This window comes from Xyrauchen texanus, chromosome 35 (assembly GCF_025860055.1).
Source record: "Xyrauchen texanus isolate HMW12.3.18 chromosome 35, RBS_HiC_50CHRs, whole genome shotgun sequence".
NCBI classification, from domain to species: domain Eukaryota; kingdom Metazoa; phylum Chordata; class Actinopteri; order Cypriniformes; family Catostomidae; genus Xyrauchen; species Xyrauchen texanus.
The window spans coordinates 39467997-39540085 of NC_068310.1; the positions used below are offsets into that span (position 1 = coordinate 39467997).

General features: G+C 39.4%; 1 protein-coding gene and 3 pseudogenes across 1 annotated transcript; 2 read left to right on the forward strand and 2 right to left on the reverse strand.

The window, feature by feature from the left end:
- The first annotated feature begins 250 nt into the window (after positions 1 to 250).
- On the forward strand, positions 251 to 12016 carry LOC127628631 (E3 ubiquitin-protein ligase TRIM39-like; annotated as a pseudogene).
- Positions 12017 to 29737: 17721 nt separating this feature from the next.
- LOC127628632 (E3 ubiquitin-protein ligase TRIM39-like) lies at positions 29738 to 46870 on the forward strand (annotated as a pseudogene).
- Positions 46871 to 59323: 12453 nt separating this feature from the next.
- LOC127628618 (E3 ubiquitin-protein ligase TRIM39-like) lies at positions 59324 to 61351 on the reverse strand. Its single transcript, XM_052105395.1, has 6 exons — positions 60950 to 61351; positions 60666 to 60761; positions 60327 to 60557; positions 60184 to 60206; positions 59990 to 60108; positions 59324 to 59902 (listed from the first exon to the last, which is right to left on the reverse strand). The coding sequence occupies exons 1-6, from the start codon at positions 61349 to 61351 to the stop codon at positions 59364 to 59366; spliced, it is 1410 nt and encodes a 469-aa protein (XP_051961355.1). The 3' UTR covers positions 59324 to 59363.
- Positions 61352 to 68572: 7221 nt separating this feature from the next.
- The window catches only part of LOC127628602 (E3 ubiquitin-protein ligase TRIM39-like), a 6443-nt pseudogene continuing 2926 nt past the window's right edge, over positions 68573 to 72089 (reverse strand).

Sequence of the window (72089 nt, forward strand, 5' to 3'; positions counted from 1 at the left end):
CTAATCTATATTATTTACACCAAACCACAAATTCTGTCCCATAAATGCAGCTGTGAAGTAAAGCCTCTTTCAACTTGTGTAGAATCATCAGGTGTTGTTGTGAATAAGGAAACCCCTCCCACTTTCATAGTTAACCAGGAAGAAATCTGAGACTGACACACCTGTTGATCTACAGTTTTAGATCACATCTGATCTGAAGCTCATTCGACTGAAGAACACTGAATAATTTGTTCATGATTAGGACAATAATATTTTGGATGCACATTATTGAAATGCTCTGCTGTGAATGTGAAACTCTTTGATTTAAAAACAGAATACTGAGTGTTAAAACGTGATTAGTAAACTGAAAGTGAAACTTTGAAGAAGGATTTTGACGTGTGATTCAGAAAATGGCATCTACATCTTTTTCTGAGGAGGATTTCTCTTGTCCTGTGTGCTGTGATGTTTTTAAAAATCCTGTTGTCCTGTCCTGTAGTCACAGTGTGTGTGAAGAGTGTATTCAGTAGTTTTGGGAAAGTAAAGGATCTAAAGAATGTCCAGTTTGCAGAAGTAGATCAACATTAGATCATCCTCCATTAAATCGGGTTTTGAAGAACTTGTGTGAGACTTTCTTACAGGAGAGAAGTCAAAGATCTTCATCAGGATGTGAAGCAGTCTGCAGTCTTCATGAAGAAAAACTCAAACTCTTCTGTCTCGATGATCAACAGCCGGTGTGTTTTGTGTGTCGAGATTCCAGAACACACACAAATGACAAATTCTGTCCTGTAGATGAAGCTGTCATCGATAATAATGACAATTATATGACAGATCAATTATATTCAAAACATTTATCAAAACAGCATAACTTGCAGCATACATTATAATTGCATATATGAACAAATAATTACAGACAGTAACGTCTCTGTTACTGTTGTAACCTCCGTTTCCTGATGGAGGGAATGAGATGTTGTGTCGATGAAGTGACACTAAGGGTCAATCTTGAGAGCACAAAACACCTTCAGATCTTTGAGAAAAGGCCAATGAGGATTGGCAAGTTGAATTTGCATGCACTCCTCCCTGACATATGAGTTTAAAAGGGAGTCCAGCAGCCAAGTTCATTCAGGTTTTGCACTAAGGAGCCGAGACAAGGTCCCGGCCGTTACAGTGGTAAAGTTCTGTCTGTGGCAAGAGGGACACATTGTCTCGTTCCCTCCATCAGGGAACGGAGATTTAAGGATCTACTCAGAGCATCTAAAGCTCTGTGTGCGATCCAACAAATGTGCAATGCGCGGACCAGACACAGCATTGATAAAGCTGGGTTTGCCTTCTCCGGGGAGCCGCACTTATAGGCTCACCACTTGATCCCTAAAACGGGTCGTGGGAATCTTGGGCACGTAGCCCGGTCGGAGTCTCAGGATCACGAAAGAGTCTTCCGGACCGAACTCTAGGCACTCTTTGCTGAACGCTTGCAGGTCCCCGGCCCTCTTGATGGAAATGAGTGTGGTCAGGAGGGCAGTCTTCAGAGAGACTGCCTTTAACTCAACTGACTCGAGGGGCTCAAAGGGGGCTCAGAGGTCCCATGAGGGAAAGAGGCACGTTCTAGGGGGGTTCAGCCTCCTGGCGCCTCTCAGGAACCATGATCACCTTGAACCATGTTGTGGTATGCCGCAACTTCTGCCCCAACTTCTCTTGCAGGAAGGCAAGCACTGACCCGACTGCACAGCTCTGGTGGTTTTCATATTGGGAAGAACACCATTTAGCAAAGATACGCCACCTCAGGGAGTAGAGCAGCCTTGTAGAAGGGGCTCTGGCCTGGGTGGTCATGTTAACCACAGCGGGAAGTAGACCAGTTAGGCCCACCATGTCCTGTCCAGGGACCAGACATGGAGATTCTGCTCCTCGTACTTCCTGGCCTTGCACAGAAACTGTGCTGAGGGGAGCTCCCGTCAAGACATACCAGAGTGGACAGTGGGAGGATTCCTGGGAGGCAAACAGGTCTACCTGTGCCCTGCCGAATCTACTTCAGATCAGCTGGACCGCCTGAGGGTGGAGCCTCCACTCTCTTCTGAGCGTTACCTGCCGTGACAGAGCATCTGCTGTGACATTGAGGTCGCCCGGAATGTGAGTGGCATGCAGCGAGTTGTGACATGAGACGGGAGTGTATACCAACTTGATGGTTTATGTAGGCCACCGTCGAGGTGTTGTCCGTCCGGACCAACACGTGCTTGCCCTGAATCAACAGCCGTAGCCTCCGCAGGGTGAGCAGTACCACCAGCAACTCGAGGCAGTTGATGTGCCAACGCAGGTGAGGTCCTGTCCAGGAGAACACGGCGCCCCAGCCGGTCTTAGAGGTGTCCGTTGTAACCACAATGTGCCTGGACACTTGATGTATGGGGATTCCTGCCCGCAAGAACACAAGATCGGTCCAAGGGCTGAAAAGACAGCGAGCCGCAGGCTTTAGAGCCACGAGAGGTGTGCTGTGGCGCCATGCATGCCTTGGGACTCAGGTCGGTAGCCAGTGCTGTAGCGGTCTCATATGCATCAACCCGAGCGGCGTGCCCATCGCTGAGGATGCCATATGCCCCAGGAGCCTCTGCAAGTCCATCAGTGGGACCGACATTTTCTGCCTGTATACGTTTAGGCAGTTCAGCACCGACTGCACGCGCTCCTTTTGTGAGGCATCATTGACACCAAATCTAACTCTATGCCTAGAAAAGAGATGCTCTGAACCTGGGAGAGCTTGCTCTTTTCCCAGTTGACCTGAAGCCCTAAATGGCTGAGGTGCGTGAGCACCAGGTCCCTGTGTGCACACAGTAACTCTCAAGAGTGTGCTAGAATCAGCTAGTCTTCGAGGTAGTTCTGTATGCGTATGCCCACTTCCCTTAGTGGGGCAAGGGTAGCCTCCGCGACCTTCGTGAAGACGTGGGGGGACATGGATAAGCCGAAGGGGAGGACCTTGTACTGATACGCCTGACCGTTGAACGCGAACTTTAGGAAGGGTCTGTGTCGAGGTAAAATCGAGATGTGAAAGTATGTGTCCTTCAGGGCTACCGCCGTGAACCAATGGTGGATGCCGGATGCATGACAAAATTTGCTTCTGTGACAGCATCTTAAACGGCCGGCTGAGAAGCATTGCTCTCATGCGGGGGGGCTATATACCATGAGTGAGTAGTGGACTCGAGCTGGGACGGATCCGGCTGGGTCGGTGCAGGGGTACGCCCTTAGAGAATAGACGGGGTACGCACTCTTGAGCCGTGCCGGGGCAAGATGTGCTGTATGGCCTCTGTCTGTTGCTTCACCGCCAAGAACTGCTGGGCGAAATCCTCGACGGTGTCGCCAAAGAGGATGACCTGGGAGATGGGGGTATTAAGGAAGCGTGCCTTGTCTGCCTCCCTCATCTCAGCCAGTTTCAGTCATAGGTGGCGCTCCTGGACCACGAGCATGGACATCGTCTGCCCGATGGCTTCAGAACTACCCTCAAGCAGATCTCTTAGCACCTTGGCCTGATGGACTTGTAGAAGGGCAATGGCATGCCTGACCGGCAGCGCTGTAGGCTTTCATCGCCAGAGACAGCGATGAAAGGGATTGCTGGCCGATCCCGCCAGATGGCGGCGGGCACAGGTGTGCCGCGATCGACTTATCCACCTGGGGAATCGTTGCATAACCCTCGGCCGCCCCACTGTCTAGGGTAGTGAGGGCGGACAAGCCGAAGGACTTGGTCCGGGCAGCAAAAGGTGCCCTCCACGACCGCGTCAGCTTATCATGCACCTCCGGGAATAATGGAAGTTGGGGGGGTGGAGGATGAGGCCGTGAGCGGCGCGCCAACCCGATAAATTAATCATCCAGCCGTGAGTGATCAGGGGCACACCTGGCTGCGCTTTGGGGTTAGGGTTAAGCAGAGTAGGCCCATTGTGAGCCCACAGTATGCCCACACTTTGAACCCGGACCCAGCAAACATGCTCCATTGGGGCCCGAATGGGGCCATTGTGGGCAGCCCACTGTGGGCCCAGATACCGGCGCGAAATGCGGGGCACGTGTGGGCACCACACTATGGGACCCGGGTGGGGGGCCCCAGTGGTACACCCCAAAGTGTGGGCTGACTGTGGGCAGGCCCACAGTAAGTAGAGTGGGCCCACAGCAAACCCCTTAGGGGCCCATGTGGGGCCACTGTGGGCAGCCTATTGTGGGCCCAAATACCGGCATGAAATGTGGGGCACGCGTGGGCCCCACACTATGGGGTCCAGGTGGGGCCCTAGTGGGACAACCCAAATTAGAGTGGGCCCTCATGTGGGCTGGATGTGGGCACACTGTGTGTGTAGGTGCAAAGTTTGAGCACACGGAGTGTGGGTACTTTACTATATACAGAACAATTGCACTTGTTAAAGGTAGCAGCAAGAAATCGAGGGTCATGTTTTTTTTAAATAATTTATTTACAGACATTAATAATAATTATAATTAATAATAATACATTGAGATTTATTTTTAACCAGCAATAAAAAAAAGCAATAGAGCAGTTTAAAACAGCAATAAACACACAAAAACAGAACCACAGAATACTTAAAACACATATGAAAGTAAATTGAAAACCATCCCCTCAGTAGGTATTTCCCTCACTGCAGTTCTGGCCCTTCCTTGCCTTCCCCCATCTCTGTCCCTTGCATTACAGAGCCACGTTTTTATGGACGCTTCCACCTCGCATGCAGTGGCTTGGCTGCTTTTTGTCACAGTGAGAAAGGATCAATTGAAATACAAATGTTAAAAACAAAATAAGGGTTGTTCAAGTACTGTTACGCCATTTCAACCTCCTTTGCAATTTGACGAGGATTACTGGCTACAGGAAACATGGAGATAGATCAAACATTGTTCATTTACTGTACATTTACACCTGACTACTGATAAAACTATCTGTAAAACTGCATTTTTAAATCTTAAAAATATATCTAAATTACGTCATATGCTCTCTATGAAAAATGCAAAACAATCTGTATTGTAAAAAGCACTATATAAATAAAGGTGACTTGACTTAACATTCTGGGTGTCCTTTAAACAGCACATTCAGGGCTTTTCAGAGATACCAAATGTTTGGAGGTTTCACCATGACAACAACTCCTTGGTATTTAGTCCTGTGACAAAGAAGTCAATTACTTAACATAAGTTTTACTAAACATGTATGAAGTTAAGATTTTATAAGAAGTCTTGTGCTCACCAAGGCTGCATTTATTTCATCAAACGGTACAGTAAAAATTGTGAAATATTATTACAATTGATCAATGTTGAAAACTGTTTTTGCTGCTTAACATTTTTGTAGAAATGTATACTTTTTTCAGTTTAATAAACAGCATTTACTAATTTTATTAAAGAATTTATTGAATAGAAATCTTTTGTAACTTTATAAATGTCTTCTGTCACTTTTGATCAATTTAATGCATCCTTGATGAATAAAAATATGAATATCTGTCTTTTTTAATCTTACCACATCATTGTTCCACAAAAATGTTAAGCAGCACAACTGAAATGTTTCTTGAGCAGCAAATAAGCATATTAAAATGATTTCTGAAGGATCATGTGTCTGAAGACTGGAGTAATGATGCTGAATATATATATATATTTTTTTATATTATAACATTTCTTTTAAAAAAAATGTTTAATTATTTTTAAATATATTAAAATAGAACATTTATATTAATTTGTTACATTTTCAACTATTACTGTTTTTTTTATTTTTGATTAAATAAAGCGTTGGTGAGCATAAGAAACTTTTGACAGGTACTCTAGATACTAGGCTATATAATGTATACATTTTATATATCATTTATATTAACAAATTACAAAATGGAGAATAGAATAGAATGATCTCGAGTGATATAAATGTAAAGTATGTAATAATATATAGCAATCTTATAATTGTATATTTTAATAACAACAGATACAATAACATTTATTTGAATATTTATACATTATATTTAATATTATGTTACGAATCTATGAGAGAGAACTCAAGCGCAGAATGAGTGTTAACAGGTTTTATTGAAAGACAGTTGACAAGATGAGAGATGGTGGGTGAGGAGGTGATAACAGTCCAAAACACAATGTCAGGCTGAGAGGGTGGCAGTTGAGACTGTAAAAAAATTTACGTAAAATCAACAGTAACTTACTGGCAACAAATATCCAGCAAGCTTCAGTATTTTATTCCACGGTAAAATTACTGTACAGCAGTTTGACTACAGCAGTTCACAGCATACTGTATAATAACTTACAGTATATTTATACTGTAAAATTAATTACAGTTCTTGTTTTTGCACTGTATTTTAGAATACTGTTACTATGCAGTGTAATTGATTATGGTAGTTTTTATATTTACATATATACACAGAGATGGGCACAAATACATCAAAAAGTATTTAATTACAAATTACAAATACTTACTCATCAAATGTATATAAATACAACACAAAATACTGCTGTGATAAAAGTATTTAATTAAAATACAAGTAATTTGTAATTTAAAAGTACAAACAAAATGTACTTCAAGTGCGAGAGTAACTGTGGAGTTTAATACAAGTAAGAGTATAGAACATCGGAATATCGCCGTTAAGTGTATCATTTCGTCTGCCACTAGGTGGCGAATTCCGAGAGTCCGAATATCGTATGCAATGGAAAGGCCAAGGTTTGCATTTTGACAATTTAGTGTGTAGACTATCCTGGCAGTTCCCCGCCAAACAGCAGTTCATCAACCACTCAGATTTCAGCTACACACTCACATACACATGTAGGCCTACACGTTGTTTTAATATTACCATCATTAATGATTTAAATATCATCCGCACCTGACCCACCCGCAATTAATCAGAATGTTCTTTTTTTTACCTGACCCACCCGCAAATATAACTGCGATCCACGCTTCACTAGACAGCACGTCACTCTTTAGCTAGCAAGTCAATTCACAATTTCTAGCTATTTGCACCAATCTTCTTTCCTATAATGACATTCAGTGGACAATATCTGATGGTATATTTTACTAGATACTTTACCTAAAGCAGTTTGTCTGAGCACAAAAGCAGCTTCTTTACTTAATTGCATCCTGTTCAACTTGAAATTATTAACTAACATTAACAGCAAACTTTAAATAGTATTTGGCTAACTGGATCTGAATGATTGCGTTACAAAGCTATCAAATTTACCACCGATTATCATCTTCACATTTGGGGTGAAACATTTAGAAATACACATCTTTAAGATATTGAATAAAAAAATAAAAACTACATCTCACCTGGCTGGTTCTTGCTGGTAGTGCCCCGTCCTCAAAGGCTCAGGTTGAAATGGAAAATTCGAGTGACGGCTGCACAGTTTAGATTATTGTTTGCCAGGTGTATATCCCGTGCGATTCCGCTCTTTATGTAATTAAGTGTGTTAATAGAAAGCAAAATAATAATAATAAAAAAAACATCATGGGAATTGATTTTATCTATTTTACAGCCATGATGATTGGATGGGACTACATCTCCCACCCAAAAAATTGTAGGCTATACCATATGAGATTAGTTGGGTTTGTGACAAAATCTGGCAACCATAAAGACATGCAATTAAAAAACACCCACATAAAATATTTAACTTTTTAAAAAAAATTTTACTAAAAATTTTACTATTTTTAACTATATGCTAAATGTGGGTTGCCCACAGTAAATCCTCATGTGGGTCCAAATGGGCAAAACTGCTATGGGCCCCGAATGGGCTAACCCACTGGGGGCCGTGTGGGTTTTCTGTGGGCAAACCCACTGTGGGTTGCCCACAGTAAATCCTCATGTGGGCCCAAATGGGCAAAACGACTATAGGCCCTGCATGGACTAACCCACTGGGGGCCTGTCTGGGTTTTCTGTAGGCAAGCCCACAGTGGGCTTGCCCACAGAATGCCCACTTGGGGCCCCAAAGGGTTTGCCCTTGCCCACACTGTCCCACATAAAACCCACACTTACCCACAGTGGGCCCGCACTGGCATGTTTGCTGGGGAGTGGGAGAGCCCAGACCCAGCCCAAAGTGTGGGCATACCGTGGGCATGTTATGGGCCCACAATGGGCTCCACTGGGGGCCCATTCTTCTTAGTGTTGGCAGCCCACATTCATCCCACACTTTTGGGCTCATAGTATGAGGTCCACACATTTCATGCCAGTACCAGGGCACACAATGGGCTGCCCACTTTGGGCCCACATTTTCTGCCTGCAGTGGCCCCACACAGGCCCCAAATGGGCATGTTTGCTTCATCTAGGCTGAGATCAACAAGAGGCAGGCAGAGCTACTAGGTGAGACAGTGGCGTCATCAGGCTGGAACGACAGGTAGAGCTGTTTATCATCTGTGTAGCAATGGTGGGAGAAGCCATAACCCCTTAATGATAGGTCCATGTGATGTAGTGTAGATCGAAAAGAGGAGTGGTAAATTACCACTGGTGTGACTTGGACACCTCTCCTCTCCAGGTTGAAGTAAAGCCTCTTTCTACTTGTGTAGAATCATCAGGTGTTGTTGCGAATAAGGAAACCCCTCCCACTTTCATAGTTAACCAGGAAGAAATCTGAGACTGAAACACCAGTTGATCTACAGTTTTAGATCACGTCTGACCTGAAGCTCATTCGACTGAAGAACACGGAATAATTTGTTCACGATTAGGACAATAATATTTTGGATGCACATTATTGAAATGCTCTGCTGTGAATGTGAAACTCTTTGATTTAAAAACAGAATACTGAGTGTTAAAACATGATTAGTAAACTGAAAGTGAAACTTTGAAGAAGGATTTTGACGTGTGACTCAGAAAATGGCATCTACATCTTTTTCTGAGGAGGATTTCTCTTGTCCTGTGTGCTGTGATGTTGTTAAAAATCCTGTTGTCCTGTCCTGTAGTCACAGTGTGTGTGAAGAGTATACTCAGAAGTTTTGGGAAAGTAAAGGATCTAAAGAATGTCCAGTTTGCAGAAGTTTGCAGGGGCGGGCGGAGGGCCTGACACTTGCGGCGACCCGGGAAAGCATGGCAGTGAGTTCCGCATCCGCCTCAGACCGGGCTGCCACACACGGAGGTGGCAGTCCAGTCGAGTCTTCAGCATCCGTCACCGCTAGGACGCCCTCCGATGCAGTGATCGACATCTCATCCGGGTCTTGGGCTCCGGGAGAGACATTGGGCTGGCACTGAGTTGAGCTGCCTGTCTCATCCCAGAGATGGACGGAGGCCACGAGCGCGCAGCGGGGTGGGCAGCCCACGGGGAATTACCCGGTGGGACCGTGCCCAGTGAAGCCCACGAAACGTCTCCAGCATCAGCCACATAGGCGCCATACCCATGGGTAGGAGGGTCGAGAAGGGGGACGGCTGAAGAGGCGCTCCCTATGAAGGAGAGCCGCTCTCGTAAAGTGGCCATGGTCATGTTCTCTCATTGAGAAGAAGAACCATCCACGAATGCTTCGTCAATGTGACATTGGCCCAAACACGTGAGGCAGTGTTCATGACCATCAGAGGCAGAGAGGTAACGACCACATCCAGGAACTGCATAGAGACGGAATGGCATCTTTAAAAAGACACGTCTTTAAAAATAAGTTCAACGTTACACTCGTTTAGAGAAAACAAACTCTTTCAGGAGCGCTGTCGAAAGGCCCAGGGGTGTAGCCTGTAGTGGAGTGCAGAGATGAGAGAGAGACCACTGGAAAGTGCCGTAGATCCAACAGCAACGCACTGAGAGGGAAGGTGAATGAGTGAGCAGACGACTTCAGCTTGCTGTAGTGCGACCGCTCGGTTCTGAAGAAGAAATCTGAATGAACTTGCCTGCTGGCCTCCCTTTTATACCCGTATGTCAGGGGGGAGTGGCATGCAAATTCAACTCGCCAATTCTCATTGGCCTTTTCTCAAAGATCTGAAGGTGTTTCAGGCTCTCAAGATTGACCCCTAGTGTCACTTCATCGACACAACGTTGAGTGAGTGACAGAAGGGGAAGTTAAGATTATTCTGGTCAAACTCATAATGAAGCAGAACAGGGCTGGAAAGTAAGAACTCTTTATATTAACATGTCCATTTCTTTCAGGAGAAACTCAAAACTGCACTAAAACACTTACAGGAGAAACTGAGAATATTTGAGGAGTTTAAACAGAATTTGGGTCAAACTGCAGAACATATTAAGGTTTGAATTAAACTCTGTAATTAAAGTAATTATTTTTTGGAAGTGTATATTGATATACAGTTTGACCATCAGATCTTTCTCTGAAATGTCTTTTGTTTCAGTTTCAGGCTCGACACACAGAGAGGAAGATTAATGAGGAGTTTGAGAAACTTCACCAGTTTCTACATGATGAAGAGGCCGCCAGAATAACAGCACTGAGAGAGGAAGAGGAGCAGAAGAGTCAGATGATGAAGGAGAAGATTGAGAAGATGAGCAGACAGATTTCATCTCTTTCACACACAATCAGAGTCATAGAGGAGCAGATGACAGCTGAAGATCTTTCATTCCTACAGGTGGAAACAATGAACATTTATACAACTTCAATATTCATTATACTGGAGACAAATGTCAGTTTCAAACATTCAAAGCAAATTCAGTTTGGATGAATAATCTGTGTTCTTTCTTTTTACAGAACTTGAAGAGCACAATGGAAAGGTTTGTATTGTGTTTCCTGTTTCTCTCTCGGTTCTGAACCCAAATCAACACGACTGACTCCTGAATGTTTTTCAGAACCCAGTGTACACCAGCAGATCCAGAGAACATTTCAGGAGTTCTGATCAATGTCCCAAAACATCTGAGCAACCTGAAGTTCACTGTGATACAGAAGATGCAGGAAAATGTTCAATACAGTGAGTTGAGAATACAACAATGAATTCATAATGATCATTTGTGTTATTTGATGTGTGTTTGAGTGTGTATCTGTCCTCTCTCTTCAGCTCCAGTGACTTTGGACCCCAACACTGCTGACTGTAATCTCACTGTGTCTGATGATCTGATCAGTGTGAGATTCAGTGAAGAGGAACAGCTGCTTCCTGATAATACTGAGAGATTTGATGTGTATTTAAGTGTGTTTTGGGTTCAGAGGGTTTTAATTCAGGGATTCACTGTTGGGATGTTCAGGTTGGAGACTCTACAGGCTGGTTTTTGGGTGTGATGACAGAATCTGCTCAGAGGAAGAATGACATATTCTCCAGGAGTGGACTCTGGTGTGTGGGGTTTAATGATGATGTATATGATGCATTCATTTCACCTGATAAAGGATCTCATGTCTCAGTGAAAGAGAAACTCCAGAGAATCAGAGTTCAGCTGGACTGTGACAGAGGAAAACTGTCATTCTCTGATCCTCTCACTAACACACACATACACACTTTCACACACACGTTTACTGAGAGAATATTTCCATGGTTCGGTGTTTACTGTGACATTTCTCCTCTGATGATCTTACAGTGAACTCCTCTGAAAAAAGACTTGAGGATGAAATTACAGATTAAACTTGTATCTACAAAAGTTGAGTTTCTGTAGAAGACAGACTAATCAAATGTGTGTTTGTAGCATCAGCTGTTAATTCATTTATTCTGACATGTTTTAATGCTTTTTAATGATGCTGGCTAAGATGTGAATTCATATGTGAGATCAGTGATTTACTGAACATCTTAATAATGTGATCTCGGGTTGTTATTGATCATTATATGATAGAACAGTTGAGCTGGACTGTGACAGATAACACACACACACACACGCGTTTATTAAGAGTGTATTTCTATTGTTCAGTGTTGTTCGTGACATTTCTTCTCTATTGATCTTACCAGAGAACTCCTAAAAAAGAAAAAAGAAAGTCTTAAATGAGTCTCTAAAGCACAAAGTCAGAATAAGTTTGTTTTGTCTATTAATTTCTTCACTTGTCTTTTCTGCTGTTAGAATACAAATAATGAAATCACACTTTCATTCATGGTTGAAAAATAAATAATAAATAAATAATTGTGGTTGAAGAAATGAGAATATCATTCAGCTGCAATTCATATTTTCAGTGTTACAAACAAACAATATTTGTGTGTGTGAGTGAGAGTGTGTGTTCATCAGTGGCTGAATTAAATCTGGATTACAGTTGTCCGTGTTTTGTTTGTCTGTTATTAATAGTGTCAGAGAAACAATTTAAAGTGTTTTCAAGTCACCTGACATTGTTTTAAATAAATAAACAAAACAACAGTTAACAGATAAAAATAAAGTAAAATACATCTATAAAAGCAAACATGTAATTCTTATTACTTGAAATAGAGGGGTTTTAGTTGTAGACACTAATTCGGATTGATTCGAAACGCTGCAGACAGTCGGTCAGAACTGTGTGTGATGACACTTATTTGCAGAGAATCACCAGGCAGTTTCCAAGTTCTTTCAATGACTTTACTGAGATTCACTTCGTTGGGCATACATATGTATGGTTCTGTAACAAATTAACATAGTAAATAAACTTAGTACACATTCTTATTCACAACATAAATACCCAATTGAATATATAACAATACCTTGTAAGTCTACATAGACTATCAGAACAAAAGGTAATAATAAAGTAGGTAAATTACACTGTTGGGTGGTTATTCTTAATTTGCCCACAGGGTGGCGCCACCAAACCATAAATAGCGTCTATCTAAACATCAGTAGACGTGAACGTTGCGCAACTAACTGACCATTACAAAAATCTTCAACACAATTCCTTGAATTGCATGTAATCATCATTAAACAATAATAATAATATGCAATAGAGATTCAAACATACAGTGAAACAGTCCTCAGACACTCATAACATTCTAGCTTGAATATTAATGAAGGTACAATGTCGCTAGTTTTATGCTATGATGCATCAAAGCAAACAACTAATTAAGAACAGAAAGTCCACTTGCACTTACTTTATATGCACGCACACCATATCCCATATCCCTAAAACTCAAAGTACTACCAAAGAACAGTAATTAAACTAACTAGAGTGAAGTTAGCGAACTGTTCACTCTAACTTGCAATATTGCATCTGCTCAATGCTCTCGTTGGGTTTTCACTTCAGACACGTGAGGCTGCAGTAACAAGCAATCTGATTGGTCAGAATTCTCTATCACGTCTGAGAATACCTGGGCCTTTTGAACAGCCGCCCCCGAATTCAGTGATTGAATTCGCCCATTTCACAAAAGGTTGACTTATAACATCAGTCCTCATCAGGTAAAGCTGGAAGGTGGATAAGTCGAGCTACAGGTCGTGTATACATCCTTCCTTTAACCTCCACATTGGCTGACCTTACTCTGCCATCTGTGCCCGGGAATGCTTGGGTGATCTTTCCTACTGGCCAAAGGGCCCGTGGTAATTGAGGATCGACGATCATGACCACATCACCAACCTGTAAAGCCTCTTTCTCTGATCTCCACTTTTGCCGGGCTTGGAGACTAGGTAGATAATACTTTAAGAAATGCCTCCAGAAGTGATCCGCCAGCAGTTGGCTGTGTCGCCAGCGCCGTTGACTCAGTGCCTCGGACTCCTGATAGACCACCTGGGGCAAGGATGCGTCCCGCCGTCCTATGAGGAAGCAATTGGGGGTAATTGGGTCAGGGTCAGCTATGTCTGAAGATGTGTAACCAAGTGGTTTTGAGTTGAGGATCCCTTCAATCTCAATTAAGACTGTTCTTAGCACTTCTCCAGTAACACTCTGTGCACCAATAGTAACTCGGAGGGCTGTTTTGATTGAGCGGATCTCTCTTTCCCAGCATCCTCCGAAGTGAGGCGCTCCTGGAGGATTGAAGACAAACTTGATTTGCTGATTAGCAAGGTGATTCTGTAGCTCATGATGCAGAGCAGCGAAGGATTCATTCAACTCTCGTTCTCCCCCTTTGAAATTGGTTCCCTGGTCACATAACAACTCATAGGGTTTCCCACGGCGAGCGACAAAGCGTCTCAAGGCCATCAAGAACGAGTCTGAGTCGATGCTAGCTAGAACATCGAGATGGACAGCTCTGGTGGTCAGACACTTAAACACTATGCCCCACCTTTTTTCATTACGGCGTCCAATCTTGATTAGAAAAGGTCCAAAACAGTCCATGCCAGTTGAGTAGAAAGCTGGTTTGAAAATTTGCTGTCTGGCGAGAGGCAGGTCTGCCATACGGGGTGCTTCTGGGCGTCCTCTCCATTTCCTGCACTCCACACAGTGCCGTTGATGTCGCCGGACTGCTTCACGACCTCTTAATATCCAGTAGGTCCTCCTTATTTCAGCGAACACTCGTTCTGGTCCAGGGTGGTGCAATCTCCCATCGTAATCCTTAATGATTAGTCTGGTGATAGGATTTTGAGGTTCAAGGACGATTGGATGGACAGCATCCATTTCCAGCTCATTACAATGGCGCAAGCGCCCACCTACTCTGATCAACCCTGAAGCAGTATCAAATTCAGGGGACAGAGAAGCCAATCTGCTTGTGGCTAAAACTGGCTTGCCTGATTTCAGCTGGTTTACCTCAGAAGGGAAGGACTCAATCTGTGCTTGACAAAGTATTGTTTGCTCGATATCTCGTAGTGTGTCAGCGCATGCAGTGTGTGCTGCCCCATGAAGATGCTGGCAACAAGCCTCTATGAACTCTGTTAATGTTTCATACTGTTGGGGGTTTGGCAAGGGTGTAGTTGTTGTTGTTGCCAACCCACAGAATGCAGACTGCCTTAACTCACTGTTTTGCTCTTCAAGGTGCAAGGATGGTTGTTCAGGCCAGCTCTCTGGTGGCAGTTTGAGGAATGGAGGTCCCTGATTCCACTGACTCCCTTCTATTAAATCACAAAGAGGTTTGCCTCGAGTTATATCATCTGCTGGGTTATCTCCAGATCGTACATATTTCCAGGTAGCAGATGCTGTTAGTTCTTGAATTTCCGCCACTCTCGTCCCCACAAAAACCTTGTAACGGCATGAGCTGGATAACAACCAAGTAAGCACTGTTGTGGAGTCTGACCAGAGTGTAACAGAATGGATAAAGATAGTGAGCTCTGTAGAGAGGAGCTTAGAGAGCTGTGCACCACTCAGAGCCGCACATAGCTCAAGGCGGGGTATGGACTGTTGCTTTCGGGGGGCAACGCGAGATCTAGCGGCCAGGAATGCAACTTCCACTTCACCTTTAGTGTTTTCTGTCCGCAGATAAGCCACTGAACCATATGCCTGTTCTGACGCATCGCAGAACACATGAATTTCATGTTTGCAGATCAGGAGATCCAGATGTGGGCTGGAATAACACCTGGGCAGAGATATATTCTCTAAATAACTCAACTCTTTTTCCCATGAGTACCATGAGGCAAGTAGATCCTCTGGCAACTGTGGATCATCCCAGTCACGCTTTTTGTCCCACAGGCGTTGCACCAATATCTTTGCCCTGGTGGTGTAAGGGATAATATAACCAAGAGGATCATACTGTCTTGCCAGAACGCTGTAGATGTTACGCATTGTCACTGTAGAACAGCTTGTAGCTCGGTGCTTGTATCGCAAAGTGTCAGATTGACAATGCCAATGCAATCCAAGTGTTGATTCATGGACATTTTGGTGGCCCTGACTTAGCCAAAGATCACAATTATTGGATATTGCTTCAGGGGGAAGGTGATTGATTACTGATGGACAATTGCTTGCCCACTGGCGCAACTCAAAGCCTCCAGCAGCCAGGAGTGTACAGAGCTGGTTAACCAAGTCTTTAGCAGCTTCTTTGGAGGTAAGACTATGTAGACAATTGTCAACATAAAAAGACGTTTCAATGACCTCTCTGACCTTGTCCCCAGGCTTACTGTGATCTATAACATGCCTTTGCAGCGCATAAGTGGCACAACAGGGACTACATGTCGTGCCAAAGGGTAGCACCTGCCACTGGTACACTTCTGCAGGTTGCTCTGACTTTAGATCCCTCCACAGGAACCGGAGTAAAGACATGTCATCAGGGAGCAGCCTCACCTGATGAAACATCCCACGAATGTCGCTGCTTATGGCTATGGAGTGCTCACGGAAGCGGAGTAACACAGCCAACAGAGATGGGCCCAATGTAGGACCAGGTAAGAGAAGTTCATTTAGGTTGTGACCCCCATACTGGAATGAACAGTTGTAGACGACCCGGTTTTTACCGTTATGCTGTACCATATGGTGGGGGATGTACCACGAATCTTTTGAACTATCAACTTCAACTGATTCTAATTTCACCACATATCCAGCATCCTTCAGCTTTGCAATCTCAGCTTTGTAGGCCGAAGCCTGCACAGGGTTTTTTAATAGCTTCCGCTCAGTACTTCTTAGTTGTGGGAGAACTGCTTCTTTAGGCATGCACAGATGTGGCATGTTCTGCATCCGAAGGAGTGGTGTGGCATAACGCATTACTCCATCAATGGAAACTCTCAATGTTTTCTCCTCTAGAATTCTGACAGCTTCCTGATCCATCTTGGATCGCATCACCACCTTCTCACTGCGGTAAGGTAACACATCCATCTGCCATAATTTTTCAACCTGTGCAAATAATTCTGCATTTGGGGAGATAGTAGTAAAGAAGCATTGGTGAGTGTTAAGCCCATGTTTGAGCTCATGTGTGGGGCCTTGAAGCATCCAGCCGAGACGAGTCTTGACTGCAGCTGGTCCACCTGGTGGACCTAGGCGGACAGGCTCAATTGGCGTAATTAAATGAGGGCAGTCAGAGCCAATCAGCAATACAGGCCGCACTTTGTCTAGCTGCTGCAGCGGGAGTCCTGCTAGATGTCGGTACTTCTTCTGCAAGGAAGCCACCGGGTAGGAATGTTCAGCAAGACCAAGCCTCTCAGCTGTAAAGGCACCTTGAATAAGAAATTTCTTATGTGGGTTGGAGACTGGAGACACTTCAAAGGAAACAGCTGCCCCATGAAGCACCTGCTGATCCTGTTTTACTGTTCGCAGTATCAGGTCTTCTGGATGTCCTTTGAGGTTTAGCTGCTGTGCTGCGGCATGGAGGAGAATGGTTCTCTCAGACCCATCATCCAACACTGCATACACTTCAATGGATTTATTCCCATTTGTGATGACAACTTTACTCAATTTTAGGAGAACCTTACGGCTGTAGACAGGACGATCTACATATAGGATATCTTTTGTGGTGCTCACCAGGCAGGAGTTTTCTCTGGTTTCAGACTCATTACCGGTATCCGCAACTCGCTCATTCACATCATGCAATATTAGTAGATGTTTCCTGTTGCATGTCTTGCAGAGGGCTTTCAAGGTGCATTTAGATGCATGATGGCTACGGCCACAGCGCCAGCAGCGATTATTCTTGCGGATCCATGCCTCTTTTTGTTTCCTAGAAAGTTCTTTGAAATTCTCACATCCATTAAGGAAATGATTGGCGTTCTCACAATAAGGGCAGTATGCATGTAACTTTCCTCTGTAGCTATTTGGGCTATGCTTTGTCTCTGAAGCAGTCATTTTGGGTTCACTGTCCATGACAGATTTCTCAGTACCCAACAGGATTGAGGTGGATTTCCCAGAGAACCTCTGATTGCGGTGGTCTTCCCTTCTCTTAGTTGTCTGGTTAGGAGCATAACTACTTATTCTGGAACTATCATCTTGAACTTGGAGCTCATACTCCAACCAATCAGCGAAATCAAAGAGAGTGGGAATGGTTACTCTGTATGGATGTATATACCTCTTAAAACTAGTCTTCAGATCATGAGGAAGTTTACTTTGTAACCTTGACACATGTGAACCACATTCCAATTCAACGGTTCCTTCAGATCCTAGCTGCTCCAACATGCTCACCAAAGAGCGCACGCGTAGTGCGAACAGCTTAAATGCCTTCACGTCTCCCGCTCGGATGCTGGGACCATCGATGACTTCAGCAATGTTCTGTAGAACCAGCATGTGGGGCTGACCATACATCTTTACAAGAGCTTGCATGGTGTCTGTGTAGGGGTGTGTCGAGTTACAGTAGGAGTCTGCCACTAACAATGCCTCTTCTAACTTTAAATGATCAGTGAGAATCTGATATTTGAAACGCTCTGTGGCTTCCTCCGGGAGGATATTTTCTAAAGCCATTCGAAGCCTTGAGAACTGTCTTGGATCTGACGATGTCAAGGTGGGTATAGTAGGCTTAGGTCCTCTGTATATCCTCTCCTGATGGTGTGACATTTCAGCTCTTGGTGTAAACTCAGATTGTCGTGGTAGGCGGTACTCTCTCTCACCCGGAAAGGGTTGGTGCCCTGATCTGGCGGTATACTTATCATAATGAGTGGCTTCAGCTGACTGTTCTGTGTGAGTATAGTACCTCTGTGGAAGGACATGACAGCCTGTGTCAATATGCATCTGTTCATCTTGTTTAGGTGTAAGGGTGAAGCTGCTCATCTGGTCAGTCAACTGCGCAATCTGTACAGATCTGGGTTGCCGTATATCTTTAGAATGCATGGCAGGAATACTTGTGCATGGTGGAGGCTGACGACAGGTGATTCGTGGCACATTGGTACGAGGGGCTGGTATAGGAGTCACTGATCTGTTGGAAGTCTCCATACTTCTAGTTATGTTTTGGATTTCATGCTTTAGTGTGGCATTCTCTGCTTTAAGCCCTTGTAAGGCTTTCAAAATCTCTGGCATATAGTGAATGTGACTGCGAAGCACATCATTCTCATGCTGCACATCCTCCAGTGTTTCTTGCCATTCATCCTGTAGAACCAGATCACTTATGTATGAAGGCTGACTTTTTGGCGAGGACGCTCTGGATATATTTTCTGAATTCAATGGAGCATCTTCAATTTCAGTTTCACTGAGACAAGGATTTGGTAGTGATCTCCGCACATGGTCTGATCCATGAACCTGATAATCTGCTAGATATGCAGGTACTCTTAGCTGTCGTCTGGGTCGGACAACAGGAGGATCTGACTCAGAATGGGACATCATCTCTGCAGTGATTCGCCGATCCGGCTCGAAGGACCAATTGAAATAGAGGGGTTTTAGTTGTAGACACTAATTCAGATTGATTCGAAACGCTGCAGACAGTCGGTCAGAACTGTGTGTGATGACACTTATTTGCAGAGAATCACCAGGCAGTTTCCAAGTTCTTTCAATGACTTTACTGAGATTCACTTCGTTGGGCATACATATGTATGGTTCTGTAACAAATTAACATAGTAAATAAACTTAGTACACATTCTTATTCACAACATAAATACCCAATTGAATATATAACAATACCTTGTAAGTCTACATAGACTATCAGAACAAAAGGTAATAATAAAGTAGGTAAATTACACTGTTGGGTGGTTATTCTTAATTTGCCCACAGGGTGGCGCCACCAAACCCTAAATAGCGTCTATCTAAACATCAGTAGACGTGAACGTTGCGCAACTAACTGACCATTACAAAAATCTTCAACACAATTCCTTGAATTGCATGTAATCATCATTAAACAATAATAATAATATGCAATAGAGATTCAAACATACAGTGAAACAGTCCTCAGACACTCATAACATTCTAGCTTGAATATTAATGAAGGTACAATGTCGCTAGTTTTATGCTATGATGCATCAAAGCAAACAACTAATTAAGAACAGAAAGTCCACTTGCACTTACTTTATATGCACGCACACCATATCCCATATCCCTAAAACTCAAAGTACTACCAAAGAACAGTAATTAAACTAACTAGAGTGAAGTTAGCGAACTGTTCACTCTAACTTGCAATATTGCATCTGCTCAATGCTCTCGTTGGGTTTTCACTTCAGACACGTGAGGCTGCAGTAACAAGCAATCTGATTGGTCAGAATTCTCTATCACGTCTGAGAATACCTGGGCCTTTTGAACATTACTACAGGATTAAATTTACAGATAATTTTAAAACAAGAGTGAAAAAGTGTTATGTGATAGAAGTATATTGCAAATTCCATATGCAAATAAATCTACAGAAATTAATATTTTAATGGAGAATCCTACAAAAATATGCCCAGGTCACATTCTACCCCAAAGTCAAAAGAAAACTTAAAATAAGCAATTCTATTTTGCACAAAGAAACTGAAACTTATATTTGGACCTTAAAGACTTTTTTTTTGCATTTTGACATTAATTTCATGACCATTAACACATTCTCCCTTCAAACTCTCATTATCAAAATGCATCCGGATATTTTATTTTTTGTTCGTGATTCTCATAAATACATTGAAATACAATGATTATGTTTTTGATGTGTGTCAAATATTAATATACATAATGAATCTCATTTTCATTACAATAATGAGAAATTGGGGGAAATGTGCTTAATTGTTTTGAAGATTATATCACAATGCAAAAAAAATATCTAAAAAAAAAAAATTTCCACCATTTTTGTAACATATAATTTTCGTTCTTTTGATTTTGGGGTGAAATGCCCCGGACATGTTCTTGACAAGTTTAGCACAGCATGTACCTGTTCAGGTGAGATCTGTTGTGAATCTTTGTATTTTATGAATGGACCGTTACACTCTGGGTCATCCATTTTTGAAATGTTTATAGACATGATTTGATAAATCTAAAGCAGTGGTTCTCAACCTTTTTTGAACAAACGCCCCCCCCCCTAAAAAAAACTAAAACACTTCAGAAATACTATTACAGCCAAACAATTGCAACACTGATACCTGAAGCCTGAGTTTTTGGTAAAAAAAACAAAAAACTGAAACAGAAGTTTCTTATTGTATAAACTACATGTAAAAGCCTCAAGTTGAGTAATATTGTGTTTGGAAAAAAATGCAAAAACACATGGATTGTTTGAAAGGTATTTCAAATGTATTTAGAAATTCAAACAAATTCAGGCTCACACAAATTTTTTTTTAAGATGAACCAATCACGTGAACAATAACGTAGCTAACTAACCTAAATGGCCAATGAAAAAGCAGCGGTCGTTCGCGCACTCAATTAGGCGATATATACTAGGCTTCAAATTTGAATAGCCTACAAACGGTCATTTCTACCACTCTGACAGCTGCGGCATTTGTTTTTAGGCGTTGCTATGGAGATCATTTGCCGGTAACTAGGCGAGTGGGTTATTAGCAACATTTAAATATGAATTCATTAATTTGCACAGACATAATTTTATTTTACATTCAAATGAACATTGTATGAGTTGTCAGAGGCTTAAACGTTGTGATGAATAACAGTGAGTAACGTAGGGTGACCACCTGGCTATTGCTCTGTTGCAGGTCAGCAGACCTGATTTTGCGGGACACGAGGGAGAGAACTTAAGTTAATATTAATATACTAGGTGAATAGCTGCAAAAGACAAATAATATAAAATCAATATTTATATTATTATGACTTTATTATTCCCATCGGCCAATTACACATTGCAGAGTAGAGATGCGCGGATCAGCTCTAACGTCACCCGAATCAGCTGTTAAAAACAAACTCACCATCACCAATGATTTTCTCCGATTAGATATCCGCACCCGATCATCACATTACAATTAAAATTCTCAGGGCCAGATGTACTAACGCTTTTGCGCCCACTTCAGGCGTAGGCCTATTTGTTTCGCAAAGTGCGCATAAAACCATGGCGAGGTATGTACGAACGTGACGCACCGAGATGAAAGCGCAGATTGCCTGTCGCAATTGAAAATGGCAAAATGCGCTTTTCGTGTCATGCATATGCATTCATGGGATGGACAAGGGGAAAGTGGGAGTGTCACATAAATAGATGGGAGGGGAAGCGTAAACTGCGCCTAATTATGTATTCCGCGTTATGTACAGAAAAAGCCGGTGAAAGCGCGCCTCTATTTTGCGCTGAAAATTCTCCGCCTATTAAAAGCATGTGTAACTTAGGAAGCGGCTCTCCTGGCATATCCTCCTGGTGAAGTGGCAGAAGTAATCCGAGCAAGACGAAGACATAGGCTAAGGAGAAGAGCTGAAAAGATTTTTGCGCAGGCCGCCTGTTGAGTACCTCTGAGTAACGCCCCCCATTTGTGCCTGAGCGCCCCCCTCTCTGCTGCCTCGTTCACACCGCCCCCCAACACTGTCCAAACGCCCCCTAGGGGGCGGTACCGCCCCCGTTGAGAAACGCTGATCTAAAGCGTGCAGCGGCATTACAATCTGAATTAACACCTGGAGGAACTTCAACTCTTCCATTCTTTCCTTTTTCCCTAAAAATAACATTTGTGATATTCCCAATACATAATAGTGGATATTAAGATTATTTTATAAAAACATGGAAGATAATGATGACATCAGAGTGTGAGCTCATGACTAACAAGCCACAATTTACCTCAAAGTCCACTTTACCTGTCAGCGTTTATAAAAGAACTGTTCAAAGAATAAAATCAATCTGACCCTTTCATACAAACAGATCCACACACTAAATGTGAACAAACTGAATACAAAAACTAAAATGTTTTTTAAAGTGGGGTATTTCCTAACGCCTGAGCTCTCTTCCTCTCTAGCTTTCACTCTTCTTTTAGTTTTTCTTTAGGAACGACGGGATGCGAAACTTTTTCTTCTTCTTTGAGGGCGATTTGTTGGGAGATTCATCACTGCTGTGACCTCCCACCGCATCATCACCAGCAACAGGCTCCTCCCACACTACACGAGGGGTGGAGTCTGTCTCACAGGGGCGGGCTCTTCTGCAGGGAGGGTGGTGACATCAGAGGCCTCATGGCGGGTCAGATCGGGGAGGGTCTATTGAATGTGGCGTTGTCATTCTCGTCTTTGAAGGTCTGCTCGTGTTGTGCCTCTGTGGTGAATGGGGTCAAAATGGAGGCGGAAGATAATAGTGAGTTTGTAGAATGACTTAAGACAAGTTTTGCATCCAGGGGAAATTTAGTCCTCAACGGTTCAGCTCAACTCACACAAAACACAAAAAACAAAAACAATATTTTTTGCTACAAACTCTGAAAAACAGACCATAAAAACTAGAATATCTGCAATAGCGCACCGATTTCATGATATAGATGCAAATTAACACCTTTAATTACATCCTATTGCAATTACTTAGTGCACCTATATGGTTTTTAAACGTGCCTAATTTTGATTTAAAGGTCTCATACAATAGATTTACATGCATCCATGATTAAAAAACACTTTAATTTGCTCATAATTTAACCTTTTTTTCCCCCCAGTGTCAAAACCGACTCGTTCAATGATCCGTTCTAAACTCCTCCTTTCAGAGAGCATACTCTGCTCTGATTGGTCAGATGTCCCAGTCTGTTGTGATTGGTCTACCGCTTAGTGTAGCAGCCAATGAAGACCAGAGGCGGGTTTTTGTTAACAAATTATGTAGATTATGCGACCACGCATCACTTTACGGAGAGTTTACGACTTACTAGTTAAGACTTGGTGGAGCAACCAAATTAAGCACTGTCTTAGTTACAAACTAACTAGTAGTTACTAAGCCCTTAGTATGAACTTTATACCCCATCTTACGTAAGACCTTACGCACAGCTATTTACTCAACTTCATGTCCTTCCAAACCTGTGTGACTTTTTCTGTGAAACACAAAAGATGACATTTTAAAGAATGTTTTGTCCATATAATGAAAGTCGTTGGTGACCAAAACAAGCTATTTTGCTCACCACTTACTTTCCTTATATGGAATACAAAAGACCTTTTGGGGGTTCCTCAAAAGAAAGTCACATGGATTTGGAAGGACATGAGGTTGAGTATAGGATGACAGAATTTACATTTTTGGGTCAAAATATTAATATTAAAAGTTATAATTATCTGAAACACAGGGATATTATAAGACTTAAAAAGTTACACTACATGTTGCAAAAGTATCTTCATTGCAAATAGAAACGGATAGTATAATCAGGGGCGAAAATCTCATCAAACTGTTGGGGGGGACAATAAACATAACAATTCTCAAGAGCAATTTTTGAAGGGGACACCAATAATACAGGCAAAATTGTACTTGCAAGGATACGTGTACACCGAGGAAAGCCTTTCCGACGGTCCGCCTTCGATATAACGGCGGCGGAACGGCGGATAGCCAGCGGGCCGGCCGCGGAACGAAGGCGGTAGGAAGGCGGCTGCCGCTTTTAAAAAGCGGCTGCCGCCGGCGGTGCGCCGTCAAACGTGTTTGCGATATCGCCATTCTGCCGCTTCTACTGCCGCCGGCGCATCGCCAGCGGACCGCCGACTTATTGCTATCTGGGATCCATCTAATAATACAATAAGTTTACACAAAACCGTAATAATAAAATTATGGACAAGTTAATTTCTGACACAGCTCTTCACTGTAACTGTCCAATAAAGGCCAAATAAATAAATTAAATATAAACGTACATGTATTTAAATTAAAAAGAATATTCGAAGAATTAACCAATCAAGCGCACGTCACTACCTGGTTGCTACCAGGAATTGACCAATCACGGCCCATACCGTTACTTGTATTCTTCGAGGAGTTGGCCAATGAGGCGCGCGTCTCTACCTGGTTGCCAAGAGGAATTGACCAATCAGCAGAAGAGCGATGCTGCAGCGGGTGTTATAATAAACATTTCGTTCGGCGCGGAATGTTTATTATAAGTGTTTCTTTTGATTCGAGATTATTATTACAAATCCTTTGTTTTGGACGCCGTTGAAACGAAGTTAAGTTTCTCTCTCTCTCTCTATATATTTAGACAGTATATACATGCACGTATGTGTGTATTGTACTGTACTGTAAGACCTGTACACATATCCAACACATATCCAACTTTAAGCATTTAAAAGTACTTTAAACTTTCAGAACGGGTACCACACAAAATAAAATATAAATATCTTCTTTGCCCAAACACCTAAGCCTGGTTATTTTTTGTAATATTGGGTAGAAATGCTCTTATTTCAATTAAAAGTATAATAAATGTTTTTGTTCGACAACCCTTTTATACAAAGCATAAAGTGTAACACTATAAAGCCTAAAGTATGAAATAATAGTCAGAAAATACTAATTTAAAATTAGGTTCTATTAAGGGGCCTTGTATAAACCTTGAATCTAATAAATATTCAAGCGTATTGTTATATTGTATATTGTGGCACTGTACTGTATCTCTGCTATATGTTGAAAAAGTGTTAATGACATTTTCTAAAGACAAAATTGTTTATTTGACAAGACTGCAAATGTATTAAAACAAACAAATTTCATAATACTTAGAATTATGATTATCATATATTGATGATTTTCATCACATTAAAGGGATTGTACATTAAATGAAAATTATCATTATTTATTTACCCTCATGCCTCATTACTTTCTTTATTCTGCTGAACACAAACAGAGATCACATGGTCATACACATCTGGGATGGCATAAGGGTGAATAAATGATAAGATTATTTTAATTTCTTGGGGAACTATCTCAAATGCATCATTCAGTATTCTTCACATGTATAAACTGATCCACTTATCAAGAAGACTAAGAACAGTAGCACTCAGATGACTGAAAGATATAGTAATATGTAACATTTGTTTGACCTAGGTGTGATGACAGAATCTGCTCAGAGGAAGAAGCAAATATACTCCAGGAGTGGATTCTGGTGTGTGGGGTTTTATGATGGTAAATATGATGCATTCATTTCACCTGATCAAACATCTCGAGTCTCAGTGAAAGAGAAACTCCAGAGAATCAGAGTTCAGCTGGACTGTGACAGAGGAAAACTGTCATTCTCTGATCCTCTCACTAACACACAGGGGCTGAAAATTTCATCAAAATGTTGGGGGGACAATAAACATAACAATTCTCAAGAGCAATTTTTGAAGGGGACACCAAGGGGTTTTTGTTGTTGCCCCTTTTGCATTTGTATTATTTTATTTGTTAAACAATTATTTTAAGAATATATCATTATATTATTTACAATACACATATTTGAATGATATTTTAGGGGGACAACCCTCAGATACAGGGGTCCTGACCCCCACGATTTCCGCCTATGCTAACACACACATACACACTTTCACACACACGTTTACTGAGAGAATATTTCCATTGTTCAGTGTTATATCGTGACATTTCTCCTCTGATGATCTTACCAGTGAACTCCTCTGAAAAAAAGTCTTAAGAATGAAATTACAGATTAAACTTGCATCTACAAAAGTTGAGTTTCTGTAGAAGACCAGACTAATCAAATGTGTTCTTTGTAGCATCAGCTGTTAATTCATTTATTCTGACATGTTTTAATGCTTTTTAATGATGCTGGCTAAGATGTGAATTCATATGTGAGATCAGTGATTTACTGTACATCTTAATAATGTGATCTTGGGTTGTTATTGATCATTATATGACAGATATTATGAACAATTCAGTTCTCAAGATAAATTCACTTATCAACTGGTGTTTTAAAGGCCATTTTATAAAACATATAGCATCAAGTCATGGAAGCATTTCAAGAGTTTTTAAGAAGTTTAATTTGTTTACAAAATAAAAAGTACCATGAAAATATGTATGCATTATATGTAAGTCCAAACACTCACATTTATAACTTAATCTGATACACTAAAGTAAAATATAGCGTTGAGCTGGACTGACAGATCACGCACACACACACACACACACACACACACGTTTATTAAGAGAGTATTTCTGAAAAATAAATAATTGTGGTTGTAGGGTTGTATTACATACAATCATCTTTGAAAAAATTTAGAATATCATTCAGCTGCAAGTTTAAACTGGAAAGGATTTAAATAAATACATGAGAGTAATGTCATCATTGTAACATCAGGAGCACATGAACAGAGAAACATAAGCAGGAGCCCACAACATCTGTCACAAATACTGGTGAAGATTCCTCAATCGGCCACCGGAGGTCTCCTTGCCTGAATATTAACACACTGCATCTGCCAATCCTCATTTAGCCTTTCCAGGAAAATTTGACGGCACCCCAACCAAATGTCAGGGCTTCCCCATGCACAATCTATGTTCCTGAATCAAAAACCCTCGTTTTACCCTACTCATGAATGTAAGATCTCACTGGTGTGTTCTCTGCTCATGGGAAAGGAGCTAGATTGGGCAACAGCTGTCTGGGCTAGTCAAGGGTTAAGCGGAACCAATTTCAGTGATTTTATTCAGCGACTAAAAGAGGTTTTTGAACACTCTGAGGTAGGAAGGAGTGCTGGGAACAACTGCTTGTACTCCATCAGGGAAGAGATACCGCAGCTGAATTCAGCTCTTGTCTTTTCGCACTCTCGCGACCCAAACCGTTTGGGTGGAGGATACATTGAAACTTCTGTTTCGCCGAGGGTTGAACACAGACGTTCAGTCAGAGCTGGCCTGCTGTGATGAAGACAGAACCCTGGATCAATTCATTAACCTTGCTATTGTGGTGTATTTTTATCAAGTTAAGTATACTTTAATCAAGTATAATCAATGACATTTTATTGTACAATTATTTCTGATGGTCAAGCAAGTATTTTTACTCTGTGTGTGTGTATGTGTGTTTTTAGAGGCTTGTGCAGGAATAGCCTCACATATGTGCTCTCATGACTGCTGGAAGAATATACGGTGAAGCTCTTCCACAGGTGTCTCCTGTCCACTTCTGTCAAAGAATAGGATGATGGATAATGGTGACACTTTTGGAATAGCCCCAGCTTGTTAGAGGACATGTATTTAAGTGAACAAAAACCCAGAGATGCTTCAGTTGTTCTGCAGGCAACTCGGCTTTATGGTCTGATAATAAAGTCTATTCTTCTGAAATCAAAAACTCCTTGAGACTTTGAGTGATTTTTCACAAATTGGGCAGAAACCACTACACTATTCGCATTGACAATCTCTTTCGCTCCAGGAGACCTAACCAGTTCCCCAATCCTTTCAGTCAAACGAATCAACCCAGTGATGACACTGACCCCATGCAGGTTGGTCGTACTCATCTGTCCACAGAAGAGCATGAACATCGCATCAATAATCATCTCTGTTTATATTGTGGCCAAGCGGGACATCTGAGAGATAACTGCCCTACATGACCCTCTCAATCACAGAGTCACAGGGTGAGTTTGTTGATTTACTCTATCCACACTACTGCTTGTTTTGAAGTGCCCATAACATTAACATGCCAATCAGATACCATCAACACCAAAGCCTTATTAGAATCGGGAGCAGCAGGCACTTTATCGATGAAACATTAGCCCGACAGCACAAGATACCACTAATCCCTTGCAACAATCCTTTGGCAGTGGCAGTGCTAGATGGGCGCCCCCTGGGAACCGGCCAGGTACTTTACACCACAATGGATCTTACTCTGCAACTTGGGGCTTTACACGCTGAAACTACTCGTCTTTTAGTCATCCACTCTCCTCACAACCCAGTCATTCTTGATTTATCCTGGCTGCAGGACCATAATCCACAAATTTCCTAATGCTACAGACAATCGTATTTCTCACACTTTCCATGTCTCAATGCTGAAACCTGCCGGTGGTCTGAGGGTGTATGAATTTGGATGGTCTGTTTCCTCATATTTATACCCCTGTGAAATAGGAAGTCATGGCTGAACAATTTCATGCTCCTTGTCACCCAGGTGTTTGAAAAATGTAAAATATGAATAGAAATATACTTCATATATATTTTACTCATAAGTCATTTCTAGGAATGTGGAAATAATTGTCAAATGTGTTTTGGAGAAAAATATTTAATTATGAGATTTCCCCTTTCAATTTTTTTACTTCAATTAAAGTTTAGATTTTAGTGAACATTTTAAATGAAAGATCAACGAAGGATGAACAATAACACAATTTACAGCCTTCTTTGCTCATACAGTATTTACAAAGGGTGCCAATTTTAATGGAGGGCAATGCACATAGTTTACATATTCACTATATAAATACATTTAAACTGACCAATCAGCAGATTAACCATAAATCCCAACTGTATAATCAATTTTGGCACATTTTGCTTGATATCTCCTTTTTTTGTTTCATGGTACATAGAAAGTCATATGGGTTTGGAACATCATGAGGGTCAGTACATTATTACAGTATTTTCATTTTGGAGGAACTATCCCTTTAATGGGAGGACTTTGAGTAAATACACATCATTAGTGATTTTATTATGAATACTGTGAGAACTGTATTAAAGGGCTGGAGCTTTTAATAAGCTGGATCTTTATTTAAAACAACAGCAAACAATACATTTATATTACTATTACTGTTAGTGCTCATCATTCAAAGAAATAATTCATGTTTGTTTCAATCAATGTGTGAGCAGATAAGAGAGACACATGATGAACTATACAGACATTCAGAGGTGATTTTGCCCAGTCTTGTTACTCATTCTTGTAATGGAAAGACTTTAGACTTTAGTTTAGGTATGAGAGGAATATAACTCGTTCACGTGGTTCATCCAGGTCAACTGATGTCATTAAACTTTCTATTAGTCTGTCTTCATTTGCCTGTTACAAACACTGACTTAATGTGCCAGTGTTTGATTTGATTCATTATACTGTAATTGATCTCAAGCTCAGTATTGAAACTGTCCATCTGTGTGTATAGAATGTACATAATGTATGCAATTCACACCACAGATTATATATCTTATTTTTATTTCATTGAAGCAGTGAAGTAAATCCTCTCTCCAGGTCAACAAAACAATTCATACAGTATTTGGGTGTTCTTGTGTATAAGCAAACTCCGCCCACTTTCACAGGTTAAAACTGAGACTGACACACCTGTTTATCAGCATTTCTAGTTCACCTGTCTCTCAGTCGAGTGAAAAACACAGAATATTCTGGAGATTATTGATCATTCTGATGCATGTTTTTGGATTTGAAGCTTTTTGATTTGAATCAGAATAATAAGAGTTCAGACCAACAACTGGAGAAAGTGAAACTTTGAAGATTTTTATTTGTAATTTCGAAAATGGCGTCTAAATCTTTTTCTGAGGAGGATTTCTCTTGTCCTGTGTGCTGTGATGTTTTTAAAAATCCTGTTCTTCTGTCCTGTAGTCACAGTGTGTGTGAAGAGTGTATTCAGAAGTTTTGGGAAAGTAAAGGATCTAAATGTCCAGTTTGCAGAAGAAGATCAACATTAGGATCATCCTCCATTAAATCTGGTCTTTGAAGAACCTGTGTGAGACTTTCTTACAGGAGAGAAGTCAAAGATCTTCATCAGGATGTGAAGCAGTCTGCAGTCTTCATGAAGAGAAACTCAAACTCTTCTGTCTCGATGATCAACAGCCGGTGTGTTTGGTGTGTTGAGATTCCAGAACACACACAAATCACAATTTCTGTCCTGTAGATGAAGCTGTCATCAATAATAAGGTCAGATCAATTATATTCAAAACATTTATTGAAACAGCACAACTTGCAGCATACTTTATAATTACATATATGAACAAATAATTACAGACAGTAAATGAAGATTATTCTGGTCAAACTCATAATGATCTAAAAGCAGAACAGGGCTGGAAAGTAAGAACTCTTTATATTAACATGTCCATTTCTTTCAGGAGAAACTCAAAACTGCACTAAAACCCTTACAGGAGAAACTGAGAATATTTGAGGAGTTTAAACAGAATTTGGGTCAAACTGCAGAACATATTAAGGTTTGAATTAAACTGTGTAATTAAAGAGTGTGAAACATCCCATTTTTGGAAGTGTATATTGATATACAGTTTGACCATCAGATCTTTCTCTGAAATGTCTTTTGTTTCAGTTTCAGGCTCGACACACAGAGAGGAAGATTAATGAGGAGTTTGAGAAACTTCACCAGTTTCTACATGATGAAGAGGCCGCCAGAATAACAGCACTGAGAGAGGAAGAGGAGCAGAAGAGTCAGATGATGAAGGAGAAGATTGAGAAGATGAGCAGACAGATTTCATCTCTTTCACACACAATCAGAGTCATAGAGGAGCAGATGACAGCTGAAGATCTTTCATTCCTACAGGTGGAAACAATGAACATTTATACAACTTCAATATTCATTATACTGGAGACAAATGTCAGTTTCAAACATTAAAAGCAAATTCAGTTTGGATGAATAATCTGTGTTTCTTTCTTTTTACAGAACTTGAAGAGCACAATGGAAAGGTTTGTATTGTGTTTCCTGTTTCTCTCTCGGTTCTGAACCCAAATCAACACGACTGACTCCTGAATGTTTTTCAGAACCCAGTGTACACCAGCAGATCCAGAGAACATTTCAGGAGTTCTGATCAATGTCCCAAAACATCTGAGCAACCTGAAGTTCACTGTGATACAGAAGATGCAGGAAAATGTTCAATACAGTGAGTTGAGAATACAACAATGAATTCATAATGATCATTTGTGTTATTTGATGTGTGTTTGAGTGTGTATCTGTCCTCTCTCTTCAGCTCCAGTGACTTTGGACCCAAACACTGCTGACTGTAATCTCATCGTGTCTGATGATCTGATCAGTGTGAGATTCAGTGAAGAGGAACAGCTGCTTCCTGATAATACTGAGAGATTTGATGTGTATAAGTGTGTTTTGGGTTCAGAGGGTTTTAATTCAGGGATTCACTGTTGGGATGTTCAGGTTGGAGACTGTACACGCTGGTATTTGGGTGTGATGACAGAATCTGCTCAGAGGAAGAATGAACATATTCTCCAGGAGTGGACTCTGGTGTGTGTGGTTTAATGATGGTAAATATGATGCATTCATTTCACCTGATCAAACATCTCGTGTCTCAGTGAAAGAGAAACTCCAGAGAATCAGAGTTCAGCTGGACTGTGACAGAGGAAAACTGTCATTCTCTGATCCTCTCACTAACACACACATACACACTTTCACACACACGTTTACTGAGAGAATATTTCCATTGTTCGGTGTTAAATGTAAAATTTCTCCTCTGTTGATCTTACCAGTGAACTCCTCTGAAAAAAAGACTTAAGAATGAAATTACAGATTAAACTTGTATCTACAAAAGTTGAGTTTCTGTAGAAGACAGACTAATCAAATGTGTCTTTGTAGCATCAGCTGTTAATTCATTTATTCTGACATGTTTTAATGCTTTTTAATGATGCTGGCTAAGATGTGAATTCATATGTGAGATCAGTGATTTACTGTACATCTTAATAATGTGATCTCGGGTTGTTATTGATCATTATATGATAGAACAGTTGAGCTGGACTGTGACAGATAACACACACACACACACACACACACACACACACACACACACGCACGTTTATTAAGAGAAAACTTCTATTGTTCGATGTTAAATGTAACATTTCTTCTCTATTGATCTTACCAGAGAAGTCCTAAAAAAAAAAAAAAGTCTTAAATGAGTCTCTGAAGCACAAAGTCAGAATAAGTTTGTTTTGTCTATTAATTCCTTCACTTGTCTTTTCTGCTGTTAGAATACAAATAATGAAATCACACTTTTATTCATGGTTGAAAAATAAATAATTGTGGTTGAAGAAATGAGAATATCTCATGTGAGTAATGTCATCAATGTAACTTCAGGAGAACATGAACAGAGAAACACAAGCAGAAGCCACAACATCAGAACATATTTCAGACTTTATAGTGATCTAAAGCGAGCGGTTCTGTGGACTTCACATTAGTCCACATTCAGAACTGACGTCTGAACAACCTTGAAGACAAAGATATTATCATCAATATTAATTATTGTTAGTATTTCACTATTTTCTGCCTTTTTAAGTCTTTTCAACTCAACAAACCTCAATCAGAATGTGTTTATTTACGTGCGTAATTTACGTTTATTTACGTGCAGTCATTCAAATTGGTTCAATTAATATTTTCAGTGTTATGAACAAACAATATCTGTGTGTGTGTGTCTGTGTGTGTGTGTGTGAGTGAGTGTGTGTTCATCAGTGGCTGAATGAAATCTGCATTACAGTTGTCGGTGTTTTGTTTGTCTGTTATTAATAGTGTCAGAGATACAATTTAAAGTGTTTTCAAGTCACCTGACATTGTTTTAAATGAATAAACAAAACAACAGTTTACAGCTAAAAATAAACTAAAATACATCTATAAAAGCAAACATATAATTCTTATTACTACAGGATTAAATTTACAGATCATTTTAAAACAAGAGTGAAAAAGTGTTATGTGATAAGTAAATAGCAAATTCCATATGCAAATAAATCTGCAGAAATTAATCTTTTTAGGGAGAATACTACAAAAATATGCCCAGGTCACATTTTACCCCAAAGTCAAAAGAAAACTTAAAATAAGCAATTCTATTTTGCACAAAGAAACTGAAACTTATTTGGACATTAAGAACTTTTTTTATTTATATATTTTTTGCATTTTGACATTAATTTCATGACCATTAAGCAAATTCTCCCTTCAAACTCTCATTATCAAAATGCATCAGGATATTTATTTTATTTTTTGTTCTGTACGTCCCATTATTTTCAATAGTGATTCGCATTACCAAAATACCATTATTTTTTTTTTTTAATTAATGGTCTTTTTATTACAATAATGAGAAATTGGGGGGAAATGTGCTTAAAGGGTAACTAAACACCTGCTCAGAGTCTGACTCCACCCACTAGAAATATTTGAAAATGCTGGAAAAGTGGGCAGACCCCGGCGGGGATAGAGGGAACGAACCGAGTGCGGGGCTTGGGGGGGAGCTGTCATTAATTGACAGCTGCTGTCAGACTCTATGTTATTATTATTCCTCACACGGTCGCAAGACGACATGTACATGATTCTGGCGTGGTGAGCTGGAACCTGCTTACGTCAGCTGTCACCGCTTACATCACGAAGTACCGCAACAGCCAATAGGAAAATTCAACTGCAGTAGCCACCGTTCAACCTGAAGAGGGCAGCACTCAGACGTTTTTACACCATATATTGTAGAATTAAAACACTTTATACACAAATGTCAAAAAAATTACTTGAATCAATGACCAGTACTAATAAAGCCCCATGCTTACAGATCATTAACTAAAAAAGTTGGTTTAGGGTTTAGTTACCCTTTAACTTCTTTGAAGATTATATCACAATGAAAAAACATCATAATTTTCTACCATTTTCGTTACATCAAATTTTAAATCCAGTGATGCATGAGTATTCTGCATGAACCAAACACATCAACTACTGTCAAAACTAACTAACCGTGATGTCAGCTGTTCGGTGCAACCTCTAGATTCATTGTGATGTATTGAATCATGACATGTTGCATTGTTAGGTCGTTTGTGAAACCCAAGTATAACACTCTATTGGCGATGAAAGCATTATCAAATTAGCAAAAACTTTTCATAAACACACAAAGGGAGGAATGCGTGTAAGTTTATGAATGATTAGGGCTGAGTATTGATTCAGATATCATCGATTCACAAGCTCTCGATTCGACTGCAATCAGATTTCGATTCATATGAACATATTTCAGTTATAATGTCCATTTCTCTTCCATATAAAATATATTCTCTCCAAGCTAATGCTGGAAATTACAGTTGAAGTCAGAAGTTTACATACAACTTAGACAAAACTTACATTTTTGGCTTCATTTTTGCCAAGACAGACTTCAAGGGTGAACAAATACTCTTGGGAGTGAGGAATAAATGACCAAAAGATGTTTGGTGCACTAGGCAGTTCTTGTGATCTGTATAATGAGAGAGAGACGCAAATATAATATTGATGTTTTAATATTGTTTACAGAAACCTACATTTTACTTTGATTACCTTTAGAGAATTCATTTTCGACTTCATCTTCACCAGGAAAAAGGATGTTCTTCGGTCTAATGAAGCACTTTATTACATTTTGGTTGGATATCGCACATTTTCTCATACAAAAAATTAAATAAAGATAACTTACATTCTTCTTTGTTTGACTTCTATTGGAGAATCCTCTGTCCCAGAGGTCTGTGTGTTCAACATCATCTGGTCACTTCAACCGTGCTTCATTGTAATTATCTACGAAAAAAAAGACCGTCCCCGTACAGTCAATTGATTTGCACAGGCAACATTTCAGATTAATCAATTTGACAGAACTCTGACAAAATGTGAAATTATTCAGTATATTTCTTACCTGTGATATATCAAGGTAAGATATTATTCTACATGTGTGGGACATGACATGTTTACTGGATGAATACACAGATATATCACTTGATTAGCTCAACATAAACAGATAAGATTGCATTGTGAATATTCTAGCACGGTGTGCATCCTTCTCCAGATTCTTCCTCATTTTTTATTGCCTTGACTGACTTCTATTTTGTTAGGTGGACACATACAGTACATTCATATGTACATTATATTAAACTTTGTTTAATGATTGTCTTCTCATGTTGGTCCTGTTATTAGAAGTCCAATTACTCTCCATACCAAAGTCAATTTTCATTGAGCCCAAAACTGAAAGATATACATTAAAAAAAAATCACTAAATTGTTTTGTTTTAAGACACTGATCCTTATGAATCATAATTATAATCACAATAATGTCCGGAGTACTATATAGATGCAGTACTAAAACATAAATACATTTTTGCACTTGTTATTTTGAAATCATTCTGCATTATCAGAACCTGCTAAAAATAAGATACACAATAAAACACTGTAAATTATAACAATTACATCACTGGAGATGTGAGATAAAGTTACTTGTGGTCAGTGTTGGGTGCAACAGATTTATGAATAATAAAATCGATTACTGTTTCATTATGATTACATTAGGCACCGCAATAAATTAGTAGCTTTTTAATTAATTTGTTTGGTTGGCCTTGTGTGATTTCGTGACAACAGAAATATCAACTTACAAGAAGACACCAGGATAATGTCGCAGTGCAGTGTCGTCATAGAAACATCGCTCATCTCGCAGCACTCATGGAAGAAAAAGAGGCACTCCGACGCGCAAGCCTGTGTAGTTTCGATCCACATTCGGCGGGAACAGCAGTTTAAATTTAAACAACCAACGGTCTCGATGTAGAAAAGAAAGTCCCGCCTTAAAGGTAAGAGATCCAATCACATTTTACATTCAGACATCGCCCGTCAGCAGTGGTTAAATTGGCTTTTGTAGGGAGGGGGAGCCCTTATTTACGGTGAATGGTCATCATTTAAAATCCCGCCGTAAAATGACTTAATGTGTTTTTACACCAAAGGGGCTCTTTTTCCAGTATTAATGTGTAAGTTAGGGTTGAGTAGTTATTCAAACAAAGACAAATACTTTACAATTCACTTATTTTATTATTATTTTTTATTTGTGCAATTTAGAAACGTTGAAGTCCCTTCGCACCTGTATGTTAATGTAACTCTTGCAGTAATTATTTATCATATTCATGCTGCCTGTGTTATTCTGTTGAGTGTTGAAAAACCATCGAGGAGAAACGCATCATGACAAGTTTTAGAAAGAAAAAAAAAAAGAGTAAACTCGTCTGCTTTGCGACAAACATTAGTCGTTCTATACATTATTTTTTTTTATTATTATTAAAACTGAATAATAAATTAACAGGGAAGTAGAGATGGCAAAATAAATGTATAATCTCCGCCTTTATTGAGTTTTGTAATGCCTGATAGAAAAGTATCTATCTTTGAGAGCAATATAATACTTTAGGCAATTGCAGAATAGTCCCATTAGTCACAGATACACTTCAGAAAATTGAGTACACAACTATTTCTGGGCTTAAAAGTTACAACAAACCAAATCAATGCAGAACATTGTATCTCAAAAGCATTACAATGTGGCCCCCTATGCACTACTTAAAGCCCGATGTGGCCCCTTTACCAAAATAGTTACAAATATTAATAATTACACACATCACCTTTACAAATTTGTTTCAGGATTTTACACGAGTAAAAGTAAAATGTTTCAGTTTCATATGAAATAATCTAAAGGTAGAATTATTAGAATTATTATTAGACATCAACAGTGGCCGTTTAAAGTTTCAAGATGTGTTTCAGCTAGTATTTATTTTTCATAAATACATTAATTTATTATTATTATTTAAGACTATAGCACACTGACCTAACCATGGTAATGAGGAGCCTTTCCTTCTGTGTAATATGTGTATAAATATGTAATATTATGTAATAAATGAGATAATAATGGGCCCATATTAAGTACAGTTTCTGTAGATTTTGACATCAACAACAAAAATAATGTCACATGATGCATGTCCTTGTACCGGAAAACCATGAACAAATCTATGCAACATAAAAGGAAATGCAACCCAGGATACATTAAATACAGGTTATGTTTAATCTATGGCAGGACGACACAGAGGCGTTTCCAGCATTGAAGGACATCCGGGCTTAGCCCAGACCATTTTATTTTCACACTAGCAACCACTTCCCTGTAGTCCAAAGCTGGTGAGAGGGTATTCTTTGAGTTTTGCTCTGGCTGGGCCTGTTTCTACAGTTCCTAAATCTTCCACTCTAGTACTATCCTCGACTAACTCATCCTCTCTCCTCCCTGAATCATCTGTGATGCAAAAGAACAGATACAGCACATAACTTATTGCAAATCAGCTTCAAACAACTAATTCATCAAGTGCTACATATGTCAAATTGTAGACCAATACCATTAAAGAAAATGTATTGGGAAGAGCAGATCAGTGGGATTGCCCTAAGATCTATCATGATTCTTGAATTTTCATGTACATTAACATAAAGTCATCACAAAAGAGTTATATTATAGTGAGTAAAGTGAAGCAAAAAAATTTTTTTATATAAATAATTTATATTTTTTGACATAAATAGTCAAAATGATGTATAAGATCCTAAGTTAAAGCAATACATGAATGACTTTAGTCTAAGTTCATTGACACACCATGGCATCGAACTGTATATAATTCTCCATGTTCATCTGTCAAAATCCTTTCATTAGGATCATTGAGATAAACAATGTTTCACTTTTAACTTTCTCTAAAGTAAAGTGACTGATTAATTGCCAGTTTCCATGCCTGATTCTGGCACATCTTTGCTACCCTCAAAGTGTATATTTACTACAAACTAATATCACAAAACAAGTCACACATACATTTTATGTTAATGCTTATTGGTTATCCTTAGCGAAAACAACACCTGATAAACAAGAAAAATTATGCTACGAATGGGACTCGAATCGCGGTCTCCGGCGTGAGAGGAGATTGAACTAACCACGAGGCCAGAGGCTATAACATATATAGTAGGCGGTAGTGGACGTCTTGAGGTTTAGCCTACTGTGGGTGAAAGCCAGCTAGATGATGATTTTTAGACTTTAAGGACAAAAACAAATGAGAATTCTTACCCACTGACTTCTTTCGGAAATTTTAGAAGCCTCATTTGCTTCATTTTTGCTGTCTTTCCTGCTAACTGCTGTTAACTCGCCACTAAGTAACGTTAGTTGATGTCAGCTCCTCCCCTACCTGCTGCATATTCAACAGAGAGGAAGAAACGGAGTCGCCCATAGGCTACCGACAGCAAAGGAACTTATTCTATAGGCTAGATTATGCCTATGTCTATTTTTACAGGCTGTATGCAGTATGTGCAAAGCCAAAACACAATGAAATAAGGCAACTTATGATTTCGGGGGTTTACATAGGCTTTTGTCCGGTTTCATATTTGTCAGTCAACTTTTCAAAATTCATTCGGGGCTACACTCAAAACATTCAAAATCGGCTGCCGCCGCCTCTGAAGGAGACGGAGCTGAGCTCCGTCAGGGTGTGTTGTGGACCTGAGGAGGCGGAGCTGCGCTCCGGTGCGCTCCGGCCCAATTTAACCTCTGCCTGTCAGTCAACACGTAAACAATATAAAAAAGGATGAGCACAACCTTATGACTGCACTAAAGCAACCCGTCAGTAGAGCTCGTTTCTGGTAGCGATATCCAGAAATGGCCCAATCACGGCCCGCTTCACTACCAAGAATATTCGAAGATTTAACCAATCAAGTGCACGTCACTACCTGGTTGCTACCAGGAATTGACCAATCACGGCCCATACCGTTACTTGGATTCTTCGAGAAATTGGCCAATGAGGCGCACGTCTCTACCTGGTTGCCAAGAGGAATTGACCAATCAGCAGGAGCGATGCTGCAGCGGGTGTTATAATAAACATTTCGTTCGGCGCGAAGAAGTATTTCTTCTGATTCGATATTATTACTACAAATCCTTTGTTTTGGACTCCGTTGAAACGAAGTTAAGTTTCTCTCTCTCTCTATATATATATATTTAGACAGTATATAAATGCACGTATATGTGTATTGTACTTTACTGTAAGACCTGTACACATATCCAACACATATCCAACTTTAAGCATTTAAAAGTACTTTCAGAACGGGTAATACACAAAATAAAATATAAATATCTTCTTTGCCCAACCACCTAAGCCTGGTTATTTTTGTAATATTGGGGAGAAATGCTTATTTCAATGAATAGTATAATAAATGTTTTAGTTCGACAACCCTTTTATACAAAGCATAAAGAGTAACACTATAAAGCCTAAAGTATGAAATAATAGTCAGAAAATACATATTATATATCAGGTTCTATTAAGGGGGCCTTGTATAAACCTTGAATCTAATAAATATTCAAGCGTATATGTATATTGTTATATTGTATATTGTGGCACTGTACTGTATCTCTGCTATATGTTGAGAAAGTGTTAATGACGTTTTCTAAAGACAAAATCGTTTATTTGACAAGACTGCAAATGTATTAAAACAAACAAATTTCATAATACTTAGAATTATGTTTGTCGTATATTGATGATTTTCATCACATTAAAGGGATTGTACATAAAAAAAAAAAAGGCTAAATGAAAATTATCATCATTTATTTACCCTCATGCCTCATTACTTTCTTTATTCTGCTGAACACAAAGATCACATGGTCATACACATCTGGGATGGCATAAGGGTGAATAAATGATAAGATTATTTTCATTTCTTGGGGAACTATCTCAAATGCATCATTCAGTATTCTTCACATGTATAAACTGATCCATTTATCAAGAAGACTAAGAACAGTAGCACTCAGATGACTGAAAGATATAGTAATATGTAACATTTGTTTGAACTATTTGCTTAAAGTGTAAAAAAAAACAACTTAAAAGTGTTAAAGTTGGCAGTACGAGGCTGTGCCATATTGTGAATATAGTCACGGCTGAAGTCACACTTCATGTCATCCCTAACAATATGCAGTATATTTCAAAATGTATCATGCCATACTGCTTAATTAATACACAGGACCTAATATACATTACCACAATACCACAGTATATATTAATACTTTTTTTTTTTTTTTTTTATAGAAATGGATCCTCATTTTAAGAGGAGAGCTGAGGGGAGTCTGAATATGTGTGACTCTTCTATGGCCCTAAAGGTGAAGGAGGAGAACAAAAAGAGACCTTGATCTCGGGCTCTGTCTCCAGAAAAGGTAATGGATTCTGCAAGGAGAGCTGTACTGCGTCAAGGTGAAGACCCAGTGAGTTGGCGCAGGCAATAGGGTTTGTGGCTCTTGAAAGTAGGCAATAGGGTTTGTGGCTCTTGAGTTCGTATACGCCTTTTGCCGAACTCGCTCTTTTCCATCACATATCATCTCGGAAAGGCATTTATTTTCAATAAAAATTAATACAATATTTGTGGAAATAAAGTGCCTAACGACTGTTTAATAATAAAATGTTTTATCGGTTAGGGGTAGGTATAGGGAGGGCTCTATTGTCCATTTAATAATTTGAATAAATATAGTTATTTACACTATGTTATTATTGCATATACTGCATTTATTGCGCAAGTGTGGAAAGCCCGCGCTATCTTCAAATAACCCAGCACTGAATCGAGTGGACTGCTCGAGTAGTCGTCGTAGAGAGTTTAAAATTAGCGAGAGTGGTTGTAGTAAACGCAAACGAAAAAGATGAGAGGGAGGGGTCTTTATTCAGACATGTGCCATCTATCCACATGTTCTTCAAATGGAGCCAGGAGGAGAATCAGGGTGAAGAATTTGTGGAAGACGAGCAAGCTAACCAGGGACCAGAGGAGGCTGAGGCTTGTGTTAGCAGCGCAGCACAACCTGAGGCCGAGGATAGCTGTAGCAGCAGCAGCAGCAGCAGCACACAGTTGATTAATCAGGTGTTTGACCCGGCGTTGTGGGGGGCAATCAATGAATATGCTCGCGCTGTCCTTATCGATCGTGGACCTGCTGCCTTTCATAACAGAAGGAGCAAATATCCAGCCTCAACCCATGATGGGGATTTGGGTGGTAAGGTGCGCTCCCTCACTAATGATCTGCTGTGTTGACAACTCCCAAATGGGGAAAATGTTTCCTGAGACTGGATCACATATTCACCTTCCACATGTAATATTTTTTGCTTTGCCTGTATGCTTTTTTCTACAAAGAAAAATCAATTTGTTAGTGTTTATTTCTGACAGGAAACACCCCAAACATGTGCGTGAGCATGAGAAAAGCACAGAGCACAGTAATTCCAGGTTAGCATTGCTTCGGCGCTCATCTGTCAGTGGGATCGCTAAACTATTGCACCTTTTGGAGGGAGAGAGGAGTCTTTCTAAGGGCAAGAGAGCCCCTGAGGGGGAGAGGAGGAGAGAGACAGACAGACAGAGAGACAGACAGACAGCTTCTGAGAGACAGAGCTGAGGAGGAGAGAGACAGACAGGAAGGAAACATTAACAGGTGTGTGTTCTCTTACTGGATTGATTGTTTACATACATAAATTACTCCCAATAGTAGTTTTGATACATGGACATAGGGACAGTCTATAGAGCCTACAAACAACTTCTCAAATGACATTAGTATATGCTATGCTTGCTGTTTACGACTTTTGGGCTTTTATATATAACATATTATAACTTACTGTGTCAACAGCAACAGAACAGCACATAATAAGTCAGCTCGAACATTTAAAAGAAGAGGTGGCTGTGCTTAAACAGCTTTTATTGTCTTTGACAAATCGCAGCTCTCCAGCTGCAGTCCTACTAGAGGGCATCCGTTTGCCACTGAGCAACATGAAGGACCTCGGAAGAGTCGAAAATAGGCTTAAGGAGGAGGCCTGCTACAGTGAAAGTGTAAATTTCATTTCTTCAAATACCATATTCTATAATCACAAGTTTATTACATTTTCCATTACAGTTTGTTTCTGTCTTATGAGTACACTAATACATTATTACCTCTATTTAGACAAAGTATCTGTTAACAGTTGGGGGTCCCAACCCATCTGCGAACACAAGACGCATCCTTGTGCGCATGCTAACTACCCCACTTGCTCAACAATTGTGCTGGCGTGGCTCTGGCCAGAAGTTGGCCTTTGGGGATATGCTGGTCTGCAGAGCAGTCATAGGTACATTATGTAATGTACATGTGTGATAAGACCATAGAAGGGGAACAAAATCAAAAGTTAGAATTGAATTGTAAAGGCTAAATTACAGAATATTTTTGGCTTTGGCTCAACCAGGCTAGACCTTTTTTACAGCTGATATTTGTTTAGATTTGACCAAAACTACTACGGTACTACTGCAAACTAATAGTTAGCCGACATTTTATAACCAGAGGTTGCATTAACGGAAAAGTGTCTGTCATTTAATGAATTTTAAAAACACTGACAGATAATTAAAAATGCTTTCCGTCATTTTGACAGAAAATAAAATCTGATTTCAGTTTTGAAATCTTTGTTAACCTGCACTTTATGTGCAAAACAAAATATACAACTGGAAAGTAATATCTAAATTATGGCCTAATAATAATGAAGAACGAAGCATGAATAACATACCATATTATGCTTGTCAGTACATTGTTCTGCGCAAACCGCGAGTGAAAGGGAGACGCATGTGAGACCTGATATGAAATGAAATCATCTGCTTCAGATAAACGCTTTTTAAAAAATTCTGTTAATAATAATTTTTTAAGTAACGTTAACATCACAGAAATTTAGGCATATCCTTTGTAGAATTTTGTTTACGCAAAACGTAAATAAAATGTTGAGAAGTTTCATGGGAATCAATATTAACGGACTAGTTGACTCTCATTTAAAATGCCGACTTGCAGCACTAGTCGACTAGTTTGATTTCCTCAAAAGATTCTTGGTGACGTGGGGAACTTCCTGAGGTGGAAATGCCCTAAAAATGTTCTTTACATTTACTTTTCAATTATTGTTTTCTTACTCACAGATGCTGTGACAAAAAGTAACTAGAAGAAAAAAGAAGCTGCGGTTAAAATGTGTCTCGGCAATGCTAGAGACAGGGATGGGGAAGGAGCAGAAGGAGCAGAAGATAAATGGCAGAGATCCACTGGTGCCCCTGAGAGGATTGATTTATACTTAATGTTTTCTAATGTGGTTCTATGTGGTTATTTTTCTGTTTTATAAAATGTATTTTACTTATTTAATCCATGATCAATTTTGTACTATATTTTTACTAAACATATGACTCTTAGTATATAAATGCTACTTTCAACAAGTGCAATTATTCTGCATATGCTGTGGTACTCTGCAGGTACAAAGTAAAACCAAATTAATTTTATTATTTGTTAAGAACCCACTGAGCACACCCACAGGGCATACTGTGGCCCAGATACCATATCCACAGTTTGCCCACACAACCTGTGGGCACACCCGGCTGCGCAGGGTTAAGCAGATTAGGCCCCCAGTGGGGCCCATTGTGAGCTCGCAACATGCCCACACTTTGAACCCGCAGTGGGAGAGCCCAGACCCAGCCCAAAATGTGGGCATACCGTGGGCCCACAATGGGCCCCACTCTTCTTAGTGTTGGCAGCCCACACTCATCCCACACTTTTGGGCTCATAGTGTGAGGTCCACACATTTCATGCCAGTACCGGTGCCCACAATGGGCTGCCCACTTCGGGCCCACATTTTCTGCCTGCAGTGGCCCCACACAAGCCCCAAATGGGCATGTTTGCTTCATCCAGGCTGAGATCTACAAGAGGCAGGCAGAGCTACGAGGTTAGACGGTGGTGTCATCACGCTGGAACGACAGGTAGAGCTGTTTATCATTTGTGTAGCAATGGTGGGAGAAGCCATGCCCCTTAACGATAGGTCCATGTGATGTAGTGTAGATCGAAAATAGGAGTAGTAAATTACCACTGGTGTGACTTGGACACCTCTCCTCTCCAGGTTACCTTAAAGGATCTGCCTGTGATGTATGAGTCAAACCATCCAAGTGCAATTCCTGTGATGCCCAGGTCAGAAAGTGTGGACAGGAGAATCTGGTGATTCACTGTGTTGAAAGCAACAGACAAGTCAAGAAAGATATTAAAGTATTTTAAAGATTAATAAATGCTTTAAACATATTGTTGACTGTTAGTTCATGTTAAGTAATGTTAACAAATGAAACTGTATTTTAAAGTGTTACCAATATAATAATAAACCCCATAATAATAAACATAGTAACACTCATTAAGCAACTCTCTTCAAAATGTAAAAGTACTCTATTCTAATCTATTCTATATTATTTACACCAAACCACAAATTCTGTCCCATAAATGAATCTGTGAAGTAAAGCCTCTTTCTACTTGTGTAGAATCATCAGGTGTTGTTGTGAATAAGGAAACCCCTCCCACTTTCATAGTTAAACAGGAAGAAATCTGAGACTGACACACATGTTGATCTACAGTTTTAGATCACGTCTGACCTGAAGCTCATTCGACTGAAGAACACGGAATAATTTGATCAGGATTAGGACAGTAATATTTTGGATGCACATTATTGAAATGCTCTGCTGTGAATGTGAAACTCTTTGATTTAAAAACAGAATACTGAGTGTTAAAACGTGATTAGTAAACTGAAAGTGAAACTTTGAAGAAGGATTTTGACAAGTGACTCAGAAAATGGCGTCTACATCTTTTTCTGAGGAGGATTTCTCTTGTCCTGTGTGCTGTGATGTTTTTAAAAATCCTGTTGTCCTGTCCTGTAGTCACAGTGTGTGTGAAGAGTGTATTCAGAAGTTTTGGGAAAGTAAAGGATTGAAAGAATGTCCAGTTTGCAGAAGAAGATCAACATTAGAATCATCCTCCATTAAATCTGTCTTTGAAGAATCTGTGTGAGACTTTCTTACAGGAGAGAAGTCAAAGATCTTCATCAGGATGTGAAGCAGTCTGCAGTCTTCATGAAGAGAAACTCAAACTCTTCTGTCTCGATGATCAACAGCCGGTGTGTTTGGTGTGTCGAGATTCCAGAACACACAAAAACACAATTTCTGTCCTGTAGATGAAGCTGTCATCGATAATAAGGTCAGATCAATTATATTCAAAACATTTATTGAAACAGCACAACTTGCAGCATACTTTATGATTGCATATATGAACAAATAATTACAGACAGTAAATGAAGATTATTCTGGTCAAACTCATAATGATCTAAAAGCAGAACAGGGCTGGAAAGTAAGAACTCTTTATATTAACATGTCCATTTCTTTCAGGAGAAACTCAAAACTGCACTAAAACCCTTACAGGAGAAACTGAGAATATTTGAGGAGTTTAAACAGAATTTGGATCAAACTGCAGAACATATTAAGGTTTGAATTAAACTGTGTAATTAAAGAGTGTGAAACATCCCATTTTTGGAAGTGTATATTGATATACAGTTTGACCATCAGATCTTTCTCTGAAATGTCTTTTGTTTCAGTTTCAGGCTCGACACACAGAGAGGAAGATTAATGAGGAGTTTGAGAAACTTCACCAGTTTCTACATGATGAAGAGGCTGCCAGAATAACAGCACTGAGAGAGGAAGAGGAGCAGAAGAGTCAGATGATGAAGGAGAAGATTGAGAAGATGAGCAGACAGATTTCATCTCTTTCACACACAATCAGAGTCATAGAGGAGCAGATGACAGCTGAAGATCTTTCATTCCTACAGGTGGAAACAATGAACATTTATACAACTTCAATATTCATTATACTGGAGACAAATGTCAGTTTCAAACATTAAAAGCAAATTCAGTTTGGATGAATAATCTGTGTTTCTTTCTTTTTACAGAACTTGAAGAGCACAATGGAAAGGTTTGTATTGTGTTTCCTGTTTCTCTCTCGGTTCTGAACCCAAATCAACACGACTGACTCCTGAATGTTTTTCAGAACCCAGTGTACACCAGCAGATCCAGAGAACATTTCAGGAGTTCTGATCAATGTCCCAAAACATCTGAGCAACCTGAAGTTCACTGTGATACAGAAGATGCAGGAAAAGGTTCAATACAGTGAGTTGAGAATACAACAATGAATTCATAATGATCATTTGTGTTATTTGATGTGTGTTTGAGTGTGTATCTGTCCTCTCTCTTCAGCTCCAGTGACTTTGGACCCCAACACTGCTCACTGTAATCTCATCGTGTCTGATGATCTGATCAGTGTGAGATTCAGTGAAGAGAAACAGCTGCTTCCTGATAATACTGAGAGATTTGATATGTCTCCATGTGTTTTGGGTTCAGAGGGTTTTCATTCAGGGATTCACTGTTGGGATGTTCAGGTTGGAGACTGTACACGCTGGTGTTTGGGTGTGATGACAGAATCTGCTCAGAGGAAGAAGAAAATATTCTCCAGGAGTGGACTCTGGTGTGTGGGGTTTTATGATGGTAAATATGTTGCATTCATTTCACCTGATCAAACATCTCGTCGTGTCTCAGTGAAAGAGAAACTCCAGAGAATCAGAGTTCAGCTGGACTGTGACAGAGGAAAACTGTCATTCTCTGATCCTCTCACTAACACACACATACACACTTTCACACACACGTTTACTGAGAGAATATTTCCATGGTTCGGTGTTTACTGTGACATTTCTCCTCTGATGATCTTACAGTGAACTCCTCTGAAAAAAAGACTTAAGAATGAAATTACAGATTAAACTTGTATCTACAAAAGTTGAGTTTCTGTAGAAGACAGACTAATCAAAAGTGTCTTTGTAGCATCAGCTGTTAATTCATTTATTCTGACATGTTTTAATGCTTTTTAATGATGCTGGCTAAGATGTGAATTCATATGTGAGATCAGTGATTTACTGTACATCTTAATAATGTGATCTCGGGTTGTTATTGATCATTATATGATAGAACAGTTGAGCTGGACTGTGACAGATAACACACACACACACACACACACACACACACACACACACGTTTATTAAGAGAATATTTCTATTGTTCAATGTTGTTATGTGACATTTCTTCTCTATTGATCTTACCAGAGAACTCCTAAAAAGAAAAAGAAAGTCTTAAATGAGTCTCTAAAGCACAAAGTCAGAATAAGTTTGTTTTGTCTATTAATTCCTTCACTTGTCTTTTCTGCTGTTAGAATACAAATAATGAAATCACACTTTTATTCATGGTTGAAAAATAAATAATAAATAAATAATTGTGGTTGAAGAAATGAGAATATCATTCAGCTGCAATTCATATTTTCAGTGTTACAAACAAACAATATTTTTGTGTGAGAGTGAGTGTGTGTGTTCATCAGTGGCTGAATTAAATCTGGATTACAGTTGTCCGTGTTTTGTTTGTCTGTTATTAATAGTGTCAGAGAAACAATTTAAAAAAAAAAAGTGCCCTAGGGATTTTTAATGACCACAGAGAGTCAGGACCTCGTTTTAACATCCCATCCGAAAGACGGTGCTTTTTTACAGTATAGTGTCCCCGTCACTATACTGGGGCATTAGGACCCACAGAGACCGTAGGGTGAGCACCCCTGCTGGCCTCCCTAATACCACTTCCAGCAGCAGCCATGGTTTTTCCCCAGGAGGTCTCCCATCCATTTACTGGATAAGCTAGGCTCAACCCTGCTTAGCTTTAGTGGGCAACCAAGCAATAGCTGCAGGGTGATATGGCAGCGGGCAATAGTGTCAGAGATACAATTTAAAGTGTTTTCAAGTCACCTGACTTTGTTTTAAATACATAAACAAAACAACAGTTAACAGATAAAAATAAAGTAAAATACATCTATAAAAGCAAACATGTAATTCTTATTACTACAGGATTAAATTTACAGATAATTTTAAAACAAGAGTGAAAAAGTGTTATGTGATACAAGTATATTACAAATGTCATATGCAAAGTGCAAAATTATATGCAAATAAATCTACAGAAATTAATATTTTAATGGAGAATCCTACAAAAATATGCCCAGGTCACATTTTACCCCAAAGTCAAAAGAAAACTTAAAATAAGCAATTCTATTTTGCACAAAGAAACTGAAACTTATATTTGGACATTAAAGACTTTTTTTTTGCATTTTGACATTAATTTCATGACCATTAACAAATTCTCCCTTCAAACTCTCATTATCAAAATGCATCAGGATATTTTATTTTTTGTTCGTGATTCTCATAAATACATTGAAATACAATGATTATGTTTTTGATGTGTGTCAAATATTAATATACATAATGAATCTCATTTTCATTACAATAATGAGAAATTGGGGGAAATGTGCTTAATTGTTTTGAAGATTATATCACAAATGCATATAATTTTCGTTCTTTTGATTTTGGGGTGAAATGCCCCGGACATGTTCTTGACAAGTTTAGCACAGCATGTACCTGTTCAGGTGAGATCTGTTGTGAATCTTTGTATTTTATGAATGGACCGTTAAACTCTGGGTCATCCATTTTTGAAATGTTTATAGACATGATTTGATAAATCTAAAGCGTGCAGCGGCATTACAATCTGAATTAACACCTGGAGGAACTTCAACTCTTCCATTCTTTCCTTTTCCCTAAAAATAACATTTGTGATATTCCCAATACATAATAGTGGATATTAAGATTATTTTATAAAAACATGGAAGATAATGATGACATCAGAGTGTGAGCTCATGACTAACAAGCCACAATTTACCTCAAAGTCCACTTTACCTGTCAGCGTTTATAACTGTTCAAAGAATAAAATCAATCTGACCCTTTCATACAAACAGATCCACACACTAAATGTGAACAAACTGAATACAAAAACTAAAATGCTTTTTAAAGTGGGGTATTTCCTAACGCCTGAGCTCTCTTCCTCTCTAGCTTTCACTCTTCTTTTAGTTTTTCTTTAGGAACGACGGGATGCGAAACTTTTTCTTCTTCTTTGAGGGCGATTTGTTGGGAGATTCGTCACTGCTGTGACCTACCACCGCATCATCACCAGCAACAGGCTCCTCCCACACTGCCTGAGGGGTGGAGTCTGTCTCACAGGGGCGGGCTCTTCTGCAGGGAGGGTGGTGACTTCAGAGGCCTCATGGGGGGTCAGATCGGGGAGGGTCTATTGAATGTGGCGTTGTCATTCTCGTCTTTGAAGGTCTGCTCGTGTTGTGCCTCTGTGGTGAATGGGGTCAAAATGGAGGCGGAAGATAATAGTGAGTTTGTAGAATGACTTATGACAAGTTTTGCATCCAGGGGAAATTTAGTCCTCAACGGTTCAGCTCAACTCACACAAAACACAAAAACAAAAACAATATTTTTTGCTACAAACTCTGAAAAACAGACCATAAAAACTAGAATATCTGCAATAGCGCACCGATTTCATGATATAGATGCAAATTAACACCTTTAATTACATCCTATTGCAATTACTTAGTGCACCTATATGGTTTTTAAACGTGCCTAATTTTGTTTTAAAGGTCTCATACAATAGATTTACATGCATCCATGATTAAAAAACACTTTAATTTGCTCATAATTTAACCTTTTTTTCCCCCCAGTGTCAAAACCGACTAGTTCAATGATCCGTTCTAAACTCCTCCTTCAGAGAGCATACTCTGCTCTGATTGGTCAGATGTCCCAGTCTGTTGTGATTGGTCTACCGCTTAGTGTAGCAGCCAATGAAGACCAGAGGCGGGTTTTTGTTAACAAATTATGTAGATTATGCGACCACGCATCACTTTACGGAGAGTTTACGACTTAGTTAAGACTTGCATTAAGAACAGGTGGAGCAACCAAATTAAGCACTGTCTTAGTTACAAACTAACTAGTAGTTACTAAGCCCTTAGTATGAACTTTATACCCCATCTTACGTAAGACCTTACGCACAGCTATTTACTCAACTTCATGTCCTTCCAAACCTGTGTGACTTTTTCTGTGAAACACAAAAGATGACACTTTAAAGAATGTTTTGTCCATATAATGAAAGTCGATGGTGACCAAAACAAGCTATTTTGCTCACCATTTACTTTCCTTATATGGAATACAAAAGACCTTTTTGGGGGTTCTGCAAAAGAAAGTCACATGGATTTGGAAGGACATGAGGTTGAGTATATGATGACAGAATTTACATTTTGGGTCAAAATATTAATATTAAAAGTTATAATTATCTGAAACACAGGGATTTTATAAGACTTGTAAAAAGTTACACTGCATGTTGCAAAAGTATCTTCATTGCAAATAGAAACGGATAGTATAATCAGGGGCGAAAATCTCATCAAAATGTTGGGGGGGACAATAAACATAACAATTCTCAAGAGCAATTTTTGAAGGGGACACCAATAATACAGGCAAAATTGTACTTGCAAGGATACGTGTACACCGAGGAAAGCCTTACTACTATTATTATTTTATGGGCATTTTTACCTTCATAAATTTATTTTTAAACATAATTATATGCATGCATGATCTTTTGTGTACATTTCATAAATGTAATCAAACGAAATTATAAGAATACACAAAAGGGCGTTACCAATCAAATTAAATAAGTATCAACAAAATATTTGCAATGGAGAGGAAACACAGAAGCTGCATTTAAAGTAGCATTTAGATGTTTTTACACAGTCATAAATAATATGACGTTTTAAAAATAAAATGTTGCATATTTATATTTGAAATGATTTAAAACATGAAAAGATACTTTAAATGTGAAATTAAACCGCCAGTAGGAGGCAGTAAGTCACTGTTAATGAGTGAGTCATTGAGATTCATTCAGTAATGAAACACCTCGGTGTGTTTCTCAGAGACGCAATTACGGTGCTGTGGCTTAGTTTTCAACTATTTTCGTTGGTAAAATTGAGCAGTAACATTTGTTATCATGCTGATATTGTCGTGGAAAATCGCGATGAATCTCTCTAAGTTGTAAGAAAACTCTCGGAGTCTTGAGTTCCAGATGCCAAAGTTGTAGTTTATTGAACACCAACAAACATGAGACCGGTCAGCTGTCCGTTCTGACTCTCTTAGTCCAAAATCTCCTCTTCTATACAGTTTGTTATCTGGCATTACCTCATTTCTGCGCCCCTTCGTTATTAATGGATACTATTTGCCACCATTATCTCACAGAGCCTTTTGATATCTTTTTACTGGTAGAAACTTGGCTTTAGTCTATCTTCAAGGTCCTTAGCCTCATTATTTTGTTACTGCTGGTGCTCTTTGTGGCCTCTGCAGCATCAACACTTTCAGTAACCTCATATACTCTCTCCTGGGTCACACAAAGGCCAGGAAACTCATAGAAGTACTTTGATATAAAAACATACTAGAATATTGAAACTAGAGCCCGAAGCCATTTGTTTTGAGAATAATGGCTGGCTGATGAAGTTATTGGCTGGCTAGCCGGCTCAGCCAAAACCTAAATGGCTGCTGCAGCCGCCAAACTTTTCATAGCTGCAAATGGCTGAAGCTGCCACTTCATGTCTACAGATGTCTATGTTATACTGATTTACTAGATCTGAATATATCCAAGCAATGCATGGCTTACACTATATTTCTACAAAATGCAATACTGTGATGAGAGGGTGGCGGCAGAGATCATGAGAAGTATGTTGATTAAGAACGCAAACTTTTGTTGAATTTATGAGAAATCTACAGACGCAAACAGACGAAGTGTAGTAAAATAAAGACCCTAAATGTGTATTTCGGACTTTTTTTTTACCACAAGTCTGAGAGAAGACATGTTATTGAAGACAAATTACGGCGTTTAATATTGGACAAAACCGCGCAAGCGCAAAAACACAGCACGCAAGTGAATTTCAACAGTGTGAGCACCATGACACAGCTCGCACGTCAAATTTAAACCTGCAGAACTTGCAAATCACAAACTCGAGCACAAAAAATATGATTGTGCACACAAATTAACAAGTCCCACACACGCGCAAGTTATTTTCTGCACGCGCACGAGTTCTTTTCTGCACACAAGTCGGTTTTGACACTCAGGGGCGGGGCCCAATCCTTTCTGTTAACAAATGCTATTGGCTGCTGCCCAAATACTGTATTGATTGGATGCATCTCTTCGAATCTCTCGTGATTGGCTGTTGTTGGACGAGAACAGACAGAAAGTAGGAAGGATGTTGCAGACAGTAAAGAGGTTAAGGTTTCTTTCTAAATTCCTCCTTAATTTCTTGTAGCTGTAAGATGTTTTGTGCATACACACACACATATATATATATGAGAGGCAAGATGACACTAGCTGCGTTTGAATAAAACAAGAGCGCGTCCATCTGAAGTGTGATAAGAGACATGAAAGAAGGGCCGGATGCGCGTCATTATAAAGCCTTGCTACTGACGACGATCATTATTGGTCATATAATGTTGTAACTGACAAATCAGAATCAAACATTTCAGAGAGACATTCCTGTAATAATATTATATTTGATGTACACTTGATTTCCTAACCTGGCCTTATTCTGCTGCTCCTGCTGCTTTCCCAGCCCCAAGGGTCCCAGGGCCTGACTGGCTTCCTCTCTGAGCCTGCATTTCATCTATATAATGAATTAATGTAGAGGCTGATGAGTAGTGGATGGCCCTTGCAGTACCACACAAACAAGCTGGGAACTATCTGGCATCTAGCTATCTACACTTACCATTTTGTGAAACACTAACGTTCCCTTCAACATTAACGTTAGATCCTATATTGGATATGGATAGATAGGGTACCTCTAAACAGGTTCACTAAACGCCTTGCTGAGTTCTATATTTCCACCTATTTTCAGTTATTATCAAAGACAGAAAACACACACACATACACACATTATATATATATAAACGCACAAAACATCTTACAGCTAAAAGAAATTAAGGAGGAATTTAGAAAGAAACCATAACCTTTTTACTTAGTCATACATTTTTGGGGCATTTACATGTAAATGGTTGAAATCATACTTCCTCTATGTGATAGATAAGTTGTTTCGATAAATATCCACTTGTATGCTACGTCTAAAGGATGCTTTTATTAAAAAAAAATTCTTTAATGTTTACATTTTTTCTCAAGCCTTTTGATCTCGAGACTTTTTTTTTTAAACCAATACCCCCTTGTTGTTTGCTTTTTTGTTGTTCAGTATTGTGTAGGGGACGCTTTTCTTTCATTTACACTGACAATAATTGTATTGTTCCAATTGATGTATATTTCTTATTTCTCCACTAAGAGAGTTTTGTAAGTTTTTTCTTGTCAAAAATAAAAAGTTCCCGCTTTCTGTCTGTTCTCGTCCAACAACAGCCAATCACGAGAGATTCGAAGAGATGCAGCCAATCAATACAGTATTTGGTCAGCAGCCAATAGCATTTGTTAACAGAAAGGATTGGGCCCCGCCCCTGAGTGTCAAAACCGACTTGTGTGCAGAAAAGAACTCGCGCGTGTTTTAAAAAAAAAAAAAAAAAAAAACATTTATCTTTCTGATATGTTCTTTTATTATTTATTTTTTCCATTTAATGTTATTACTTCAACTGATTATTTTTGTATCAACCATTTGTATAATTTCTTCTTATTGTAATATGCTGAAGGAACTTTAATAAAAAAAATAAATAAATAAATAAAAAAAAAAAACTTGCGCGTGTGTACAGATCTGCGCGCGCGTGTGCAGAAAAGAACTCGTGCGTGTGCAGAAAAGAACTCGCGCGTGTGTACAGTTAGGCGCGCGTGCAGAAAATAACTACGCGTGTGTGGGACTTGTTAATTTGTGTGCACAATCATATTTTTTGTGCTCGAGTTTGTGATTTGCAAGTTCTGCAGGTTTAAATTTTACGTGCGAGCTGTGTCATGGTGCTCACACTGTTGAAATTCACTTGCGTGCTGTGTTTTTGCGCTTGCGCTGTTTTGTCTAATATTAATCGCCATAACAAATATCCAAAAATCTCAAAATTGACCAGTAAAAAAACCCGATGTTTTTGCCTGCCGTGTCTCGCCTTAATATAAACACACACTGTTATCGGTATTATTTTGGACAAAGTTTTGCACATTTCACTTCAATGTACACTGAAGCATGCGTCGTGAATTAGCAATGTGGAAACGGTGGTTTGTTACTGCAGTAATATCACGTTCAGTGCTATAAATCTCTCCGTTCCAGAATATTTGGTTCATAACATCAATCTTTGATTCAGGTGTTTGTGCAACCGTGCCCTGAAAGATTTAACAAAAAGTCTGGGTAGGCCTAAGTTAAAAAAAAATGTAAGTAGGAATTAGGAAAGTATGTGAGAAGTGAGATCAAAATTACCTTGCTTGCTTCTTTCCGTCATTTCACCTCAGTCTTGAGAAAAACATGCATCAGCTTCTTCTGTACGGAAAAGCGAGCAATTTTAATTGGTCAGATCAATTCACTAATGAGTCTGTGTATCGTAGCAACGAGCACAAGACTGTGCTGTTATGAATCCAGTGGGAAAATAGATCTAGTGTATTGTTTATATATTTCGGTGTGTGTATGTCTCTATGTGATAGAATTATTATTTGATGCAAATAATTCTAGCCGGCTCAGCCAAACTTTATCAGATGGCGGCTCAATTTGGCTTACGAAATTATTGGCTGACGGCGGCTGAAATTCTAAATGGCGCAAATGGCGGCGCCTGGCGGCGGCTTCGGGGTCTAATTAAAACGTTTGGTGAGTTTGGTGCGAAAAGTACAAATCAATCCCAGAACAACAGCAAAGGACCTTGTGAAGATGCTGGAGGAAACAGGTGGACGAGTATCTAGATCCACAGCAAAACGAGTCCTATGTCGACATAACCTGAAAGGCTGTTCAGCAATGATGAAGCCGCTGCTCCAAAACCACCATAAAAAAGAGACTTCAGTTTGCAAGTGCACAAGGGGACAAAGATCTGACTTTTGGAGAAATGTCCTCTGGTCTGATGAAACATATATTGACCTGTTTGGCCATAATGACCATCCTTATGCTTGGAGGAAAAAAGGTGAGGCTCGCAAGCCGAAGAACAGCATCCCAACCGTGAAGTATGGGGGTGCAGCATCATGTTGTGGGGGTGCTTTTCTGCTGGAGGGACTGGTGCACTTCACAAAATAGATGACATCATGAGGAAGGAACATTATGTGTATATATTGAAGCAACATCTCAAGACATCAGGCAGGAACTTAAAGCTCGGTCACAAATGGGTTTTTCAAATAGACAAAGACCTCAAGCATACCTCCAAAATTGTGGCAAAATGGCTTAAGAACAACAAAGTCGAGATTCACGGTTAGTCAGTTTTGCCACTAGTTGATGTGTTTGGTCAATGCAGAATACTCATGCATCATTGTGCACGAGAGAGAGAATCTGCCTCATCCGTTTGAATCTTTTAAGTTGTATCGTGCCTTTATAAAATCTGTGTCGCTTTCTGAATTTGAGCTGTTTTTGAGGACCTGCTGTTTCTCACAGAAAAACTCTGTTCTGTTCTCTGTAGGTCAGACGCAGGAGATTGAAGAGGGCAAAGTTCCCAGTGTCACCTGCACTCCCCCCAGCTCACCTGTGTGTGTAGAAGAAGGTTTGTTCATCCTGACAGAAAGGGTCTCTCAGAGCACGGGCTCGTTCTAGTGGTTTATATCTGCAACATTACGGCTAATGTCTGTCTTTATGGTTGTTAATTAACATTTATTGCTGTTTGTAATAACAGAGCAATAACAGTTTGTTTACATCCAAAATCTGAAAATAGTCTGGCCTCACACACTTTTTTATTTCTAATTTATTGCAATTTTCCAATCAGTATTGTAACATTATCATGAACTTTTAGTGTTTTTCATTTGAGAATCACAGAACTGAATATTTATTTAAATGCAGCAGTTTTATAGAGATTTTAATATGGCATGTTGTTGGTAAAGATGCAGCAATATAGACATTTTAAACTATATGAAATGAAAATGATTAATACATTTTATTTAATTATTTTGATGTAAAATAATAACAATATAATGGCTGATCTAATGCACATTTGTTTGCTTTTTTCCACCAAATATAAAAGCAACAATTACAATGTTACATAAAGTGATCTGAAGCATTGAAACATGGAAATGTAGCAGTAAAGACGATCTGTTTATGTTCTGAAACTTTGCATAGAAGAATGTTTCTGTTTTAAACTGGAACTAAATAAGCCTCGATGTTTCTGCTTGTAATATTTGACTAATTAGGAAAAATACTGCTAATAAAAAATGACCATAGTGGCAGATATGTATATGGTCATGCATATATCCATGTGCAGTAGTTTAGGGTTCAGAATGTCATGATAGATTTAATCCCTTTAAATTCAGGTGTAATCCAATAGGAGAAATGTCTTTAAATCACCTGTCTTTTAATGTTGTCCTTCACTCTTCATGCTCATTTCTCTGGGGTCTTTAAGAATGGCTCAGCAACCGTTCTTTACTTCTGCTGGTGTGTTTACCTGTGAAGTTTCTGTTCATTTCTTTTTAATTTAACACGGTGGCTGTGATTTGATCTGCAAAGACATTCTCTCTCTGTACTTGTGCTTTTTCTTCTTCGTGGCAGCGTCACAATCAGGAGATGGAAAGCACAAGAATACCTGTTACCATAGTGAGTAAACACGATTGAGTTTGATGTTTCACTTGAACTCCTTTTTAACTCATCTTCCTGTTCTCAATTAAGCAAATATTGAATTTACATTCATGCATTTGGCAGACACTTTTATCCAAAGTGACTTACAGTGCACTTATTACAGGGACAATCCCCCTGGAGCAACCTGGAGTTAAGTGTCTTGCTCATGGACACAATGGTGGTGGCTGTGGGGATCGAACCAGCAACCTTCTGATTACATGTATGTGCTTTAGCCCACTACGCCACCACCACCACTAATCAATTAATACTAAGCAAATGCATTGGAAATATATCAAGAGGGTGTGTTTATTCAAATGGTATTTAGACTCTTGCAATGTGATTTGCACGTTTGTGATTAATTGATAGTTTATTAGTTGTTTATGAATGAAAATCAAAGTTTTGGGAGTTTTTGACTCCCAAAAGAAAGAACGGATTCTGAACACCTGAAACGGGTCATTAGTAAATCCAGACATCTTCATTGGCTGCTCGTGAACTGCTTTGACCCGCCCTTAAACACTACACTAAGCGGTAGACCAATCACAACAGACTGGGACATCTGACCAATCAGAGCAGAGTATGCTCTCTGAAAGGAGGAGTTTAGAACGGATCATTGAACTAGTCGGTTTTGACACTGGGGGATTAAAAAGGTTCAATTATGAGCAAATTAAAGTGTTTTTTAATCATGGATGCATGTAAATCTATTGTATGAGACCTTGGGCACGTTTAAACAAAACGTGGGCAACAAAATTGGGCACGTTTAAAACCATAATAGGTGCACTAAGTAATTGCATTAGGATGTAATTGAAGGTGTTAATTTGCATCTATATCATGAAATCGGTGCGCTATTACAGATATTCTAGTTTTTCAGAGATTGTAGCAAAACAAATTTGTGTTTTGTGTGAGTTGAGCTGAACTGTTGAGGTCTAAATTTCCCCTGGATGTAAAACTTGTCATAAGTCATTCTACAAAGTCACTATTATCTTCCGCCTCCATTTTGACCCCATTCACCACAGAGGCACAACACGAGCAGACCTTCAAAGACGAGAATGACAACGCCACATTCAATAGACCCTCCCCGATCTGACCCCCCATGAGGCCTCTGAAGTCACCACCCTCCCTGCAGAAGAGCCCGCCCCTGTGAGACAGACTCCACCCCTCAGGTAGTGTGGGAGGAGCCTGTTGCTGGTGATGATGCGGTGGGAGGTCACAGCAGTGACGAATCTCCCAACAAATCGCCCTCAAAGAAGAAAAAGTTTCGCATCCCGTCGTTCCTAAAGAAAAACTAAAAGAAGAGTGAAAGCTAGAGAGGAAGAGAGCTCAGGCGTTAGGAAATACCCCACTTTAAAAAACATTTTAGTTTTTGTATTCAGTTTGTTCACATTTAGTGTGTGGATCTGTTTGTATGAAAGGGTCAGATTGATTTTATTCTTTGAACAGTTCTTTTATAAACGCTGACAGGTAAAGTGGACTTTGAGGTAAATTGTGGCTTGTTAGTCATGAGCTCACACTCTGATGTCATCATTATCTTCCATGTTTTTATAAAATAATCTTAATATCCACTATTATGTATTGGGAATGTCTCAAATGTTATTTTTAGGGAAAAAGGAAAGAATGGAAGAGTTGAAGTTCCTCCAGGTGTTAATTCAGATTGTAATGCCGCTGCACGCTTTAGATTTATCAAATCATGTCTATAAACATTTCAAAAATGGATGACCCAGAGTTTAACGGTCCATTCATAAAATACAAAGATTCACAACAGATCTCACCTGAACAGGTACATGCTGTGCTAAACTTGTCAAGAACATGTCCGGGGCATTTCACCCCAAAATCAAAAGAACGAAAATTATGATGTATGACAAAAAAATGATAAATAAATAAACATCTGGACATATTTTGGTAATGAGAATTTGAATTAAAATATAAAATCAATGCAGCAAATACTAACATGATATATAGTTTACCAATACATTTATTTATATTTACAAACGTACTTTACAATTAAATCAGTAACATTTTCACATACTAATAAAATTATTTGCAATTAAAATATTTTGGGAAGAAATGTGTTAATTGTCCGGAAAGTGCAACAAATCTTAATATTATATGGGGAAATTATTTATTATTTGATTGTAACAAATTACAGTTGAGTTGAAAAAGACTTAAAAAGCAGAAAATAGTGAAATACTAACAATAATTAATATTGATGATAATATCTTTGTCTTCAAGGTTGTTCAGACGTCAGTTCTGAATGTGGACTAATGTGAAGTCCATAGAACCGCTCGCTTTAGATCACTATAAAGTCTGAAATATGTTCTGATGTTGTGGCTTCTGCTTGTGTTTCTCTGTTCATGTTCTCCTGAAGTTACATTGATGACGTTACTCACATGAGATATTCTCATTTCTTCAACCACAATTATTTATTTTTCAACCATGAATAAAAGTGTGATTTCATTATTTGTATTTTAACAGCAGAAAAGACAAGTGAAGGAATTAATAGACAAAACAAACTTATTCTGACTTTGTGCTTCAGAGACTCATTTAAGACTTATTTTCTTCTTTTTCTAGGAGTTCTCTGGTAACATCAATAGAGAAGAAATGTCACGAACAAAATTGAACAATAGAAATATTCTCTTAATAAACGTCGTGCGTGTGTGTGTGTGTGTGTGTGTGTGTGTGTGTGTTATCTGTCACAGTCCAGCTCAACTGTTCTGTCATATAATGATCAATAACAACCCGAGATCACATTATTAAGATGTTCAGTAAATCACTGATCTCACATATGAATTCACATCTTAGCCAGCATCATTAAAAAGCATTAAAACATGTCAGAATAAATGAATTAACAGCTGATGCTACAATGACACATTTGATTAGTCTGTCTTCTACAGAAACTCAACTTTTGTAGATACAAGTTTAATCTGTAATTTCATTCTTAAGTCTTTTTTTCAGAGGAGTTCACTGGTAAGATCATCAGAGGAGAAATTTTACAGCCAACAGTGAACAATGGAAATATTCTCTCAGTAAACGTGTGTGTGAAAGTGTGTATGTGTGTGTTAGTGAGAGGATTAGAGAATGACAGTTTTCCTCTGTCACAGTCCAGCTGAACTCTGATTCTCTGGAGTTTCTCTTTCACTGAGACACGACGAGATGTTTGATCAGGTGAAATGAATGCAACATATATACCATCATAAAACCTCACACACCAGATTCCGCTCCTGGAGAATATGTTCTTCTTCCTCTGAGCAGATTCTGTCATCACACCCAAACACCAGTGTGTACAGTCTCCAACCTGAACATCCCAACAGTGAATCCCTGAATTAAAACCCTCTGAACCCAAAACACACTTATACATATCAAATCTCTCAGTATTATCAGGAAGCAGCTGTTTCTCTTCACTGAGTCTCACACTGATCAGATCATCAGACACGATGAGATTACAGTCAGCAGTGTTGGGGTCCAAAGTCACTGGAGCTGAAGAGAGAGGACAGATACACACTCAAACACACATCAAATAACACAAATGATCATTATGAATTCATTGTTGTATTCTCAACTCACTGTATTGAACATTTTCCTGCATCTTCTGTATCACAGTGAACTTCAGGTTGCTCAGATGTTTTGGGACATTGATCAGAACTCCTGAAATGTTCTCTGGATCTGCTGGTGTACACTGGGTTCTGAAAAACATTCAGGAGTCAGTCGTGTTGATTTGGGTTCAGAACCGAGAGAGAAACAGGAAACACAATACAAACCTTTCCATTGTGCTCTTCAAGTTCTGTAAAAAGAAAGAAACATAGATTATTCATCCAAACTGAATTTGCTTTTAATGTTTGAAACTGACATTTGTCTCCAGTATAATGAATATTGAAGTTGTATAAATGTTCATTGTTTCCACCTGTAGGAATGAAAGATCTTCAGCTGTCATCTGCTCCTCTATGACTCTGATTGTGTGTGAAAGAGATGAAATCTGTCTGCTCATCTTCTCAATCTTCTCCTTCATCATCTGACTCTTCTGCTCCTCTTCCTCTCTCAGTGCTGTTATTCTGGCGGCCTCTTCATCATGTAGAAACTGGTGAAGTTTCTCAAACTCCTCATTAATCTTCCTCTCTGTGTGTCGAGCCTGAAACTGAAACAAAAGACATTTCAGAGAAAGATCTGATGGTCAAACTGTATATCAATATACACTTCCAAAAATGTGGTTTCACACTCTTTAATTACACAGTTTAATTCAAACCTTAATATGTTCTGCAGTTTGATCCAAATTCTGTTTAAACTTCTTAAATATTCTCAGTTTCTCCTGTAAGGGTTTTAGTGCAGTTTTGAGTTTCTCCTGAAAGAAATGGACATGTTAATATAAAGAGTTCTTACTTTCCAGCCCTGTTCTGCTTTTAGATCATTATGAGTTTGACCAGAATAATCTTCATTTACTGTCTGTAATTATTTGTTCATATATGCAATCATAAAGTATGCTGCAAGTTGTGCTGTTTCAATAAATGATTTGAATATAATTGATCTGACCTTATTATCGATGACAGCTTCATCTAAAGGACAGAATTTGTGATTTGTGTGTGTTCTGGAATCTCGACACACAAAACACACCGGCTGTTGATCATCGAGACAGAAGAGTTTGAGTTTCTCTTCATGAAGACTGCAGACTGCTTCACATCCTGATGAAGATCTTTGACTTCTCTCCTGTAAGAAAGTCTCACACAAGTTCTTCAAAACCCGATTTAATGGAGGATGATCTAATGTTGATCTACTTCTGCAAACTGGACATTCTTTCGATCCTTTACTTTCCCAAAACTTCTGAATACACTCTTCACACACACTGTGACTACAGGACAGAAGAACAGGATTTTTAAAAACATTACAGCACACAGGACAAGAGAAATCCTCCTCAGAAAAAGATTTAGACGCCATTTTTGAAATTACAAATAAAAATCTTCAAAGTTTCACTTTCTCCAGTTGTTGGTCTGAACTCTTATTATTCTGTTTCAAATCAAAAAGCTTCACATCCAAAAACATGCATCAGAATGATCAATAATCTCCAGAATATTCTGTGTTTTTCACTCGACTGACAGACAGGTGAACTAGAAATGCTGATAAACAGGTGTGTCAGTCTCAGTTTTAACCTTTGACAGTGGGCGGAGTTTGCTTATACACAAGAACACCTTATTATTCTATACCAACAAATACTGTATGAATTGTTTTGTTGACCTGGAGAGAGGATTTACTTCACTGCTTCAATGAAATAAAAATAAGATATATAATCTGTGGTGTGAATTGCATACATTATGTACATTCTATACACACAGATGGACAGTTTCAATACTGAGCTTGAGATCAATTACAGTATAATGAATCAAATCAAACACTGGCACATTAAGTCAGTGTTTGTAACAGGCAAATGAAGACAGAAGAATAGAAAGTTTAAAATGTTCACTAAAAGCTAAACTTTAATTGAATTAAAATAATTGAAAGGGGAAATCTCATAATTAATATTTTTCTCCAAAACACATTTGACAATTATTTCCACATTCCTAGAAATTACTTATGAGTCAAATATTTATGAAGTATATTTCTATTCATATTTTACATTTTTCTAACACATGGGTGACAAGGAACATGAAATTGTTCAGCCATGACTTCCTGTTTCACAGGGGTATAAATATGAGGAAACAGACCATCCAAATTCATCCATCACAATGGAGCAAAGAATATAATTCTGACGTGTGGCAAAATGTTGTTGAGCTTTAAAAAATGTGAAGTGGCTTCATGAAAATAGCTAAAGCATTGAAAATGCCCATTTCTACCATCTGGGCAATAATTAAGAAGTTCCGTTCAACTGGAAATGTCACGAATCGGCCTGGAAGAGGACGTGTGTCTATATTGTCTCCATGCAGGGTGAGGAAGATGGTTTAAGTGGCCTTAGAATGTCCAAGGATCACAGCTGGAGAATTGCAGAACTAAGTTTGGTCTTAGGGCCAGAAAGTCTCCAAAACTACAATCAGACATCACCTACATCATAACTGGTTGTTTGGGAGAGTTTCAGGATAAAAGCCTCTGCTCTCATCCAACAACAAATTCAAACGTCTTCAGTTTGCCAGATACCTGGAACTTAAAATGGGACGGGGTTCGGTGGTCAAATTAAACAAAAATAGAGCTTTTTGTCAGCAAGCACCAGAGATGGGTTTGATGCACACAGAGAAGTTACCATATGGAAAAGTACCTCATGCCCACTGTTAAACATGGTGGTGGACCTTTAATGTTGTGGGAATGTTTTTATCAGAGGTCTTGGACATCTTGTTCGGATACATGGCATCATGGACTCTATCATATACCAGCAGATAAAAAAAATCTAAACCTGAATGCCTCTGCAATAGTTTCATTTTCAAAAGATGTCTACAAAATAATCAGTTCACACAGAATCCACGGTCTCCTTAGTATTCACTAGGTGTATAGAGCAGCAAAGGAAACCATGCCACAATGTGCATGTTTTCTATGCTACTAGTTTCAAGTATATATTTAGAATAACCTAAATAACTGCATCAAGCAGAGGGGCGTGTTTTACTAATAATTTGAAACCAAGCATCAGAATACTGAATTGCCTGAATGTTTTAATCAAAAACATAATATGTACATAATATATTATACAAAAATATAATATTATTATTGCTATGCATGTACACACACACATACACAATAACTGATGGTGACATGGACTTAGTTTCACATTTGAGGGAGGACTGTATCATCATCATCAAATAAAACCTTCAAAATCCACATTTAGATGGAGTTTGTTTTAAACCTACTATCCTCCATCTGTTTGCATCAGTAGATTTCTTCTAAATTCACCAATTTAGATTTCTAAATTTCAGGGGGAAAGACTCTTGATGTATGCAAGTCATTAACTGGGGACGTTCTGTGGTGATATGCTTTAATTATTTTGTTTATCCTATTTACCTGCATTGCCCTGTCAATTAGATGCAAATATGCGCATTTTAACTAGTTGACGCCTAATTTGCATATCAGTTTATCGATTGTGAAGATGTTATTAGACACACACACACTGTATTCACCTGTAGGGTCCCCATTTAGTACAGTAGAACTGTATGGCCATGATATATTTGCCTTAGCTAAACTGTAGCTAACTTATTACATTAGCAAGTAGCTCATGAGGCATGCATGCTAGCAAGACACAGGTTAACTATATTTGTCTTTGGCTAATCAGCAGTAAATTCGAGGCACTGGTAGTTTAATCTTTTGTTCATCGCCACTCACCTCAACACAAGCCAAGAAAAACACTGCTGGGAGGGGTCGCTGCTGTGTGTGTGTGTGTGTGTGTGTGTGTGTGTGTGTGTGTGTGTGTGTGTGTGTGTGTGAGAGATGTGCCGATGTGCGGAGCGCAGGAGCGCTTCAGAACTCCTGACCCGATATTTATATACACTATTCAATAAATATATTTGCTTTGACAGGGAAGCTGTGCGCATTCTGCGCAAACAGGAATATATATTATTAAAAAAAAAATTTTTTAAAACGCACCCCAGAAAAAAGGGCACTTTCTCTCCAGGAATAAAAAGGGCAGGTGCTCAAGCCCCTTTTGATGTCTATGTGTGCACGTGCCTGGTGGAGGGCACTGAATAAACTATGTACACTAGACTACTTTTTTGTTGGATAATCTTTAAGTAAAACAGGTTTAGACACAAGGGTTTTGTGGACTGAGTTAATGTCCCCAGAGTAGGTTATTGTTGAACTGTAGATACTGTGAATTTGTGTTGAACTCAAAGAAATGTAAACTCTAATTTGCTCACAATTGTTTTATTTGCCATTATAATGCATCTTCAAACACCATGCAGAAACCTGTTACTCTGCATTTAACAGTAAAACCCTAACAAATAACACATTTTGTGAGTGTGTGTGTGTGTGTGTGTGTGGAATGAGTTGTATAGTTCTGTCTGTTCATTGATTATCTTGCTACCCTTGTCGTTGTATTTTAACCCTCATGTTTGCCATATCATACGATATCATATCAAATCATATCACTTTTTATTGTCACACAACCATACACACAAGTGCAACAGTGGGTCAAAGTCTTGTGTGCAGTTCCGAGCAACTGTAAGGCTGACATTAAGATGACGTAAAAGTCAAATAAATCTGCAAGAACCAAGTCATAAAAACTCACACAGAAGAACATTTTCACCTGAGTCAACACCTCCTACTGAGCACGAACAATAAAACACAAATCTCACATCTGATCTCTACCTCACCTCAGGCCAATTTAGGCCTATTCTCGAAAAACTCACAAACATCTTCCCCCCTCAACTCCTCCTTCCCCTTCAGCTCAGAATCACTTCAAACTCACCCAAGATCTACATGCATCAAAATATCATGTCTGATGTATACACATAATGTGACTAGGCATAATGTTTGGTATCATTTAAAATGTCTCAGTGTGACTGGTATATTGTCTCTTTCCCATGTTTATAAATCTATTGGTAACAACGTTATAAGGCCAAATGCTGCATAATTCTGGAGGTCTGTCCCCATCCCTGCCTGTAAGTTAATGAGGTATGTCCCCAGGACTTCCAAACCTAACCACTCCCAAAATTCCCTTTGTTCATGGTTTGGGTATTTAAGGATATGTGGCACATTGTTCATGGTTCTCTATAGTCAGATGAAATGTCTAAATTTGACTTATTATTGTCTAATTGGAATTGATGAATTTATTATTTTACCTGGTAAATAAATTGTTACATTTGAATTTATTCTGATTTACTCTGAAACTATTGTCTTTAGTAGATTACGTTAAATCCATGTTTCCGCAAATCTTCGACCAGGTTTTGAGTGGAGCATGGGGCACACCGACTGAGACTTTAGAGCTCCGACTATAAACGGAGGGAATTTCTGTTTAGTGTCGACCAAGCCTAAATAGGGTGAATTTTAAACCTCTGGTTATTGTAATATTTTCTTGCTAAGTGTTCATAGGAAACTATGGCATGATCATTATATGAAACTATTTTAACTTGGGTATGTTGGTCTATCTTTGTAAATTTAGTGGTCATGACCTCTGGGTAGAAATGTTACTCTAATTAAGTGTTTACTATCTAAGGGGACTAAACAAAATACTTGTAGATATAAGGGCAAACATGAGCATCCATCTAATTAGTATTTAGTCAATTACTGTTTTAATTACAATACTGGTGTATTTGTGACCGTGAGATCTGCGTATATGTCCAGCGCGAGACTCTCTAAGCGACCGGAATCTGAATGAACGAGTACAATATAAAATATAGTTAAATACGATGATTCAATGTTAAATAAAATTTAATAATAATAACTAAGATTATAACATTAATATATCCTTAGTAACTTTTATAATTGGAGTCAGATAAAATAAACAAGGATCATAAAATTAATAATATAGTTATATAATTGGAATTAAATCACTTAAACTGAATGCGTACGATAAAGACAGAACACGCAGGAGACCTTCAGCCATGCCATTGGATACCGTCCTTGGGCCAGTTGGGTCGCTTCCCTATTCCTCCTTTACCTTATCCCCTTTCCCCCTTACACAACATAGCAGTCATGACATATACCAATTACAATAAAAAACATATTTACACAACACAATTTACATATTATTATTGTGTTGTGTAATTATGTGTATATTAGATATACAATGTACAGTAAACAACACACACAATATAGAATACACATACAATAAAAATAGAATATACAGTAAAGTAATATAATTTATATAATTATGACAGTCCAGTGTGAGATAATAAGATTAATAAAGTGCAGTTCTGATGTATATTGATTGTGATAGATCAAGAGTTCAAAAGTCTGATTGCTTGGGGGAAGAAGCTGTCATGTAGTCAGCTGGTGCGGGTCCTGATGCTGCGATAACGCCTGCCTGATGGTAACAGTGAGAGCAGCCCATGACTCGGGTGGCTGGAGTCTCTGATGATCCTCCAAGCCATTTTCACCCACCACCTTATATGTCCTGGAGGGAGGGAAGCTCATCTCCGATGATGTGTCTGGCAGTTCGCACCACCCTTTGCAGGGCTTTGCGGTTGTGGGCGGTGCTATTGCCGTACCAGGCGGTGATGCAGCCAGTCAGGATGCTCTCTACAGTGCTGGTGTAGAACCGTGTGAGGATGTGGTGGTTCATTCCAAACTTCCTCAGCCGTCTCAGGAAGAAGAGGGGCTGGTGAACCTTCTTCACAACGGCCTCAGTGTGGACGGACCATGTGAGTTCCTCAGTGATGTGGACACCGAGGAACTTGAAGCTGCTGACTCTCTCCACCGGTGCTCCACTGATGGTGATGGGGCTGTGTTCTCTGTCTTTCTTCCTGAAGTCCACTACAAGCTCCTTGGTCTTACTGACGTTGAGGGAGAGATTGTGCTCCTGACACCAGTGTTTCAGAGTGTGCACCTCCTCTCTGTAGGATGTTTCATCATTGTCAGTGTTCAGACCTACCACTGTCGTATCATCAGCAAACTTAATGATGGCATTGGAGCTATGTGTTGCCACACAGTCATGTGTGTACAGGGAATACAGGAGTGGGCTGAGAATACAGCCCTGCGGGGCTCCAGTGTTGAGGGTCAGTGAAGAGGAGATGTTGCTGCCCATTCTAACCACCTGACGTCTGCTTGACAGGAAGTCCAGGATCCAGCTGCACAGCAAGCTGGTTAAGCCCAGAGCCCGGAGTTTCACATCAAGCTTGGAGGGCACTATGGTGTTGAATGCTGAGCTGTTGTCTACAAACAGCGTTATCGCACACAGTGTGTGTTCCTTTTTTTCCAGGTGGGATAGAGCAGTGTGCAGTGTAGATGCAGTGGCATCATCAGTGGAGCGGTTGTTGCGGTATGCAAACTGCGGTCTGCAGTGAGTCCAGTGAGTCAGGCAGCACAGAGCAGATGCAATCTCTGATTAGCTTCTTTAAGTAATTAGCTTTAGATAAGTAATTGAGAAGTTAATTCAAGTGAAGAACAGTGCCCATCTGCCCCATCTGGGATTTAGTCTTTTGGCTGAGTGTAGGTATTCCAGGTTGTGATGATCCGTTAATACCAGAAATGGATGTCTGGCCCCCTCCAGCCAGTGTCGCCAATCTCCAAATACTGCTTTCATGGCAAGCAGTTCATGATTGCCACATCGTAATTCTGTTAAAGCAGAGGAAAGTTTGCATGAGTATTAAGCACATGGAAAAATTTAGGAGGATTACCTTGGCGTTGCGAGAGGATGGCACCAATACCGGTGTTAGATGCATCTATTTCTACCACAAAAGGTGCGTTGGGGTCAGGGTGATGCAGAATGGGAGCAGAAGTTCATTGATGGCTTGAATGGCGTCCGTAGTCCAGTGAAGCTTAGTGTTTCCTCCCCTTACCAAGGCCGAGAGTGTAGCATGGATTAGTGGTATCTTGTGCTGTCGGGCTAATGTTTCATCGATAAAGTTGCCCGCTGCCCCCGATTCTAATAAGGCTTTGGTGTTGATGGTATCTGATTGGCATGTTAATGTTATGGGCACTTCAAAACAAGCAGTAGTTTGGATAGAGTAAATCAACAAACTCACCCTGTGACTCTGTCATTGATAGGGTCATGTAGGGCAGTTATCTCTCAGATGTCCCGCTTGGCCACAATATAAACCGAGATGATTATTGATGCAATGTTCACGCTCTTCTGTGGACAGATGAGTACGACCAACCTGCATGGTCTCAGTGTCATCACTGGGTTGATTTGTTTGACTGAAAGGATTGGGGAACTGGTTAGGTCTCCTGGAGCAAATGAGATTGTCAATGCGAATAGTGTAGTGGTTTCTGCCCAATTTGTGAAAAATCACTCAAAGTCTTAAGGAGTTTTTTACTTCAGAAGAATAGACTTTATTATCAGACCATAAAGCTGAGTTGCCTGCAGAACAACTGAAGCATCTCTGTCATATAATGATCAATAACAACCCGAGATCACATTATTAAGATGTACAGTAAATCACTGATCTCCCATATGAATTCACATCTTAGCCAGCATCATTAAAAAGCATTAAAACATGTCAGAATAAATGAATTAACAGCTGATGCTACAAAGACACATTTCATTAGTCTGTCTTCTACAGAAACTCAACTTTTGTAGATACAAGTTTAATCTGTAATTTCATTCTTAAGTCTTTTTTCAGAGGAGTTCACTGGTAAGATCATCAGAGGAGAAATTGTACAGTAAACACCGAACCATGGAAATATTCTCTCAGTAAACGTGTGTGTGAAAGTGTGTATGTGTGTGTTAGTGAGAGGATCAGAGAATGACAGTTTTCCTCTGTAACAGTCCAGCTGAACTCTGATTCTCTGGAGTTTCTCTTTCATTGAGACATGAGATTCTTGATCAGGTGTAATGACTGCACCATATTCACCATCATTAAACCCCACACACCAGATTCCACTCCTGGACAATATTTCATTCTTCCTCTGAGCAGATTCTGTCATCACACCCAAACACCAGCGTGTACAGTCTCCAACCTGAACATCCCAACAGTGAATCCCTGAATTAAAACCGTATGAACCCAAAACACACTTATACACATCAAATCTCTCAGTATTATCAGGAAGCAGCTGAGTCTCACACTGATCAGATCATCAGACACGATGAGTTTACAGTCAGCAGTGTTGGGGTCCAAAGTCACTGGAGCTGAAGAGAGAAGACAGATACACACTCAAACACACATCAAATAACACAAATGATCATTATGAATTCATTGTTGTATTCTCAACTCACTGTATTGAACATTTTCCTGCATCTTCTTTATCACAGTGAACTTCAGGTTGCTCAGATGTTTTGGGACATTGATCAGAACTCCTGAAATGTTCTCTGGATCTGCTGGTGTACACTGGGTTCTGAAAAACATTCAGGAGTCAGTCATGTTGATTTGGGTTCAGAACCGAGAAACAGGAAACACAATACAAACCTTTCCATTGTGGTCTTCAAGTTCTGTAAAAAGAAAGAAACACAGATTATTCATCCAAACTGAATTTGCTTTTAATGTTTGAAACTGACATTTGTCTCCAGTATAATGAATATTGAAGTTGTATAAATGTTCATTGTTTCCACCTGTAGGAATGAAAGATCTTCAGCTGTCATCTGCTCCTCTATGACTCTGATTGTGTTTGAAAGAGATGAAATCTGTCTGCTCATTTTCTCAATCTTCTCATTCATCATCTGACTCTTCTGCTCCTCTTCCTCTCTCAGTGCTGTTATTCTGGCTGCCTCTTCATCATGTAGAAACTGGTGAAGTTTCTCAAACTCCTCATTAATCTTCCTCTCTGTGTGTCGAGCCTGAAACTGAAACAAAAGACATTTCAGAGAAAGATCTGATGGTCAAACCGTATATCAATATACACTTCCAAAAATGGGATGTTTCACACTCTTTAATTACACAGTTTAATTCAAACCTTAATATGTTCTGCAGTTTGACCCAAATTCTGTTTAAACTCCTCAAATATTCTCAGTTTCTCCTGTAAGGGTTTTAGTGCAGTTTTGAGTTTCTCCTGAAAGAAATGGACATGTTAATATAAAGAGTTCTTACTTTCCAGCCCTGTTCTGCTTTTAGATCATTATGAGTTTGACCAGAATAATCTTAATTTACTGTCTGTAATTATTTGTTAATACAGTGCATCCGGAAAGTATTCACAGCGCTTCACTTTTTCCACATTTTGTGATGTTACAGCCTTATTCCAAAATTTATTAAATTCATAATTTCCTCAAAATTCTACAAACAACACCCCATATTGACAACTTGAAAGAAGTTTGTTTGAAATATTTGCAAATTCATAAAAATAAAAAAATAAAAAAAATCACATGTACTTAAGTTTTCACAGCCTTTGCCATGACACTCAAAATTGAGCTCAGGTGCTTCCTGTTTCCACTGATCATCCTTGAGATGTTTCTTAAACTTGATTGGAGTCCACCTGTTGTAAATTCAGTTGATTGGACATGATTTGGAAAGGCACACACCTGTCTATATAAGGTCCCACAGTTAACAGTGCATGTCGGGGCACAAAGCAAGTCATGAAGTCCAAGGAATTGTCTGTAGACCTCCGAGACAGGATTGTATCGAGGCACAGATCTGGGGAAGGGTACAGAAACATTTCTGCAGCATTGAAGGTCCCAATGAGGGACCTCCAACAGTGGCCTCCATCATCTGTAAATGGAAGAAGTTTGGAACCACCAGGACTCTTCCTAGATCTGGCCGCCCGGCCAAACTGAGCGATCGGGGGAGAAGGGCCTTAGTCAGGGAGGTGACCAAGAACCCGATGGTCACTCTGACAGAGCTCCAGCGTTTCTCATGTGGAGAGAGGAGAACCTTCCAGAAGAACAACCATCCCTGCAGCACTCCACCAATCAGGCCTGTATGGTAGAGTGGGCAGACGGAAGCCACTCCTCAGTAAAAGGCACATGACAGCTTGCCTGGAGTTTTCAAAAAGGCACCTAAAGGACTCTTAGACCATGAGAAACAAAATTCTCTTGTCTGATGAAACAAAGATTAAACCATTTGGCCTGAATGGCAAGCGTCATGTCTGGAGGAAACCAGGCACCATTCATCACCTGGCCAATACCATCCCAGTGAAGCATGGTGGTGGCAGCATCATGCTGTGTGGATGTTTTACAGCGGCAGGAACTGGGAGACTAGTCAGGATCAAGGGAAAGATGAATGCAGCAATGTACAGAGACATCCTTGATGAAAACCTGCTCCAGAGTGCTCTGGACCTCAGACTGGGGAGAGGGTTCATCTTCCAACAGGACAATGACCCTAAACACACACCCAAGATAACAAAGGAGTGGCTACGGGACAACTCTGTGAATGTCCTTGATTGGCCCAGCCCGAGCCCAGACTTTAACCCGATTGAAAATCTCTGGAGAGATCTGAAAATGGCCGTGCACCGATGCTCCCCATCCAACCTGATGGAGCTTTAGAGGTCCTGCATAGAAAAATGGGAGAAACTGCCCAAAATTAGGTATGCCAAGCTTGTAGCATCATACACAAAAAGACTTGAGGCTGTAATTGGTGCCAAAGGTGCTTCAACAAAGTATTGAGCAAAGGTTGTGAATACTTATGTACATGTGATTTGGTTTTTTTTTTGTTTTGTTTTTTTAATACATTTGCAAAGATTTCAAACAAACTTCTTTCACATTGTAATTATGGGGTATTGTTTGTAGAATTTTGAGGAAAATAAAAAATGTAATCCATTTTGAAATAAGGCTGTAAAAGGGAAGCGCTGTGAATACTTTCCAGAAGAACTATATATTCAATCATAAAGTATGCTGCAAGTTCTCTTACGAGAGGTTCTCTCGTATTGCGTAAGCTAGCTTACGCTACGGGAAAGATTCATCTTTTCTGAGATATTGAAGCCAAAAAATTATCCTTAATTTTTGTATCCATTGTCAACGCAGTGCGGCAGCTGCAGACCTTGAGTGGGCTAGCTAGCGAGCTCATAGGTTGCTCTGCGGCAACTGCTGCAGCCTATAGACGAGCTTGGGCGAACTCGCATCCAATGAGAGGCGTCCGCGCGCTCACTGCATCAAAGCCCGCCAAAATGGGCGTGACTTGAGTGCATATAAGCGTAGTTCGTAGGCTGGAACCCTGATTTTCATCTCTTCAGCGAAGCT

What these genes read in the sequence shown, in the direction of transcription:
- LOC127628618 (XM_052105395.1), bottom strand. Translation starts at nt 61,351, where the DNA reads ATGGCGTCTAAATCTTTTTCTGAGGAGGATTTCTCTTGTCCTGTGTGC. An exon ending in AAGCTGTCATCGATAATAAG is followed by an intron (nt 60,762 to 60,949) that starts GTCAGATCAATT and finishes CATTTCTTTCAG; the next exon opens with GAGAAACTCAAAACTGCACT. An exon ending in GCAGGAAAATGTTCAATACA is followed by an intron (nt 59,903 to 59,989) that starts GTGAGTTGAGAA and finishes CTCTCTCTTCAG; the next exon opens with CTCCAGTGACTTTGGACCCC.